Source organism: Ranitomeya imitator, chromosome 2 (genome assembly GCF_032444005.1).
Source record: "Ranitomeya imitator isolate aRanImi1 chromosome 2, aRanImi1.pri, whole genome shotgun sequence".
NCBI lineage: Eukaryota > Metazoa > Chordata > Amphibia > Anura > Dendrobatidae > Ranitomeya > Ranitomeya imitator.
This window is the reverse complement of record NC_091283.1, coordinates 384453425-384525513: the sequence shown is the minus strand read 5'-3', so window position 1 is coordinate 384525513 and position 72089 is coordinate 384453425. Positions and strand designations below refer to the sequence as shown.

At 45.1% G+C, this 72089-nt stretch overlaps 1 protein-coding gene across 1 annotated transcript; it reads right to left on the bottom strand.

The window, feature by feature from the left end:
• Positions 1 to 24022: 24022 nt before the first annotated feature.
• On the bottom strand, positions 24023 to 71282 carry LOC138664066 (oocyte zinc finger protein XlCOF7.1-like). Its single transcript, XM_069750487.1, has 4 exons — positions 71163 to 71282; positions 70982 to 71079; positions 50655 to 50745; positions 24023 to 25989 (listed from the first exon to the last, which is right to left on the bottom strand). The coding sequence occupies exons 1-4, from the start codon at positions 71245 to 71247 to the stop codon at positions 24137 to 24139; spliced, it is 2127 nt and encodes a 708-aa protein (XP_069606588.1). The 5' UTR covers positions 71248 to 71282; the 3' UTR covers positions 24023 to 24136.
• Between the last annotated feature and the right edge of the window lie 807 nt (positions 71283 to 72089).

Here is a 72089-nt window from a genome sequence, read left to right as displayed (position 1 = left end):
ACTCCAAGTCCATCAAATTCAGGGCAGTGCCTGAATCCACAAATGCCATGACAGAATAGGATGACAAAGAGCAGATCAAAGTAACGGACAAAAGAAATTTCGACTGTACCGTACCAATGGTGGCAGACCTAGCGAACCGCTTAGTGCGTTTAGGACAATCAGAGATAGCATGAGTGGAATCATCACAGTAGAAACACAGCCCATTCTGACGTCTGTGTTCTTGCCGTTCAGCTCTGGTCAAAGTCCTATCGCACTGCATAGGCTCAGGTTTATGCTCAGATAATACCGCCAAATGGTGCACAGTTTTACGCTCACGCAAGCGTCGACCGATCTGAATGGCCAAAGACATAGACTCACTCAAACCAGCAGGCATAGGAAATCCCACCATGACATCTTTAACCCCTTTACCCCCAAGGGTGGTTTGCACGTTAATGACCAGGCCAATTTTTACAATTCTGACCACTGTCCCTTTATGAGGTTATAACTCCGAAACGCTTCAACGGATCCTGGTGATTCTGACATTGTTTTCTCGTGACATATTGTACTTCATGATAGTGGTAAAATTTCTTTGATAGTACCTGCGTTTATTTGTGAAAAAAACGGAAATTTGGCGAAAATTTTGAAAATTTCGCAATTTTCAAACTTTGAATTTTTATGCAATTAAATCACAGAGATATGTCACACAAAATACTTAATAAGTAACATTTCCCACATGTCTCCTTTACATCAGCATAATTTTGGAACCAATTTTTTTTTTTGTTAGGGAGTTATAAGGGTTAAAAGTTGACCAGCAATTTCTCATTTTTACAACACCATTTTTTTTTAGGGACCACGTCTCATTTGAAGTCATTTTGAGGGGTCTATATGATAGAAAATGCCCAAGTGTGACACCATTCTAAAAACTGCACCCCTCAAGGTGCTCAAAACCACATTCAAGAAGTTTATTAACCCTTCAGGTGTTTAATAGGAATTTTTGGAATGTTTAAATAAAAATGAACATTTAACTTTTTTACACAAAAAATTTATTTCAGCTCCAATTTGTTTTATTTTACCAAGGGTAACAGGAGAAATTGGACCCAAAAAGTTGTTGTCCAATTTGTCCTGAGTACGCTGATACCCCATATGTGGCAGTAAACCACTGTTTGGGCGCATGGGAGAGCTCGGAAGGGAAGGAGCGCAGTTTGACTTTTCAATGCAAAATTGACAGAAATTGAGATGGGATGCCATGTTGCGTTTGGAGAGCCACTGATGTGCCTAAACATTGAAACCCCCCACAAGTGACACCATTTTGGAAAGTAGACCCCCTAAGGAACTTATCTAGAGGTGTGGTGAGCACTTTGACCCACCAAGTGCTTCACAGAAGTTTATAATGCAGAACCGTAAAAATAAAAAATCATATTTTTTCACAAAAATTATATTTTTGCCCCCAATTTTTTATTTTTCCAAGGGTAAGAGAAGAAATTGGACCTCAAAAGTTGTTGTCCAATTTGTCCCGAGTACGCTCATACCCCATATGTGGCAGTAAACCACTGTTTGGGCGCATGGGAGAGCTCGGAAGGGAAGGAGCGCAGTTTGACTTTTCAATGCAAAATTGACAGAAATTGAGATGGGACGCCATGTTGCGTTTGGAGAGCCACTGATGTGCCTAAACATTGAAACCCCCCACAAGTGACACCATTTTGGAAAGTAGACCCCCTAAGGAACTTATCTAGAGGTGTGGTGAGCACTTTGACCCACCAAGTGCTTCACAGAAGTTTATAATGCAGAACCGTAAAAATAAAAAATCATATTTTTTCACAAAAATTATATTTTTGCCCCCAATTTTTTATTTTTCCAAGGGTAAGAGAAGAAATTGGACCTCAAAAGTTGTTGTCCAATTTGTCCTGAGTACGCTGATACCCCATATGTGGCAGTAAACCACTGTTTGGGCGCATGGGAGAGCTCGGAAGGGAAGGAGCGCCGTTTGACTTTTCAATGCAAAATTGACAGGAATTGAGATGGGACGCCATGTTGCGTTTGGAGAGCCACTGATGTGCCTAAACATTGAAACCCCCCACAAGTGACACCATTTTGGAAAGTAGACCCCCTAAGGAACTTATCTGGATGTGTGGTGAGCACTTTGACCCACCAAGGGCTTCACAGAAGTTTATAATGCAGAGCCATAAAAATAAAACAAAATTTTTTTCCCACAAAAATTATTTTTTAGCCCCCAGTTTTGTATTTTCCCTAGGGTAACAGGAGAAATTGGACCCCAAAAGTTGTTGTCCAATTTGTCCTGAGTACGCTGATACCCGATATGTGGGGGGGAACCACCGTTTGGGCGCATGGGAGGGTTCGGAAGGGAAGGAGCGCCATTTGGAATGCAGACTTAGATGGAATGGTCTGCAGGCGTCACATTGCGTTTGCAGAGCCCCTAATGTACCTAAACAGTAGAAACCCCCCACAAGTGACACCATTTTGGAAAGTAGACCCCCTAAGGAACTCATCTTGATGTGTTGTGAGAGCTTTGAACCCCCAAGTATTTCACTACAGTTTATAACGCAGAGCCATGCAAATAAAAAATATTTTTTTTTCCACAAAAATTATATTTTAGCCCCCAGTTTTGTATTTTTCCAAGGTTAGCAGGAGAAATTGGACCCTAAATGTTGTTGTCCAATTTGTCCTGAGTACGCTGATACCCGATATGTGGGGGGGAACCACCGTTTGGGCGCATGGGAGGGCTCGGAAGGGAAGGAGCATCATTTGGAATGCAGACTTAGATGGATTGGTCTGCAGGCGTCACATTGCGTTTGCAGAGCCCCTAATGTACCTAAACAGTAGAAACCCCCCACAAGTGACCCCATATTGGAAACTAGACCCCTCAATGAACTTATCTAGATGTGTTGTGAGAACTTTGAACCCCCAAGTGTTTCACTACAGTTTATAACGCAGAGCCGTGAAAATAAAAAATCTTTTTGTTTTCCCACAAAAATTATTTTTTAGCCCCCAGTTTTGTATTTTCCCAAGGGTAACAGGAGAAATTGGTCCACAAAAGTTGTTGTCCAATTTGTCCTGAGTACGCTGATACCCCATATGTTGGGGTAAACCCCTGTTTGGGCACACAGGAGAGCTCGGAAGGGAAGGAGCACTGTTTTACTTTTTCAACGCAGAATTGGCTGGAATTGAGATCGGACGCCATGTCGTGTTTGGAGAGCCCCTGATGTGCCGAAACAGTGGAAACCCCCCAATTATAACTGAAACCCTAATCTAAACACACCCCTAACCCTAATTCCAACGGTAACCCTAACCACACCTCTAACCCTGACACACCCCTAACCCTAATCCCAACCCTATTCCCAACTGTAAATGTAATCTAAACCCTAACCCTAACTTTAGCCCCAACCCTAACTGTAGCCCCAACCCTAACCCTAGCCCTAACCCTAGCCCTAACCCTAGCCCTAACCCTAACCCTAGCCCTAACCCTAGCCCTAACCCTAGCCCTAACCCTAACCCTAGCCCTAACCCTAGCCCTAACCCTAGCCCTAACCCTAGCCCTAACCCTAGCCCTAACCCTAGCCCTAACCCTAGCCCTAGCCCTAACCCTAGCCCTAATGGGAAAATGGAAATAAATACATTTTTTTTTATTTTTCCCTAACTAAGGGGGTGATGAAGGGGGGTTTGATTTACTTTTATAGCGAGTTTTTTAGCGGATTTTTATGATTGGCAGCCGTCACACACTGAAAGACCCTTTTTATTGCAAAAAATATTTTTTGCAATACCACATTTTGAGAGCTATAATTTTTCCATATTTTGGTCCACAGAGTCATGTGAGGTCTTGTTTTTTGCGGGACGAGTTGACGTTTTTATTGAAAACATTTTTGGGCACGTGACATTTTTTTATCGCTTTTTATTCCGATTTTTGTGAGGAAGAATGACCAAAAGCCAGCTATTCATGAATTTCTATTGGGGGAGGCGTTTATACCGTTCCGCGTTTGGTAAAATTGATAAATCAGTTTTATTCTTCGGGTCAGTACGATTACAGCGATACCTCATTTATATCATTTTTTTATTGTTTGGCGCTTTTATACGATAAAAACTATTTTACAGAAAAAATAATTATTTTTGCATCGTTTTATTCTCAGGACTATAACTTTTTTATTTTTTTGCTGATGATGCTGTATGGCGGCTCTTTTTTTGCGGGACAATATGACGCTTTCAGCGGTACCATGGTTATTTATATCTGTCCTTTTGATCGCGTGTTATTCCACTTTTTGTTCGGCGGTATGATAATAAAGCGTTGTTTTTTGCCTCGTTTTTTTTTTTTTTTTCTTACGGTGTTTACTGAAGGGGTTAACTAGTGGGACAGTTTTATAGGTCGGGTCGTTACGGACGCGGCGATACTAAATATGTGTACTTTTATTGGTTTTTTTTTTATTTAGATGAAGAAATGTATTTATGGGAATAATATTTTTTTTTTTTTTCATTATTTTGGAATATTTTTTTTTATTTTTTTTACACATTTGGAAAATATTTTTTTTACTTTTTTACTTTGTCCCAGGGGGGGACATCACAGATCAGTGATCTGACAGTTTGCACAGCACTCTGTCAGATCACTGATCTGACATGCAGCGCTGCAGCCTTCACAGTGCCTGCTCTGAGCAGGCTCTGTGAAGCCACCTCCCTCCCTGCAGGACCCGGATCCGCGGCCATCTTGGATCCGGGGCTCGAGCAGGGAGGGAGGTGAGGAGACCCTCGCAGCAACGCGATCACATCGCGTTGCTGCGGGGGGCTCGGAAGCCCGCAGGGAGCCCCCTCCCTGCGCGGTGCTTCCCTGCACCGCCGGCACATCGCGATCATCTTTGATCGCGGTGTGCCAGGGGTTAATGTGCCGGGGGCGGTCCGTGACCGCTCCTGGCACATAGTGCCGGATGTCAGCTGCGATAAGCAGCTGACACCCGGCCGCGATCGGCCGCGCTCCCCCCGTGAGCGCGGCCGATCGGCTATGACGTACTATCCCGTCCAGGGTCAGATAAGCCCAGGGCACCTCGACGGGATAGTACGTCTAAGGTCACAGAGGGGTTAAGGGCTTCAGAGAGACCCTTTCTAAAAATTGCTGCCAGCGCACATTCATTCCATTGAGTGAGCACAGACCACTTCCTAAACTTCTGACAATATACCTCTACCTCATCCTGACCCTGACACAGAGCCAGCAAATTTTTCTCTGCCTGATCCATTGAATTAGGTTCATCATAGAGCAAACCGAGCGCCAGAAAAAACGCATCAATATTACATAATGCAGGATCTCCTGGCGCAAGAGAAAATGCCCAGTCCTGAGGGTCGCCACGTAATAAAGAAATAATGATCTTAACTTGTTGAACTGGGTCACCAGAGGAGTGAGGTTTCAAAGCCAGAAACAGTTTACAATTATTTTTGAAACTCAGAAACTTAGCTCTATCTCCAGAAAACAAATCAGGAATAGGAATTCTTGGTTCTAACATAGAATTCTGAACCACAAAGTCTTGAATATTTTGTACTCTTGCAGTGAGATGATCCACACATGAAGACAGACCTTTAATGTCCATCACTACACCTGTGTCCTGAACCACCCAAATGTCTAGGGGAAAAAAAAGGCAAAACGCAGTGCAAAGAAAAAAAAATGGTCTCAGAAGTTCTTTTTTCCCTCTATTGAGAAGCATTAGTACTTTAGGCCTCCAGTACTGTTATGAACTGGTGATTCAGAACCACAATGGATCTAGTGGTTAAGAGCACACAAAGTGACCTGACAGTTAGCAATGACATAGGACGAGCTCTGAGACGTGGGAACTCTGCTGACCGCAATCCCTAATCCTATCATACCACACTAGAGGTAGCCGTGGAGCGCTCCTGACCAGAGCTAGGTGCCTCGAGCACAGCCTGAGAAACTAACTAGCCTGAAGAGAGGAAAATAAGCCTACCTTGCCTCAGAGAAATTCCCCAAAGGAAAAGGCAGCCCCCCACATATAATGACTGTGAGTTGAGATGAAAATACAAACACAGAGATTAAATAGATTTTAGCAAAGTGAGGCCCGACTGACTGAACAGACCGAAGATAGGAAAGATAGCTTTGCGGTCAACACAAAACCCTACAAACAACCACGCAGAGGGCGCAAAAAGACCCTCCGCACCGACTAACGGTACGGAGGTACCCCCTCTGCGTCCCAGAGCTTCCAGCAAGCAAGAAAAACCAAACGCAAGCTGGACAGAAAAATACAGCAAACAAAAGTAGCACCAGCAAAACTTAGCTTATGCAGGATAGACAGGACACAGGAACGATCCAGAAGAGAGCAAGACCAATACTGGAACATTGACTGGAGGCCATGAGCAAAGCACTAAGTGGAGTTAAATAGAGCAGCACCTAACGACTTCACCTCATCACCTGAGGAAGGAAACTTAGAAGCCGCAGTACCACTCACATCCACCAACGGAAGCTCATAGACAGAACCAGCCGAAGTACCACTCGTGACCACAGGAGGGAGCTTGACCACAGAATTCACAACACACCTGGACCAGGAAGGAGCAGGGAGCGACGCAGGAGCGCCGACCGAGGAGGAGGAAGAAGCGGTGACCGTGGCGACGACAGGGGTAAGTATAGGTGTAACAGTACCCCCTCTCTTAGATCCTCCTCCACCCTTCCTGGACAAAAATATGTGGTGCATTAATGTTCTCCTGAGGTTCCCAAGATCTCTCTTCGGGCCCAAACCACTTCCAATCAATTAAGAAGAAAGTTTTGCCCCTGATCTTTTTGGAAGCTAAAATATCCTTTACTTCAAAAATATTATCTGCACTGACCGGGAGAGGAGAAGAGTCGGAAGTAGGATTGAAACGATTAAGAATGACTGGTTTTAGGAGAGAAACGTGGAAAGCGTTGGGAATGCGGAGCGAAGCAGGCAACCTCAGCTTGTAGGACACATCGTTGATGCAGTGGAGAACTTCAAAGGGACCAATGTAACGAGGACACAACTTGTAGGATGGTATCTTCAGTCTGATATATTTAGAAGAAAGCCAAACTCTCTTGCCAGGAAGATAAGTTGGAGCATCAAGGCGACTCTTGTTGGCATGTTTTTTCATGTGCTCACTGGCTCTCCCAAGTGCCTCTTTAGTCTCAAGCCAGACTCTGGAAAATTCTATGACCTCGGAATCAGCTGCCGAGACAGCAGTCGGTAAAGAAATGTTGGGATGCATGCCAAAAACAACAAAGAATGGAGATTTGCCAAAAGATTCGTTGGGATGGTTATTATAGGCAAACTCAGCCCACAGAAGAAGTCCAGACCAGTCATCTTGATGAGAGTTGGTGAAGTGACGCAGATAAGAAGACAACACTTGATTCACTCGTTCCACTTGGCCGTTGGTTTGCGGATGGTATGCAGAAGAGAAGTCTAACTTTACCTCCAGGAGATCACACAAAGCCCTCCAGAATCGAGATCAAAACTGGACTCCGTGATCAGATAGTATATGTAGTGGAAAGCCGTGAAGTCGAAAGATGTGTTGAACAAAGAGCTTAGCTAATTCGGGAGCAGGAGGCAGTCCAAGCAGCGGAACAAAGAGCGCCATTTTCGAAAAGCGGTCCACTACCACCAGAATGGTAGAATACCAGGAGGAGTGAGGCCGGTCAGTGATAAAATCCAAAGCGATATGTTGCCATGGGAATGATGGAACCGGCAACGGAAGTAGAAGCCCCGAAGTTAAACGCCTGGGAACTTTGATTTTAGCACAAGAAGAACACAAGGCAGTAAAATTGATTACATCCTGACGGAGTGAAGGCCACCAATAGAACCGAGAAATGAGATCCAGAGTCTTCTTAATGCCCACATGTCCTTCTATCAGCCTCAGAAACAAAGGTTTTGCTTGGAGGTGGAACGATCAGATTTATGGGAGCCACCGTAACAACCTTGGATGGATCAATTATGTGCGAAAGTTACTCCTCCAAATCAGAAGGTTGAAGAGAGCGAGATAAAGCATCGGCTTTGACGTTCTTCAGACCAGGACGAAAGTGCAACTTGCAATCGAAAAGGGCAAAGAATAGAGACCACCTGGCCTGTCGGGGATTTAGCCTCTAGGCGGACTGAAGGTAGGATAGATTCTTATGGTCCATGAAGATAGTAAAAGGATGGACAGCCCCCTCCAGTAAGTAGCGCCACTCCTCCAGGGCCATTTTAATGGCTAGCAGTTCTCGATCTCCGATGGAATAGTTACACTCCGCAGACGAAAAAGCCTTGGAAAAGAATCCTCAAGTAACCAACCGTCCAGTAGAGGATCTTTGAGACAGGACTACGCCAGCACCAATGGAAGATGCGTCCACTTCCAGAACAAATGGTTTGTTTTCCTCGGGTCGATGTAAAACAGGCTCGGCCGCAAAAGACCGTTTTAGACTTATAAAAGCATCCTCAGCCAGGTTGGAGACCAGGTTGCTGAACCGAGTCCCTTCCGTGCAAGGCACGAGATAGGTTTGGTTACAGATGAAAAATGTGGAATAAACTGACGATAGTAGTTGGCAAACCCGAGGAAGCGTTGGATCACCTTTACTCCAACTGGCCGATGCCACTGAAGAATTGCCGAAAGTTTTTCAGGATCCATTTCCAGGCCAGCTTCAGAGACGATATACCCTAGGAAGGGCAAAGAGGCTTGCTCGAAGATGCACTTCTCCATATTAGCGTAAAGCCAGTTCTCACGTAGTTGTTGCAGCACCAAACGAACACTTCTCCGGTGGGAGGACAAATCTGGAGAGAAAACAAGGATATCATCCAGGTAGACCACATTGCAGGAGTAAAGCATGTCCCGGAATATGTAATTGACAAATTCTTGAAATACTGCAGCAGCGTTACACAGACCAAGCGGCATGACGAGGTACTCGTAATGACCGTCCCGGGTATTAAACGCGGTCTTCCACTCGTCGCCAGGTCGGAATCGAATGAGGTTATAAGCTCCGCGTAAATCTAATTTTGAAAATACACAGGCCCCTCGTAGGCGGTCGAAGAGCTCGGGAATGAGCGGTACAGGATACTTATTCTTAATGGTAATCTCATTCAGCCCCCGGTAGTCTATGCATGGCCGAAGAGAACCATCTTTCTTTTTTACGAAGAAGCCAGCACCAGCGGGTGAAGAGGATTTACGTATAAACCCCTTGGCGAGATTCTCACGAATATACTCGGACATGGCAGACGTCTTAGCTGGAGAGAGCGGGTAAATTCGACCTCTTGGTGGGATGGATCCTGGTCGTAGTTCCACTGGGCAGTCATAGGGACGGTGAGGTGGCAAAATCTCAGCCTCCTTTTTATTAAATACATCTGCAAAAGACCAATAGACGGAAAGCAGTCCGGCCGGACCAGAAGAAGGTTGAGAAGAAGTAACTGGACAATCAGTCCCTAAGCATCTCTCTTGACATGGATGTCCCCATCGGAGACCCTCGCCAGTTCACCAATCCAAAACGAGTTCATGAGTTCAAAGCCATGGAAGACCGAGGAGTAAGGCATGGGAAAGGTTGGGCAAGACATAAAAGGCAATCTTCTCTTGATGTAAGGCCCCTACTTGAAGAATAAGTTCCTCAGTGACCATGATGACAGTTTCTTGTAATAGTCTTCCATCAACGGAGGCAATCATACGAGGATGTTCAAGGGAGATCACGGGAATCTGATACTTCACTTCCTTAAGCCGGATGAAGTTGCCTGCCACACCCGAATCCACATACGCTACCTCTGAACCACGTCTCTGACCTTGGATAATCAAAGCAGAAAGGGTAAGGGGTGGAGAGGAAACAGATACACCTAAGGAGGCCTCTCCTACCTGACCTAGGTGGAGGCGTTTCCCGGCCTCTCAGGACAAGAATGAAGAAAATGCGAAGTTCCCCCACAGTATAAGCACAGGCCCTGTGCCAACCTTTCTGTACGAGGATGTTCAGCCAACTTTACTCAGTCTACTTGCATAGGCTGCGGGATGGCACCAAAGGCAGAACCAGAAGGCCGAGGACTAGGTGGTCTAGAGACAGAAGAAGAAGATGATGGCCTAACAGATCTCCTCTCCCTGGCTGCCTCTCAAGAGCGTTCCTGAAAAAGCAAATCAATACGCGTAGCAATTAGATCCTCCAACGTGGTCGGAATATCCCGTCCAGCAAGTTCATCCTTGATCTTGCCGGACAATCCTCTCCAAAAAGCCCCAACCAAAGCCCCATTGTTCCACCCTAGTTCTGAGGACAATGTGCGGAACCGGATTGCGTATTGCCCAACAGTGAGGGTGCCCTGCTGTAAATTAAAGAGAGACTCCGTGGTTGAAGCTAGGTGGCCAGGTTCGTCAAAGACCCTCCGGAAGGTGTCCAAAAAATGGGTATACTAGACACCACAGGATCGTCTTCTTCCCAAAGAGGATTTACCCAGGATGGAGCCTCTCCCTCTAAGTGGGACATGATAAAAGCCTCCTTGGCCCAATCGGTAGGATACTGCTGAGGCAGCAGCTCAAAATGGAGACGACATTGATTGAGAAATCCTCTGCAAAGCTTGGGATCTCCGCCATAGCGTGGAGGTTTGGCAAGATGGGGAGAAGAGACAGGCACGGGGTCAGGAATATGAGAGGAGGTTTGCAAAGCGAGCAAACGGTCATCAACTGATGCCATATAAGACAAAATGTGAGCTTGGGTGTCTCATTGCTGGACCAACTCCTGCTGGAGACCCGCTAACTGAGTGGCGTTACTGGGATCCATGGCCTGTAAGGCGGACAAACGGGAACCCATTGTCTTCATAAAAGACATAATGCGAGTCTGATTTTCTCGTAGAAAAACCAGCTCCTTCTGAGCTGAGGCCCCAGCGGGATCCATGGCCTGATTGTACTGTAACGCTAGGGGAGAGGGAAAGAGACAAGAGTGGACCCACTGGACCGTAATACCAAACCTCCCTCGAGCGAGCGAACCAGATAGACCGACCCCTATACAGGGATGGGTAGGGAGCAAGCTCGAAGGTAACTAGTACTACGGATGCCAGGACCAGGGATCGGCTCCAGAGGAGTAGATAGGAAACCAAAAGAGTGAACACAGGGAACCGTGGGAAGATCCACGGAAACGGTAGAAGCAGGATACCGATCTCCTAGGACGAGTAGAAAGGAACACAGAGAAGGAGAGCATGGTACAAGGACTAAACGAAGGAAGTGAAGAAATGGACCTGGGAGAAGAGCCAAACACAGAGAAACTCAGGGTTTAACTTAACAATCAGGCACCTACACCATGGAAGGGCGGCCTGAAATACCAAGTGGCTGCCTCCTATTGGCCCAGCAATGCTGCCAGGTCAGGTCGCAGCCAAGAGTGAAGAGGAGGAGTATGCCCGCGCCCGGTCCCTAAGGAGAAGATGGGAGGAGACCGAGCGTGTGACATGCAGCAGAGGGGAGGCATGCCGACACGCCCAAAGAGACATGTGCCGGGACCCGGACCAGGAAGGAGCAGGGAGCGAGGCAGGGGCACCGACCGAGGAGGAGGAGGAAGAAGCAGTGACCGCGGCGCTGACAGGGGTAAGTATAGGTGTAACAGTTTCTACAGCCCAAGTTGTAGATCAAGTGACAACATTCTGAAGATTTACATGGATTTCACTTTTGATGTGAATCGTTTGAAAGCGATTGTTCTGGAGAAGGAGCGAGAAAGACAGCGCATCATGCGTCTGTGCCGACGTTGTTTTTGCATCCACCCAATCACAGCACAGAGAATGACACGTGGGGTGTATTCAACATTATACATGGGGTTAAGAGGAAACCCCATGAAGTTTTTCAGCTACGTTCGTATGAAAGCTGAGAACTTTGACTTTTTGGTTGAACGGATTGGACACCTCATCCTTAGAGGTCATACATATAGTCGCTTCTCCATTTCACTGGCGGAGTGTTTAATGGTGACTCTTCAGTAAGCCATTTTTTTTGTATCTCCTACTGTTAAAGCTGACTTTTAACTTTAATGTTGTTGCTGGTATTTTATAGTAATTATTCCCTTTTCTTTTTTTAACAGATTCCTTGTAAGTGGCAAATCCCTTTCCTCGCTCCATTTTCAATTCAGACTTCAGATTTCCAAGATATCGGGGATTGTTAAGCACACATGCCGTGAATTGTGGGACTGTTTACATGAAAAATTTATCCCACATCACACAATGGAGAGTTGACTGGACATTGCCGTCAACTACCAAAAAATTTGTCAGTTTCCCAATTGCTTGGGTGCAGTGGATGGGAAACATATTCGTATCATGAAACCTGCTGCATCTGGCTTAGAATATTTCAACTACAAGAAATATTTCTCCATTGTGCTCATGGCCATTGCAGACACTCAATACAAGTTTATAGCGGTCGTTATTGGGACCTATGGCCGCTCCAATGATTCTCAAGTTTTTAAAGTGCAATGGGGTGTCATTTATATGGAAACACCATTGAATTGCCACCACCAAGACTGCTGCCTGAAACCTCTGGGCCACCAATGCCATTTGTATGTGTTGGAGATGAAGCGTTCCAACTCCGGAACACCTGCTGAAGCCATACTCAAGTAGTGGATTGACACCAACTAAAAGAGTTTTTTTACCGTCTAAGGCTACTTTCACACTAGCGTCGGTACGGGGCCGTCGCCATGCGTCGGCACAACGTACCGACGCAAACTGCGAAAAGAACAACATGGGCAGTGGATGCAGTTTTACAACGCATCCGCTGCCCCATTGTAAGGTCCGGGGAGGAGGGGGCGGAGTTCCGGCCACACATGCGCGGTCGGAAATGGCGGACTCGACGCACCAAAAAACGTTACATGTAACTTTTTCTGTGCCGACGGTCCGCCAAAACACGACACATCTGTCGCACGACGGATGCGACGTTTGGCGATACGTCGCAATGCGTCTCTAATGAAAGTCTATGGAGAAAAAATGTATCCTGCAGGCAACTATGCAGGATGCGTTTTTACTCTAAAACGACACATTGCGACGTACGTCAAAAAACGCTATTGTACCTGGTTGGGTTTTACCCAAAAGTATTGGACCTGTTTTACCCAAAGTATTGTACCTGGTTGGGCCTTACCCAAAGTATTGTACCTGGATGGGTTTTACCAAAAGTATAGGACCGGTTTTACCCAAAGTATTGGACCTGGTTAGGTTTTACCCAAAGTATTGTATCTGGTTGGGTCTTACCCAAAGTATTGTACCTGGTTGGGTTTTACCCAAAGTATTGTACCTGACTGGGTTTTACCCTAAGTATTGTACCTGTTTTACCCAAATTATTGGACCTGGTTAGGTTTTACCCAAAGTATTGTATCTGGTTGGGTTTTGCACAAAAGTATTGTACCCGGTTGGGTTTTACCCAAAGTATTGCACATGTTTTACCCAAAGTATTGTACCTGGTTGGGTTTTACCCAAAGTATTGTACCTGTCTTACCCAAAGTATTGTACCTTGTTTTACCCAAAGTATTTAACCTGATAAATAAATAAATGAAAGACAAAAATTTTTAAACAAAAAAATTATTTTCTTATTTACAAATTTTAAAAAACATTTACAAGTTCAGGTAGTGTGGGGTGGAGATACTACTGGAGGGGCTGTCAGATTGGACCACTTCGACAGTGGGAGTGTGGAGATAGGATTGTGTGTGGTGACGGATCAGAAGGTAAAATAGAAGGTGAAGGGAGGAGAAAGAAAGAGAATGTGTGGACATAAAACCGGCAGTAGGGATGGGAATTTGGAAGGTTTGAGGGGTGGAGTGTAGGGATTGGGAGGTAGAAGAGGTGGTGGGTGGAGAAGAGGGTTGTGTTTTGGGCATGATGGGTGTGGAAGGAGACTGGTGGTGGTGGGCAGGGAGTAGAGGTTGGGCAGGGAGTGGAGGCACAGATGATACAGGTATGGGGCAGGAAGCTGGTACGGGGCAGGAAGTTGGTACGGGGCAGGAAGCTGGTATTGTATAGGAGGGAGAGCAGGTGCAGGAGGAACTACCGTGGCGGATGGAGGGGCTTGTGAGCTAAGATGCGCTAGGACAAACTGGCAGGCTTGCATTACATGCATCTGCTGGTCAGGAGATAGCTTGTCTGTGCGCTTGACTACTGACTGGAAAAAGGAGTGATTTGGCAATTTACTTGCATTAGAATGCATCCTATCCAGATGTGTGTGCAACTCAAGAATACTGTTGTTGAGCAGATTAAATCCAGCACTCATTTGCTCAGAAAACAGTTTGAGCGAGTTCTGCAAGGATGCATTTAGATGCAAGTGGAGCGCCCCCAGTAGGTCAGTGGGGTACTCAGAGCCGGGCCCTTCGGTTCTCAAGGGGGATGTCATGGTGGCTGACCCGGTCCATGGCCCTAGGGGCGTCCGTTGATAAATGAGGGGGAAAGGTCTTTAAAGGGATAATGTTCGTGATGCCACCTGTGGTATTCGGTCAGGGGGACCGACGCTGCTTAGGGGTCCGCTGGGGTGATGTTATGGCAGCTAGATGGTATACCTTCCCACAGGTGAAGTGTATCCCCAGGGCTTCCCAGAGTGTAGATGGTGGATGATGTAAGGCGCAGAGAACAACGAGGACACAAGGTTGCAGTCTCTTTACCTTTACTGAAGGCTTCAGCGTCCACAGTCTAGAGCACCAGATCACAGGGCAGGCAGAGTCCGGCCAGTCTGAAGGCAAATCCAGAGACCCCTTATCAAGGTGGAAATCAGTAGCCTTCCTCTAGCGCCCGAGTGTTGTAGTCCCTCCCTGCTAAGCTTTTCGGTGAGGTCCTCACAACTGATGTTGGTGTTCTAGGTGCTATGTCTCTTTCTCTCTGTCCCCCAGATGGTATGAATAGGACAAAAACCCGTATGACTGATGGCCTGAGGCTTTTTACAGGGACTCTACGATGCCCCAGCCCTCACAAGTTGCCACTGTGCCTCCTGGGTGTAAGGTCGGGCAGCTAACATGGAATTAACTGTCCTGCCCTGCCAGTCTCTGAAGTAAAGCATAGAGCTCCTTACTCCCTCTGTGTTCTGGCTACCGACTTCTGCAACTCAGAGGGAGGCAGCCTATTGCAGGGCAGAACTCCCTCTGGATTTCTCTCCTTGTGCTATGACTTTGTTTCTCACTCTCAGCAACGCAATTCTCCTCATGTCCTTTCTTAGGATGCTGCCGCACGGGGGGCAGGTGGAGCTCCATGGCCTTCTATCTAGGCGTCTGGCAGGATCCCACCCCTGTCAGGGACCTCTCTGTCTGCAGCTGTTTGATGTTCCTCCTTTCCCCTGTCTGCCCGACAGGTGCTGCCTGGGTGAATGCCCAGTCAGCTTCTGCCTAACTTCCTATCCAGCCCACCAGTTTTACCTAATTGTGAGGAGTGCCCTAATAGATAGGAGCATAGCTCCACCTGGTGGACTGGAGTGCGAAGTGTGTTGTGTGGTTTGTGATACCTGGTAAGGTCTCCTTTATTGCCTTCGGATGTAACATCACTGCCCCTGGTGGAAGAATGACGTTACTGCAACGACCAGGACCCTGGGGCGCTGCACAAGAACTCGGGCTCATAGCTCTTTTCCTGACCCCTCTGGCGCTGCCGCCCAGAACCCAAAGGTGTTCTAGAGGTGGCAGCAGTGTCAGAAGGGTGGGGTAAAGGAAAAGCTACATCCTCACCAGCAGCTTCATGTAAAAAAGTCTGCCACGATGCTGCAGCGCTGGTGGATGGGACCGAGGCACCCGATGTGAGGGAAGCCTGGGAAGGTCCAGATGGGTCGTGGGTCTGTCGAAGTGGCCCCCCGGTGGCAGACTCCTGTGGGATCTGTGGGAATAGTTCAACTCTGCAGCCTCCCAAGTGCTGCAGACAGTGCTGTAGAACAAAGAAAAAAAATGTAATTAATATATTGTTATTGCTTGACCCTGGCTGAAACAAAAAAAAAGGTTACTCGTGTACACATTTTTACTTTGTAAATGGGGTGGGGAATATTTACCTTCTGCTAACCATAGTCGACCGGAGGAACGACAGGGCTCTAGCATATTTGTACTTGCTCCTGCGTGCTCCCGATTCACTCGGGGCCTGCATCTCCTTGTTGAACTCCTTCTTGAAACTATCCCTGAGTGACCGCCACCACTTGATAACTCTTTCTCCTGTAAAGTGAAAGCACAAATTGGCTAGTATGCAACACATTACATCCAGCAACATAACTGAACTGTGAATACTTACGCGCTTGATTCTGGGCTCAAAACTCAAGATCCTCCCAATGGTCCACTACTTCGTGACATATTTCCTCCCAGAGCCGACGGGTCACACCAAAATCAGCGTGGCGGCGGTCCGCCATATTCCACAGCGGTTCCCGCTCTCGGATTAGATCAATGAGGTCGACATATAGACTGGCCTCCTAGCCATCAGAGTCGGGAGCAGGCTGTAAAGCCTGTTAAAAAAGACAAGAAACAAAACCATTACATTGAAATCATCAACATGCAGTGGAAAAATACAATAATAAAAAAAGGTACTTACTCGATGGCGACCCTGGGAGGCGGTTTAACCACTTTCTGACCTCGGACGGGATAGTACGCTCGAGGTCAGAACCCCCGCTTTGATGTGGGCTCCGGCAGTGAGCCCGCATCAAAACCAGGACATGTCAGCTGTTTGAAATCGCGATTCACCCGCCGCTATTAACTAGATAAATGCCGCTGTCAAACGCTGACAGTGGCATTTAACCGGCGCTTCCGGCCATCCGGCCAGAAAGGAGTGCATCGCTGACCCCCGTCACATGATCGGGAGTCAGTGATGCTTCTGCATAGTAACCATAGAGGTCCTTGAGACCTCTATGGTTACTGATCCCGGCTAGCTGTGAGCGCCACCCTGTGGTCGGCGCTCATAGCACACCTGCATTTCTGCTGCATAGCAGCGATCATCAGATCGCTGCTATGTAGCAGAGGCGATCGCGTTGTGCCAGCTTCTAGCCTCCCATGGAGGCTATTGAAGCACGGCAAAAGTAAAAAAAAAAAAAGTTAAAAAAATGTGAAAAAAAAATATAAAAGTTTAAATCACCCCCCTTTTGCCCCATTCAAAATAAATCAATAAAAAAAATCAAACCTACACATATTTGGTATCACCACGTTCAGAATCGCCCGATCTATCAATAAAAAAAAGCATTAACCTGATCGCTTAACACCGTAGCGAGAAAAAAATTTGAAACGCCAGAATTACCTTTTTTGTGGTCGCCACGACATTGCATTAAAATACAATAACGGGCGATCAAAAGAACGTATCTGCATCAAAATGGAATCAATAAAAACGCCAGCTTGGCACGCAAAAAATAAGCTCTCACCTGACCCCAGATTATGAAAAATGGAGACGCTACGGGTATCGGAAAATGGCGCAAATTTTTTTTAGCAAAGTTTGGAATTTTTTTTCACCACTTAGATAAAAAATAACCTAGACATGTTAGGTGTCTATGAACTCGTAATGACCTGGAGAATCATAATGGCAGCATAAAGAATGCTGTAGATATGCCCTTGATGCCGGTGGGCTTAATTCACCCTCGATTTTGGGGGTGACAGATTCCCTTTAACTGTCCCTAATCTTAATCTCAGGGCCAGTCCTAAATCCATGAATTTGGAAGCAGACCCACAATCAAAGAAAGATACTGCTGGTAATATATGGTTTTGGAAAAGGAGTTACACGCTCAACAGTATTTTATCTGAGGAGTTAAAAGGAACCTGGAAGTCTGGATGACCTCTTCAACAATCATCCAAACTTAGGTATTTTCCCAACGGCATGTTTCCCTGTGGGCATATTGAGCAGCCTTTGAGAAAATATCCAGCATGACCACAGTAGAGGCAAAATATAAGATCGGTCCAACAACGGGCAGCTCCAACTTCCATTGGTTCCACCTCAGGTAGGTAGACTGATTTGGGGGAAATGACCAAAACCTCCTGTAACTCATAGCACCTCTCCCGAATCTTGCGATCCAACCAAATGGCATAAGTCATGGCCTACCCCATGGAACAGGGTGGAATATGCAGAGCCAGAGCTTCCTTAAGTGTATCCGAAAGGTCACAGCGAAACTGACACCTGAAAGCTGTATCATTTAGAAGTTCAGAGGACCATTGCTGGAATTTGGTACTATAGTCAGGTTCATGATCTTTTCCTCCACAACCAGGATTATGTCAAGTTCATCGTAGATTAACCCCAAGGGGTAAAAAAAAGCATCAACAGATGACCGTGTTCTGTGGTTTGGGAAGACAAAATGCCCAAATCTGAAGACCCCCTCGCAGTATGGACATAATTATTCCCATCCACTGGGACTTATTCTCTGATGAGCAGGGTTGCAGGGTAAAAAATAGTTCTCCCTGAACGTCCAAAACAGGTCTTTTGCCCCTGAAAATTTATCAGGAAAGGACATTACTGATTAGGGAGAAACCAATTGCATATTAGAGGATACTGACATCACAGCCACTGCAAGTAGTGGAGAGCAATGGGAAGTTTTCATCAAACTAATTCTGACACTACAACTGATATTGCGACGATTCAATACTTTGGTATTACTTGCCAGATCCTGCATCATCTGTGTCAGGTTTACCATTTGGTCACAGAGCATGTGAACACGTTCCATACATTGTAATGTGACGCTAGTCACTACTCACGGACAAGCCCTTAGGCTGGATAGTCTACAGGTTCAAGGTCAAAAGTCAGGGGGGTACATCACAGACAGAGGGGTGAAACAAAGGTGTAAGTCATGTCACAGTCCAGAGTACTGGATCAGAATTCCAAGAAGGTAGCGGATTATGAAAAAAGGGCAAATCAAATGCAAGGTCAGAAGCAAATCGAAAGTTGAGCAACAAAGATCAGAATACAAGACTAGGAGCCCAGAGCACACATACCTGTGTAATTTAAGGAACAGAGCTGACTAAATAGTCAGATAATTATTCATAACAGGGGGCACATGGATGAAGCTTTGGCACGCTGTGGACCTGATTGGATGGTTAATTTGTCACTCATGACACTGACAGTCATCACGCTCTGCCCTAGATTGGATGTCAGAACTCTCATTCACTGCATCTAGACACACTGACAGGCAGAATCATGACAGTACCTCCTCTTTTAGGGCAGCCACCAGACCCCCAGGTTTCACAGGAAACCTACGACGGAAGGCTCTCACCAGATCGAATGAACCTGAACCCAAGATCCCTTCTCGGATCCATATCCCCTGCAATAAACGAGATATTGGAGTTTCTGACCCTCCGAGAATCCATGATCCTGTGCACCTCATACTTCAAACCTCCATTAACATAAAATGGTGGAGGCAGAAAAGAGGCAGACAACACTGATGGGACAATCTCCTTCCAACAGGGGCACTGATAGCCCATATTATCTAACAGGAAGAAATCAAATTGCACAAGTAACATTTCACTGGCGACAAACTCAAGGCTTTTACTTAGTTTTCATTCTTTTTGTGGTAACATACTGATCCAAAACATGGATAATAAAAAAACAAGACAGAAGAAGAATAGCAGCCTTTGAAGTGTGGTGCTGGAGAAGGATGTTATGGATTTTCTATAAAAATCCAGCAGCACTTTTTCCATTTTTATATTCACTTGCTGAACCTGACAAGTTTTCTCTGCAGATTTCAGGACTGCTCAACATATATATGGAACTGGTAATGGTGAGAATATTTTTTTTAAGTTTTGCACTTTACTAACCTTCAGTTAGTCGCGTCAAAATATTTACACTATTATTTGCATTGGGTTCATGGGGCCTCAGTTTTCATACTGAAAAAAAACCCCAACAAATTAAAGAAGATTTTTTACTTTATTTTGGAAATTAAGGTACAACATCTTAGCTAAATGAAAAATATAAAATTTTAGTAATCAACAAAATGTAAACGACTACTTATATACTATTGTACATAATTCTTGCAATTATCACATCTGGTTTTGTTTTTTCGGTCACTAGATCTCACATACAATTGACATTGACCTACTTCCAGAAAATAAGGCTCGGTGTCATCATTGAGTCGTCTTTTCAGGAAACTTGGTCATTTCTAAATTAATGCTTTCATACTTTTATGAGTTCTTACAAATTACATCGGAAAAATAATTTCAGAAATTCTTTTGGGGTAATTATAGTCTTATTAATCCTGTTATAAATAATATAAGCATTTATAGCTGATACATTGAAGAGATAAAAAAAAATGGCCATTGGCCATCTCTTATTGTTTTGAGCAACGTATTAAGTTTCTCACAGTTTGACATTTGTATCAGTGCCACCCTGGCTTTCATGGTAAAAGTCTATTATTTCCAGCTTCTTGTTATCACCGTCACATACAACTTTATCATGATTCATAGTGGACAGTATGGTGGCTCAGTAGTTAGCACTGCAGCCTTGCAGCGCTATGGTCATGGGTTCAAATCCAACCAAGGACAACATCTGCAAGTTTGTATGTTCTCCCCGTGTTTGCGTGGGTTTCCTCCCACACTCTAAAGATATACTGATATAGGCATTTTAGATTGTGCCAATAATGTCTGTAAAACGCTATGGAATAAATGGCGCTATATACAGTACAGACCAAAAGTTTGGACACAGCTTCTCATTTAAAGATTTTTCTGTATTTTCATGACTATGAAAATTGTACATTCACACTGAAGGCATCAAAACTATGAATTAACACATGTGGAATTATATACTTAACAAAAAAGTGTGAAACAACCGAAATTATCTCATATTCTAGGTTCTTCAAAGTAGCCACCTTTTGCTTTGATGACTGCTTTGCACACTCTTGACATTCTCTTGATGAGCTTCAAGAGGTAGTCACCGGGAATGGTCTTCCATCAATCTTGAAGGAGTTTCCAGAGATGCTTAGCACTTGTTGGCCCTTTTGCCTTCACTCTGCGGTCCAGCTCACCCCAAACCATCTTGATTGGGTTCAGGTCTGGTGACTTTGGAGGCCAGGTCATCTGGCGTAGCACCCCATCACTCTCCTTCTTGGTCAAATAGCCCTTACACAGCATGGAGGTGTGTTTGGGGTCATTGTCCTGTTGAAAAAGAAATGATGGTCCAACTAAACGCAAACCGGATGGAATAGCGTGCCGCTGCAAGATGCTGTGGTAGCCATGCTGGTTCAGTATGCCTTCAATTTTGCATAAATCCCTAACAGTGTCACCAGGAAAGCACCCTCACACCATCACACCTCCTCCTCTATGCTTCATGGTGGGAACCAGGCATGTAGAGTCCATCCGTTCACCTTTTCTGCATCGCACAAAGACACGGTGGTTGGAACCAAAGATCTCAAACTTGGACTCATCAGACCAAAGCATAGATTTCCACTGGTCTAATGTCCATTCCTTGTGTTCTTTAGCCCAAACAAGTCTCTTCTGCTTTTTGCCTGTCCTTAGCAGTGGTTTCCTAGCAGCTATTTTACCATGAAGGCCTGCTGCACAAAGTCTCCTCTTAACAGTTGTTGTAGAGATATGTCTGCTGATAGAATTCTGTGTGGCATTGACCTGGTCTCTAATCTGAGCTGCTGTTAACCTGCGATTTCTGAGGCTGGCGACTCGGATAAACTTATCCTCAGAAGCAGAGGTGACTCTTGGTCTTCCTTTCCTGGGACGATCCTCATGTGAGCCATTTTCTTTGTAGCGCTTGATGGTTTTTGTCACTGCACTTGGGGACACTTTCAAACTTTTCCCAATTTTTTGGACTGACTGACCTTCATTTCTTAAAGTAATGATGGCCACTCGTTTTTCTTTACTTAGCTGCTTTTTTCTTGCCATAATACAAATTCTAACAGTCTATTCAGTAGGACTATCAGCTGTGTATCCACCAGACTTCTGCACAACACAACTGATGGTCCCAACCCCATTCATAAGGCAAGAAATCCCACTTATTAAACCTGACACGGCAGCCTGTGAAGTGAAAACCTTTCCCGATGACTACCTCTTAAAGCTCATCAAGAGAATCCCAAGAGTGTGCAAAGCACTCAGCAAAGCAAAAGGTTGCTACTATGAAGAACCTAGAATATAAGACATAATTTCAGTTGATTCACATGTTTTTGTTAAGTATATAATTCCACGTGTGTTAATTCATAGTTTGGATGCCTTCAGTGTGAATGTACAATTTTTATAGTAATGAAAATATGGAAAAATCTTTAAATGAGAAGGTGTGTCCAAACTTTTGGTCTGTACTGTAAGTGAGTAAAATAAATACTAGAAATGCCTTGGGATTTTTTTTTTGGCTGCAGCATATGTAGTTGATGCAGCGTCATTAAGGACTAGGAAGCTACCAAAACAGACTGTTAACTGCCTTCCATACTTGCGGAAATATGACAAAAACAAACTTGATTGTGATCCAATAGACTCCACTCGACTAAAGATTAACTAGTACATAAAAACAGTAAATATTTTATAGAAATTAGGATTGTACTTACTTATAGAACAAATGGTCATTGATAATTACAGTTAGGTCCATATATATTTGGACAGAGACAACATTTTTCTAATTTTGGTCATAGACATTACCACAATGAATTTTAAACAAAACAATTCAGATACAGTTGAAGTTCAGACTTTTGGCTTTCATTTGTGGGTATCCACATTAAAATTGGATGCAGGGTTTAGGAGTTTCAGCTCCTTAACATGTGCCACCCTGTTTTTAAAGGGACCAAAAGTAATTGGACAATTGACTCCAAGGCTATTTCACGGACAGGTGTGGGCAATACCTTCGTTATGTCATTCTCAATTAAGCAGATAAAAGGCCTGGAGTTGATTTGAGGTGTGGTGCTTGCATTTGGAAGGTTTTGCTGTGAAGTAAACATGTGGTCAAAGGAGCTCTCCATGGAGGTGAAACAAGCCATCCTAAAGCTGCGAAAACAGAAAAAACCCATCCGAGAAATTGCTACAATATTAGGAGTGGCAAAATCTACAGTTTGGTACATCCTGAGAAAGAAAGAAAGCACTGGTGAATTCATCAATGCAAAAAGACCTGGGCGCCCACGGAAGACAACAGTGGTGGATGATCGCAGAATAATCTCCATGGTGAAGAGAAACCCCTTCACAACAGCCAACCAAGTGAACAACACTCTCCAGGAGGTAGGTGAATCAATATCCAAATCTACCATAAAGAGAAGACTGCATGAAAGTAAATACAGAGGGTACACTGCACGGTGCAAGCCACTCATAAGCATCAAGAATAAAAAGGCTAGACTAAACTTTGCTAAAAAAACATCTAAAAAAGCCAGCACAGTTCTGGAAGAACATTCTTTGGACAGATGAAACCAAGATCAACCTCTACCAGAATGATGGAAAGAGAAACGTATGGCGAAGGTGTGGTACAGCTCATGATCCAAAGCATACCACATCATCTGTAAAACATGGCGGAGGCAGTGTGATGGCTTGGGCATGCATGGCTGCCAGTGGCACTGGGTCACTAGTGTTTATTGATGATGTGACACAGGACAGAAGCAGCCAAATGAATTCTGAGGTACTCAGAGCCATACTGTGTGCTCAGATCCAGCCAAATGTAGCCAAACTGATTGGTCGTCGTTTCATACTACAGATGGACCATGACCCAAAACATAAAGCCAAAGCAACCCAGGAGTTTATTAAAGCAAAGAAGTGGAATATTCTTGAATGGCCAAGTCAGTCACCTGATCTCAACCCAATTGAGCAGCATTTCACTTGTTAAAGACTAAACTTCAGGCAGAAAGGCCCACAAACAAACAGCAACTGAAAACCACGGCAGTGAAGGCCTGGCAGAGCATCAAAAAGGAGGAAACACAGCTTTTGGTGATGTCCATGAGTTTAAGACTTCAGGCAGTCATTGCCCACAAAGGGTTTTCAACCAAGTACTAAAAATGAACGTTTTATTTAAAATTATTGAATCTGTCCAATTACTTTTGGTCCCTTTAAAAACAAGGTGGCACATGTTAAGGAGCTGCAACTCCTAAACCCTTCATCCAATTTTAATGTGGATACCCACAAATGAAAGCTGAAAGTCTGAACTTCAACTGCATCTGAATTGTTTTGTTTAAAATTCATTGTGGTAATGTCTATAACAAAAATTAGAAAAATGTTGTCTCTGTCCAAATATATATGGACCTAACTGTATATCATTTTCTATTAATCATTTAGTGATCCGGGTTGATTTTCCTTTCTCTTGTAGAAAAGTGACTTTACTTGATTATAACTTGTAATTTTTCTGTTACATGATAACAATGTAATGATTTAAAACAAAAGCGGCTTCTCTCCTGTGTGAATTATTTCATGTTTAACAAGATCGAATTTCTTGGTAAAACATTTCCCACATTCTGAACATGAAAATGGCTTTTCCCCCATGTGAGTTCGCTGATGTCTAACAAGATTTGATTTATATAAAAAACATTTCCCACATTCTGAACATGAAAATGGCTTTTCACCAGTGTGAGTTCTCTGATGTCTAACAAGATTTGATTTTTCTAAAAAACATTTCCCACATTCTGAACATGAAAATGGCTTTTCACCAGTGTGACTTCTCTGATGTCTAACAAGATCTGATTTCTGTTGAAAACAATCACCACATTCGGAACATAAAAACGGTTTCTCCCCTGTGTGAGTTCTCTGGTGTTTAACAAGAATTTTTTTCTCACTAAAATATTTCCCACATTCTGAACATGAAAATGGTTTTTCTCCTGTGTGAGTTCTCTGATGTTTAACAAGATGTGATTCATATATAAAACATTTCCCACATTCTGAACATGAAAATGGCTTTTCTTCGTGTCTTCTCTGATGTTTAACAAGATATGATTTATCTCTAAAACATTTCCCACATTCCGTACATGAAAATGGCTTTTCGCCTGTGTGACTTCTCTGATGGGTAACAAGATAGAATTTATTTCTAAAACATTTCCCACATTCCGAACATGAAAATGGCTTTTCACCAGTGTGCATTCTCTGATGTCTAACAAGATCTGATCTCCGACTAAAACGACCCCTACATTCGGAACATAAAAACGGTTTCTCCCCTGTGTGAGTTATTTGATGTGTAACAAGAGTTTGTTTCTCACTAAAACATTTCCCACATTCTGAACATGAAAATGGCTTCTCCCCTGTGTGAGTTCTCTGATGTATTACAAGATGTGTTTTATGCCTAAAACATTTCCCACATTCTGAACATGAAAATGGCTTCTCCCCTGTGTGAGTTCTCTGATGTGTAACAAGATGTGATTTATCTGTAAAACATTTCCCACATTCTGAACATGAAAATGGCTTTTCCCCTGTGTGTTTTCTCTGATGTGTAACAAGATGGTATTTATGTCTAAAACATTTCCCACATTCCGAACATGAAAATGGCTTCTCCCCTGTGTGAGTTCTCTGATGTCTAACAAGATGTGTTTTATCCATAAAACATTTCCCACATTCTGAACATGAAAATGGTTTTTCTCCTGTGTGAGTTCTCTGATGTTTAACAAGATGTGATTCATATATAAAACATTTCCCACATTCTGAACATGAAAATGGCTTTTCTTCGTGTCTTCTCTGATGTGTAACAAGATAGAATTTATCTCTAAAACATTTCCCACATTCCGTACATGAAAATGGCTTTTCGTCTGTGTGACTTCTCTGATGGATAACAAGATAGAATTTATGTCTAAAACATTTCCCACATTCCGAACATGAATATGGCTTCTCCCCTGTGTGAGTTCTCTGATGTCTAACAAGATGTGTTTTATCCATAAAACATTTCCCACATTCTGAACATGAAAATGGCTTTTGCCCTTTGTGAGTTCTCTGGTGTTTAACAAGAACTGCTTTCTCACTAAAACATTTCTCACATTCTGAGCATGAAAATGGCGTCTCCTCTGTGCAAGCTACTTCATGTTCATCAGAACTGTTGTGGTTTTTGTTTTTCATATTTTCCTTTAACGAAGTCAAAGAAAAGACCTGTCTAAAAGGATCAGATAATAGATTTTTCCTTAGAAGGTCTTGAGGTATATCGGTGATAATTATATCTTCTTCACATGTATCTGATGTGATACCTTGATCCGCTGCTGCAAAATCTGAAAATATCAGATGTCCCTCTGAGCTCCTGGTACCGTCACCTGCCAAGAATAAAATTATTATTTGTCAATAACACTGCATTGAAATTATATTAACCCCTTCATGACCAGGGGATTTTTCGTTTTTCCGTGTTCGTTTTTCGCTCCCCTCCTTCCCAGAGTCATAACTTTTTTATTTTTCCGTCAATTTGGCCATGTGAGGGCTTATTTTTTGCGGGACGAGTTGTACTTTTGAACAACATCATTGGTTTTAGCATGTCGTGTACTAGAAAACGGGAAAAAAATTCCAAGTGTGGTGAAATTGCAAAAAAAGTGCAATCCCACATTGGTTTTTTGTTTGGCTTTTTTGCTAGGTTCACTAAATGCTAAAACTGACTTGACATTATGATTCTCCAGGTCATTACGAGTTCAGACACCTAACATGACTAGGTTATTTTTTATCTAAGTGGTGAAAAAAAATTCCAAACTTTGCTAAAAAAAAAAAAAAAAAATTGCGCTATTTTCCGATACTCGTAGCGTCTCCATTTTTCATGATCTGGGGTCGGTTGAGGGCTTATTTTTTGCGTGCCGAGATGACGTTTTTAATGATAGCATTTCGGTGCAAATACGTTCTTTTGATCGCCCGTTATTGCATTTTAATGCAATGTCGCGGCGACCAAAAAAACGTAATTCTGGTGTTTCGATTTTTTTTCCCGCTACGCTGTTTAGCGATCAGGTTAATACTTTTTTTTAATTGATAGATCGGGCGATTCTGAGCGCGGCGATACCAAATATGCGTAGATTTGATATTTTTTTTATTGATTTATTTTGATTGGGGCGAAAGGGGGGTGATTTAAACTTTTATGTTTTTTTTATTTTTTTCACATTTTTTAAACTTTTTTTTTTAACTTTTGCCATGCTTCAATAGCCTCCATGGGAGGCTAGAAGCAGGCACAGCACGATCGGCTCTGCTACATAGCAGCGATCTGCTGATCGCTGCTATGTAGCAGAAATGGAGGTGTGCTGTGAGCGCCGACCACAGGGTGGCGCTCACAGCCACCGGTCATCAGTAACCATAGAGGTCTCGAAGACCTCTATGGTTACAATATACAAGCATCGCCGACCCCCGACCATGTGACGGGGGTCGGCGATGACGTCATTTCCGGCCGCCCGGCCGGAAGCGGTAGTTAAATGCCGCTGTCTGCGTTTGACAGCGGCATTTAACTAGTTAATAGGTGCGGGCAGATCGCGATTCTGCCCGCGCCTATTACGGGCACATGTCAGCTGTTCAAAACAGCTGACATGTGCCGGCTTTGATGCGGGCTCACCGCGTAGCCCTGCATCAAAGCAGGGGAGCCGGCATCGGACGGTATAGTACGTCCGATGCCGGTAAGGGGTTAATATTTATATTATCTATATGATTTCCATACAAACTGTAATACAATTCATTTTTAGACAATAGACTACTACCCAAGGACTAGTAGATTATGATGTTAGGCCACCAGGTTGTGCTTTTTCAATATTTTCACATCTCTGTTGAAGCCACATTCTCTATAGGTTCTGGTTTCACTTCACCTGTCAGCAATCATTTGCAGTTTCATGTTCAGTGGATCCTTATAAATTTAACTGCAAGTCAGTGCTATTAGGCCACGGTCACACGTTCAGTATTTGGTAAGTATTTTACCTCAGAATTTGTAAGCCAAAACTAGGAGTGGAACAATCAGAGGAAAAGTATAATGGAAACACGTCACCACTTCTGTATTTATCACCAATTCCTGGTTTTGGTTTACAAATACCGATATAAAATACTGACCAAATACTGAACGCGTGAACATGGCCTTAGATAGTTTTCATCTCTCATACACTCCCTGACAGGTATATACATGCATCTAGCACAGAGCACAGCAGTGTGGTCATGCAAAAAGAAGCCACGGCTTTTATGCAAGTGTGTGTTTTGTATTTTTTTAATAAAAAGAAACTAAGCGTTAGATACAAGATAGGAGAAGAAGTTTTTTATACTATTTTATATGCATTGGAAGTCAACAGAAAGCATTGGATTCCATAATGAATATGGGAGCACTGGGGATCTGAAAATGAGTTCTCTGTAATCCATTGTTGACAGTTGTTGGTTCTTTCAAAGATCACCTAGCTTAAAGGCTACGGACACCTTTGTGCACAACAAATAGGTAACCACATATGTGACTAAACCTCTGTGGTAATAAAGTTCCACATATCTGTGTTTTTGCATGGAGCTATCCTGCTCATCAGAAACCTTCATAGCTGTTTTTTCACTTCTTCCACATTCAAACTTTTTTCTCTCGGGATGTTTCTCCAGCTCTGCTCACATGACATGTTTTGATTTCTCATGAACTAGCACAGCTGAAGTTACATTATCCCCCACCTTCTTCAATTTCTATGGCTGTTTACCACAACCAAGCACACTCACTGCCAGGCAGGTATATGATTTCTCCATCATTCTTCCCCTCTCCATGGGACATATTTACACTATGAAGTTCTCCACCGTAAAAATATTGAAGTCTGGTGGTTAAGGAGGAAAAAATGCCAACATACAATATTCTGATTCAGTTAATGAATCAGGATATTTTGGATGGCATGTGAGTGCTATCCAGAAATGCAAACCCATTCCCTTGAATGGGCAAATTCAATCAAGCGGATCAAACCCAGACATGGGTTCTCTTCAGGAAAATGGCATTTATGTCCAAAACAGATCTGTTGCACAACTGAAGCAAACAGAAGACGAGTGGGCCAGTTAATTGTTGTCCGTCTAGATTCCATTATTATTATTATTTGCATTCTTTTTTAGAATGGAAATCAAAGTTCTGCATGATGCATGATAAGCTTTTTTTTGCCGATACAAAAAAAACACACACTGTTCAAAAAATAAAGGGAAAACAAAGAACAGAGTATAACTTCAAGTAAATCCGACTTCTGTTAAATCAAACTGTCCACTTAGGAAGCAACACTGTTTGACAATCAATTTCGCATGCTGTCGTGCAAATGGAATAGACAACAGATGGAAATTATTGGCATTTATCAAGACACACTTAATAAAGGAGTTGTTCTGCAGGTGGGGACCACACACCACATCTCAGTAACAATGCTTTTTGGCTGATGTCTTGGTCACTTTTGAATGTTTGTTGTGCTTTCACACTCGTGGTAGCATGAGACGGACTCTACAACCCACAAAAGTGGCTCAGGTAGTGCAGCTCATCCAGGATGGCACATCAATGCGAGCTTTGACAAGAAGGTTTGCTGTGTCTGTCAGCGTAGTGTCCAGAGGCTGGAGGCGCTACCAGGGGACAGGCCAGTACACCAGGGGATGTGGGGAGGGCCGTAGGATGGCAACAACCCAGCAGCAGGATGGCTACCTCAGCCTTTGTGCAAGGAGGAACAGGAGGAGCACTGCCAGAGCCCTGCAAAATGACCTCTAGCAGGCCACAAATGTGCAAGTGTCTGCACAAATGGTTAGAAACCGGCTCCATGGGATGGTCTGAGTGCCCAGTGTCCACAAATCGGGGTTGTGCTCACTGGACAACACCGTGCAGGACGCTTGGCATTTGCCACAGAACACCAGGATTGGGAAATTCGCCACTGGCCCTGTGCTCTTCACAGATGAAAGCAGGTTCACATTGAGCACATGTGACAGAAATAACAGAGTCTGGAGTCGCCGTGGAGAGCGATCTGCTGCCTGCAACATCCTTCAGCATGATCGATTTGGCAGTGGGACAGTAATGGTGTGGGGTGGCATTTCTTTGGAGGGCCACACAGCCTTCCATGTGCTCGCCAGAGGTAGCCTGACTGCTATTAGGTACCGAGATGAAATCCTCAGACCATATTGTTACACCCGGTCCAACCCCTGTACCATCGTGGGACAGTGATCACTATTTCTAGGCCCTCCACCATAGGGAGGGTGCCGGAGCAACAAGTATCCACTGTTGTTTACTTCCGGTTCCTGTCAGCACGTGCTCCTGTTTCTGAAGATCTCTGCCAGCACTCCGCTTATACTATCTGTCTCCACAGATCATCAGCTTCCTGCTACCCGGATATCCTGGACGTCTGTTCTATCAACGCAATCCCGTTTCGTCCCGTTAGTCAGCCATCCTCCTCTCCGTACAACGCCAGACTCGCCGGTATCAGCTCTTACCTGTGCACCCAGTATCACCTGGTTAGCTCCAAGTCTTCTACTAACCCTACTTGTCCACCTGTTCCGCTGGGACAGCTGCCACGAGTCCGGAGTCTAACTGGAGGTTGCACCCTTGTCCCCCAGGCATTCCATTCTGACCCTGTTCGAGGGGACATACTACGGGTGTCTGGGGCTCACGTAGTCACGCCCCCTTAAGGGCCCTCCGGACCGTGGTACCGAGGTTCCACGTTAAACTTCAATAAAAACAAATGTGAACTTCACCTTCTGTGCCTCCGTTTCCATTCGTTTCACATATGCTAATGCGGTTGGCACAGGGTTCCTCCTAATGCAGGACAATGCCAGACCTCATGTGGCTGGAGTGTGTCAGTAGTTCCTGCAAGATGAAGGTATTGAAGCTATGGACTGGCCCGCCTATTCCCCAGACCTGAATCCGATTGAACACATTAGGGACATTATGTCTCACATCAGCCACCAATGGCACGTTGCACCACAGACTGTTCAGGAGTTGGCGGATGCTTTAGTCCAGGTCTGGGAGGAGATCCCTCAGGACACCATCTGCTGCCTCATCAGGAGCATGTCCAGGTGTTGTAGGGAGATCATACAGGAATGTGGAGGCCACACACTACTGAGCATCATTTCCTTGTCTTGAGGCATTTGCACTGAAGTTGGATCAGCCTGTAACTTCATTTTCCACTTTGATTTTGAGCATCATTACAACTCCAGACCTCCGTGGGATATTAGTTGTGATTTACATTGTTTATTTTTAGGTTTTATTGTTCTCAACACATTCCACTATCTAATGAATAAAGATTTAGAACTGGAATATTTCATTCAGTGATATCTAGGATGTGAGATTTTAGTGTTTCCTTTATTTTTTTGAGCAGTGTATGAATATATGTATGTATATATATATATACAGTTAGGGCCAGAAATATTTGGACAGTGACACAATTTTCGCGAGTTGGGCTCTGCATGCCACCACATTGGATTTGAAATGAAACCTCTACAACAGAATTCAAGTGCAGATTGTAACGTTTAATTTGAAGGGTTGAACAAAAATATCTGATAGAAAATGTAGGAATTGTACACATTTCTTTACAAACACTCCACATTTTAGGAGGTCAAAAGTAATTGGACAAATAAACATAACCCAAACAAAATATTTTTATTTTCAATATTTTGTTGCAAATCCTTTGGAGGCAATCACTGCCTTAAGTCTGGAACCCATGGACATCACCAAACGCTGGGTTTCCTCCTTCTTAATGCTTTGCCAGGCCTTTACAGCCGCAGCCTTCAGGTCTTGCTTGTTTGTGGGTCTTTCCGTCTTAAGTCTGGATCTGAGCAAGTGAAATGCATGCTCAATTGGGTTTAGATCTGGAGATTGACTTGGCCATTGCAGAATGTTCCACTTTTTGGCACTCATGAACTCCTGGGTAGCTTTGGCTGTATGCTTGGGGTCATTGTCCATCTGTACTATGAAGCGCCGTCCAATCAACTTTGCAGCATTTGGCTGAATCTGGGCTGAAAGTATATCCCGGTACACTTCAGAATTCATCCGGCTACTCTTGTCTGCTCTTATGTCATCAATAAACACAAGTGACCCAGTGCCATTGAATGCCATGCATGCCCATGCCATCACATTGCCTCCACCATGTTTTACAGAGGATGTGGTGTGCCTTGGATCATGTGCCGTTCCCTTTCTTCTCCAAACTTTTTTCTTCCCATCATTCTGGTACAGGTTGATCTTTGTCTCATCTGTCCATAGAATACTTTTCCAGAACTGAGCTGGCTTCTTGAGGTGTTTTTCTGCAAATTTAACTCTGGCCTGTCTATTTTTGGTATTGATGAATGGTTTGCATCTAGATGTGAACCCTTTGTATTTACTGTCATGGAGTCTTCTCTTTACTGTTGACTTAGAGACAGATACACCTACTTCACTGAGAGTGTTCTGGACTTCAGTTGATGTTGTGAACGGGTTCTTCTTCACCAAATTAAGTATGCGGCGATCATCCACCACTGTTGTCATCCGTGGACGCCCAGGCCTTTTTGAGTTCCCAAGCTCACCAGTCAATTCCTTTTTTCTCAGAATGTACCCAACTGTTGATTTTGCTACTCCAAGCATGTCTGCTATCTCTGATGGATTTTTTCTTTTTTTTCAGCCTCAGGATGTTCTGCTTCACCTCAATTGAGAGTTCCTTTGACCGCATGTTGTCTGCTCACAGCAACAGCTTCCAAATGCAAAACCACACACCTGGAATCCACCCCTGACCTTTTAACTACTTCATTGATTACAGGTTAACGAGGGAGACGCCTTCAGAGTTAATTGCAGCCCTTAGAGTCCATTGTCCAATTACTTTTGGTCCCTTGAAAAAGAGGACGCTATGCATTACAGAGCTATGATTCCTAAACCCTTTCTCCGATTTGGATGTGGAAACTATCATATTGCAGCTGGGAGTGTGCACTTTCAGCCCATATTATATATATAATTGTATTTCTGAACATGTTTTTGTAAACAGCTAAAATAACAAAACTTGTGTCACTGTCCAAATATTTCTGGCCCTAACTGTATATATATATATATATATATATATATATATGTGTGTGTGTGTGTATGTGTGTGAATGAAAACAAAGATGTCATTTTTATTCACACTATTTACTGATCACCATAAATCACTATATTGTACATGTTGTTACAATTACAGGGACACAAAATATGTCCATGTTTACGGTGATGATTTTGTACAATTTTTGAAAATAATTCTATAAATAGAAATCTTTGCTGATTACTTTTCAGGACTTATAATGCTCTGGCATGATATCTGTATATAACGTTATATTATGCATGTAGAGAAAAATGCTTTTGAGGTTTTTAGGCTGAGAAAATTCTCCATAACAGTACAGCCTGTGGCTCCCTAGTAATCTTTCTACCTTCCATATCAGGGGTCTTGAGTTCAGATCCCCAGCGCTGACAGACTTCAAACATATATTGAGAGACATCCACTGAGTGTCCTGTATTAACCCCTTTACCCCAAGGGTGGTTTTCATGTTAATGACCGGGCCAATATTTATAATTCTGACCACTGTCTCTTTATGAGGTTATAACTCTGGAATGCTTCAACGGATCCTGATGATTCTGATACTGTTTTCTTGTGACATATTGTACTTCATGATAGTGGTAAAATTTGTTTGATATTACCTGCGATTTATTTGGAAAAAATGGAAATTTGGTGAAAATTTTGAAAATTTCGCAATTTTCCAGCTTTAAATTTTTATGCCCTTAAATCACAGAGATATGTCACACAAAATACTTAATAAGTAACATTTCCCACATGTCTACTTTACATCAGCACAATTTTGGAACCAAAATTTTTTTTTGTCAGGGAGTTATAAGGGTTAAAATTTGACCAGCAATTTCTCATTTTTACAACACCATTTTTTTATGGACCACATCACATTTGAAGTCCCTTTGAGGGGTCTATATGATAGAAAATACTCAAGTGTGACACCAATACAAAAACTGCACATCTCAAGGTGCTCAAAAACACATTCAAGAAGTTTATTAACCCTTCAGGTGTTTCACAGGAATTTTTGGAATGTTTAAAAAAAAAAATGAACATTTAACTTTTTTTCACAAAAAATTTATTTTAGCTCCAATTTGTTTGATTTTACCAAGGGTAACAGGAGAAATTGGAGCCCAACAGTTGTTGTGTAATTTGTCCTGAGTGCGCCGATACCCCATATGTGGGGGTAAACCACTGTTTGGGCGCATGGCAGAGCTTGGAAGGGAAGGAGCGCCGTTTGACTTTTCAATGCAAAATTGACTGGAATTAAGATGGGACGCCATGTTGCGTTTGGAGACCCCCTGATGTGACTAAACACTGAAACCCCCCACAAGTGACACCATTTTGGAAAGTAGACCCCATAAGAAACTTATCTAGATGTGTGGTGAGCACTTTGACCCACCAAGTGTTAGGGGTCGAGTTCCCGCTTCTGCACAGGGGGAATCTCGGGCGGCTTCTGCTGCGGTCTCCCATTCCTCTCCTGCCGCAGGTAAACCTGCTCAGCAGAGACGACGGTCCTTGCGTCTGGCTCAGTCTCACTCGGTGCTTAGGTTTGCTGTTGCTTCTCCAGCTTTTGCCATTAAAGCCAGTGCTGGGCAGCAGCGAGCGGGCTTCTCTGGGACTAAGTCCTTATTTGCATAATATTATTTGCAAAATAAATAATAATAATAATAATAATAATAATAATTTGCACACACTGAGCATGCCCAGGGCAAGATCTCCCGTTGGAGATCGAGGGTCACATGCTCAGGCACTGCAGCACATCCCATTGGTCCTCTTGGCAGGTCCTGAAAGGGCAAAACTTCTGTAGCTACTTCCTGTGCTGCAACTATATAAACTGCGCATGACCGCACGGCCATGCGCTAGTGTACAATTGTATACGTGTGTTTGTTGTGAGTGCAAGTCGTTCATTAAATACCCCTACCCTATTGTATGACTGTTCGCGTATGGAGTATGGCTGCTATCTAGCGCCCGACTAACCACTCAACGTGTCACACATGTATCAGCGTCTATTGCTGTGACCGCCAGTGCGGCGCCACGCGCCAGTAATGCGCTTCCTGACCCACGTCTGGGTTCTTAGTGGTGTCTGCCAGCACGGCACAGTTCGCACTTCGGTGCTCTAATTACTATAGTTGCCTAACACACCCAGTTGCGGTGTTGTGTCAGCAAGTGGTCTAATCGGACTTCAATCCTGTGTCTTGGGGTTGTGTTCGCTGACTCCTTGCTTGCACTCTTTAGTGCGGTATTGCAGACCTGTGGCTTTACCGGGTTCACTTCCACCGCCATATTACGCTGCCATTTACTAGCAGCAGGTTTTCACCTGCACGGTGGACCCCGGACTGCGAACGCATCTATTACATCTTTCTTGGTGTGTTCCGCCAGTCCTAACAGAACACTAGCGCCAGGGTCTGGCTAGTAAATGGCAGACGATCAGCGTTTACAGCGGTACATCCAGCAGCTGGAGGGAAGGTTGGCGGCTCTTGAGCGTTCAACCTCAGCTGTGGATGTCACTGCTGTCGCTGTTCAAGCTGCAAGTGTAGCCGCAGCCAGTTTGTCCGTTGCCACCCCTGCTCCGACTTTATCCCGTCTCCCGCTTCCTGACAAGTTTGCTGGCGACAGTAAACTACGTCGCGGATTCGTGAGCCAGTGCTCCATACACCTTGAGCTCCTGGCGTCACGTTTCCCTACGGAACGGGCGAGAGTGGGATTTATTCTATCTCTCTTGTCGGGCAGGGCGTTGGAGTGGGCAACGCCACTTTGGGAGCGAGATGATCGTGTGGTACAGAGTGCTCCTCTCTTCCTGGACGCTCTGAAGCAGGTCTTTTTAGGACCTCGTGTTACCCACGATACCGCGCTCCAGTTGTTGACTATTATTCAGGGCTCGTCCGTGGTCAGCCAGTTTGCCATCCAGTTCCGGACTCTAGCTTCAGAGTTAGAGTGGCCAGACAAAGTTCTTATTCCGGTGTTCTGGAGGGGACTGGCAGACCACGTGAAGGACGCCTTGGCCACCAGGGAGATACCCGCCACACTGGAGGAGCTTATTTCTGTATCTACCCGTATTGACCTCCGTTTTCATGAGCGGAGGTTAGAGCGGACCCAGTGTAGGCAGAGGTTTCGGCTGGCTCCCACCTTTGCCAAACCTCTAGAATCTCCTGTCTTGGCGTCCGACTCCCATGAGGCCATGGAGGTTTCTCGAGCGGGACCTAAGTCTCAGGCCGCTCGAGTACTCATGGTTTGTAAAAACTGTCATCAACTAGGACATTACGCCAATAAATGTCCACGGCGGCCGGGAAACGATCGCGTCTAGTAACCATTGGGGGAGGTTCCCTAGACACAGCTGCATTTTCCTCCAAACTGTCCTTTAAAGGGACAATCCTGTTAGGCTCCTCCACTCTATCAGTCGAGCTTTGTGTGGATTCAGGAGCAGAGGGAAACTTCATGTCCTCTGCTTTTGCTCTGCGCCACGCTATACCACTAGTCATGCTCGCCAAACCTGTTACAGTTAGAGTTGTGAATGGGGCGACACTTCCACTGCAAATCACACACCAGACAGTTCCATTCTCGCTGTCCATGTCCCCTTCCCACCAGGAGATTATTTCCCTTCTAGTTCATCCCGAGGGAATGGATGAGATTTTGCTGGGAATACCCTGGCTCCGTTTCCACTCCCCACATATTGAGTGGTCCTCAGGGAGAATATTGGGTTGGAGTAAGTCTTGTATGGGCAGGTGTGTGAGTGAGTGTGTACAGGTTTCTACTACCGAGGTACCCGCAGACCTTTCTTCTCTTCCCAAGTGCTATTGGTGCTATGCTGACGTATTCTCTAAAAAGGCTGCTGAGACTCTACCGCCTCATCGCCCCTACGACTGTCCTATTGACCTCTTGCCTGGAGCTGAACCTCCTCGGGGAAGGGTATATCCCCTCTCTCTCCCAGAGACGGAGGCTATGTCTCAATATATTCAGGAGAATTTGGCAAGTGGGTTCATTAGGAAGTCAGTGTCTCCTGCAGGGGCGGGATTCTTCTTCATACAGAAGAAGAACGGGGAATTACGACCTTGCATCGATTACAGGGGTCTTAATGCTATCACCATTAAAAATAAGTACCCATTGCCCCTGATATCTGAGCTCTTTGACAGGCTAAGGGGAGCAAAGGTTTTCACCAAACTACATCTGCGGGGTGCCTACAACCTGATTCGCATCCGTGAGGGGGACGAATGGAAAACGGCTTTTAATACCAGGGATGGGCACTATGAGTATCTGGTGATGCCCTTCGGGCTCTGTAATGCCCCAGCCGTTTTTCAGGACTTTGTCAACGATATCTTCCGGGATATGCTTTCCACCTCGGTTGTAGTCTATCTGGATGATATCCTCATCTTCTCTCCAGATATTGACCCCCACCGGTGAGATGTTGGCAGAGTCTTCGAACTCCTACGGGCGAATTCCCTTTATGCTAAGTTGGAGAAGTGTGTGTTTGAGCAGGAGTCCTTACCTTTCCTGCGCTATATCATCTCGGCCCAGGGATTGGCTATGGATCCTGCCAAACTACAGGCTGTGATGGACTGGCAGGAACCCCATTCTCTTAAAGCGGTGCAGCGCTTTATGGGGTTCATAAATTACTATCGCCAGTTCATCCCCCACTTCTCAACTTTGGTAGCTCCCTTGGTATCCCTCACCAAGAAGGGAGCGAATCCCAAATTGTGGTCGGAAGAGGTCTCCAAGGCCTTCACTTCTATAAAGTCCCATTTTGCTAGCGCTCCCATCTTACATCGTCCCGATGTGGATAAGCCATTCCTTATGGAGGTGGATGCCTCATCCGTTGGTGCTGGAGCAGTCCTCTATCAAAAGGATGCTCAAGGTCGGAAGCATCCATGCTTCTTCTTCTCAAAGACCTTCACACCAGCGGAGAGAAATTACTCCATCGGGGACAGGGAGTTGCTAGCAATGAAGTTGACCTTTTCGGAGTGGAGACATCTTTTGGAAGGTGCTTGGTTTCCCTTCCAAGTCTTCACGGACCACAAAAATTTGGTCTATTTGCGTACAGCCCAGCGGCTGAATTCTCGTCAGGCTAGATGGTCCTTGTTTTTCTCCCGGTTCCACTTCACTCTCCATTATCTCGCCGGGGAGAAGAACATTCGTGCTGACGCTCTCTCTCGCTCCCTTGTGTCAACTGAGGAGGAGGAAGAGGAGCCTCGGCTTATTGTCCCTTCAGAGAGTCTGAGAACCATAGCTCCAGTTTCGCTAGAGTCTGTGCCTCCGGGCAAGACTTTTGTTCCCATCAATTTGCGACCGGAGGTTCTCTCTTGGGCTCATTCGTCCAGAGTGGGTGGACACTTTGGGGCAAAGAGGACATCTGAGTTGCTGGCGAGAATGTACTGGTGGCCGCATATGGTTCATAATGTTGGAGACTATGTCCGGGCATGTGTCTCCTGTGCCAAAAATAAGTCTCCTCGTCAACGGCCAGCTGGATTGTTATATCCTCTGCCGGTGGCAGACAGGCCCTGGGCCCTGGGAGATGGTCGGGATGGACTTTGTGGTGGGTTTGCCCAAGTCTCGTGGCTGTACCATCATTTGGGTAATCACCGACCATTTTTCTAAAATGGTGCATTTGGTGCCGCTTCCTCGGCTACCTTCTGCACGGGCCTTGGCAGCGTTGTTTATTAAACACATCTTCCGCCTTCACGGTATGCCGGACAAAATTGTCAGTGACCGGGGTCCCCAGTTTGCGTCTCGGTTCTGGAGAGAGCTTTGTCGTCTTCTCAGTATTGAGTTAAATCTCTCTTCGGCATATCATCCCGAGACGAATGGGTTGGTGGAGAGAGCCAGCCAGACCTTGGTCACATATCTGCGACATTTTGTCTCTGCTAGGCAAGATGACTGGGCATCTTTGCTACCATGGGCGGAGATTGCTCTTAACAATGCTGTAGCTGACTCCACTGGACAGACCCCATTCCTCCTTAACTATGGTCAGCATCCGCGGGTACCTGTGCCCATGCCCGTGTCTTCCGCCGATTCCAGGGTGGCAGACTGGGCTGTGGAGGCACGGGACATTTGGGATCGCACTCAGGATGCCATTCGGGCTTCCAAGGAGAGAATGAGGTCCTCCGCCGACGCACATCGGCGCCCCGCTCCAACCTTTGCTCCTGGCGACTTAGTGTGGCTCTCCGCCCGTAACATCAGGCTGCGAGTTGAGTCTACTAAGTTCGCACCTCGCTACTTAGGTCCTTTTAAGGTCCTCGAACAGGTTAATCCTGTGGTTTACCGTCTAGCCCTTCCTCCACGCCTAGGTATCACCGACACCTTTCATGTGTCCCTCCTTAAGCCCGTGTACATATCCCGGTTTTCTGAGTCATCTACTGGGACGTCGGGTTCGTCTACGGACGATTACGAGGTGAACGCTATCTTGGGGTACAAGGTGGTTCGTGGCAAAAAATTTTATTTGGTGGACTGGAGGGGTTACGGTCCTGAGGATAGATCCTGGGAGCCTACTGAGCACATTCGGGCTCCGCAGCTCATTGCTGCCTTCGAACGTAGCGAGGCCCAGGGGGGGGGGGGCCCTAGGAGGGGGGTAAAGTTAGGGGTCGAGTTCCCGCTTCTGCACAGGGGGAATCTCGGGCCGCTTCTGCTGCGGTCTCCCATTCCTCTCCTGCCACAGGTACACCTGCTCAGCAGAGACGACGGTCCTTGCGTCTGGCTCAGTCTCACTCGGTGCTTAGGCTTGCTGTTGCTTCTCCAGCTTTTGCCATTAAAGCCAGTGCTGGGCAGCAGCGAGCGTGCTTCTCTGGGACTAAGTCCTTATTTGCACACACTGAGCATGCCCAGGGCAAGATCTCCCGTTGGAGATCGAGGGTCACATGCTCAGGCACTGCAGCACATCCCATTGGTCCTCTTGGCAGGTCCTGAAAGGGCAAAACTTCTGTAGCTACTTCCTGTGCTGCAACTATATAAACTGCGCATGACCGCACGGCCATGCGCTAGTGTACAATTGTATACGTGTGTTTGTTGTGAGTGCAAGTCGTTCATTAAATACCCCTACCCTATTGTATGACTGTTCGCGTATGGAGTATGGCTGCTATCTAGCGCCCGACTAACCACTCAACGTGTCACACACGTATCAGCGTCTATTGCTGTGACCGCCAGTGCGGCGCCACGCGCCAGTAGTGCGCTTCCTGACCCACGTCTGGGTTCTTAGTGGTGTCTGCCAGCACGGCACAGTTCGCACTTCGGTGCTCTAATTACTATAGTTGCCTAACACACCCAGTTGCGGTGTTGTGTCAGCAAGTGGTCTAATCGGACTTCAATCCTGTGTCTTGGGGTTGTGTTCGCTGACTCCTTGCTTGCACTCTTTAGTGCGGTATTGCGGACCTGTGGCTGTACCGGGTTCACTTCCACCACCATATTACGCTGCCATTTACTAGCAGCAGGTTTTCACCTGCACGGTGGACCCCGGACTGCGAACGCATCTATTACATCTTTCTTGGTGCGTTCCGCCAGTCCTAACACCAAGTGCTTCACAGAAGTTTATAATGTAGAGCCGTAAAAATAAAAAATCATATTTTTTCACAAAAATGATCTTTTCACCCCAATACTTTATTTTCCTAAGGGTAACAGAAGAAATTGGACCCCAAAAGTTGTTGTGCAATTTGTCCTGATTACGCTGATAACCCATATGTGGGGGTAAACCACTGTTTGAGCGCATGGCAGAGCTCGGAAGGGAAGTTGCGCCATTTGACTTTTCAATGCAAAATTGACTGGAATTGAGATGGGACGCCATGTCGCTTTTGGAGAGCCCCTGATGTGCCTAAACATTGAAACCCCCCAAAAGTTACACCATTTTGGAAAGTAGACCCCCTAATGAACTTATCTAGATGTGTGGTGAGCACTTTGACCCCCAAGTGTTTCACTACAGTTTATAACGCAGAGCCGTGAAAATAAAAAATCTTTTTTTCCACAAAAATTATTTTTTAGCTCCCAGTTTTGTATTTTCCCCAGGGTAACAGGAGAAATTGGACCCCAAAAGTTGTTGTCCAATTTCTCCTGAGTACACTGATACCCCATATGTGGGGGAAACCACCGTTTGGGCGCATGGCAGAGCTCGGAAGGGAAGGAGCGCCGTTTAGATTGCAGACTTAGATGGTTTGGTCTGCAGACGTCACTTTGCATTTGCAGAACCCCTGATGTACCTAAACAGCATAAACCCCCCCACAAGTGACCCCATATAGGAAACTAGACCCCCAAGGAACTTATCTAGTTGTGTTGTGAGAACTTTGAACCCCTAAGTGTTTCACTACAGTTTATAATGCAGAGCCGTGAAAATAAAAAATCCTTTTTTTTTCCACAAAAATTATTTCTTAGCCCCCACGGTTTTGTATTTTCCCAAGAGTAACAGGAGAAATTGGACCCCAAAAGTTGTTGTCCAATTTGTCCTGAGTATGCTGATACCCCATATATTGGGGTAAACCCCTGTTTGGGCGCACGGGAGAGCTCAGAAGTGAAGGAGCACTGTTTTACTTTTTCAACGCAGAATTGGCTGGAATTGAGATCGGGCGCCATGTCGTGTTTGGAGAGCCCCTGATGTGCCTAAACATTGAAACCCCCCAATTTTAACTGAAACCCTAACCCAAACACACCCCTAACCCTAATCCCAGCCCTAAACATGACCCTAACCACACCCCTAACCCGAACATGCCCCTAATCCCAACCACACCCCTAACCCCAACACACTCCTAACCCTAATCTCAAAAGTAACCACACCCCTAATGCTAACACACCCCTAACCCTAATCTCAACCATAACCCTAACCACACCCCTAACCCTAATCCCAACCCTAATCCCAACCGTAAATGTAATCCAAACCCTAACTTTAGCCCCAACCCTAACTTTAACCCCAACCCTAATTGTTGCCCCAACCCTAACCGTAACTTTAGCCCCAACCCTAACCCTAACTTTAGCCCCAACCCTAACTTTAACCCCAACCCTAACTGTAGCCCCAACCCTAACTTTAGCCCCAACCCTAATTGTTGCCCCAACTCTAACTGTAGCCCCAACCCTAACTGTAGCACTAACTCTAAAGGGGAAATGGAAAAAAATATATATTTTTTATTTTATTATTTTTCCCTAGCTAAAGGGGTGATGAAGGGGGGTTTGATTTACTTTTATAGTAGATTTTTAAGCGGATTTTTATGATTGGCAGCTGTCACACACTAAAAGACGCTTTTTATTGCAAAAAAATAGTTTGCATCTCCACATTTTGAGAAAGATTCAAAAAGATTCATTTTGAGAGCTATAATTTTTCCAAATTTTAGTCCACAGGGTCATATGAGGTCTTGTTTTTTGCGGCACAAGTTTACGTTTTTATTGGTACCATTTTCGGGCACGTGACATTTTTTGATCGCTTTTTATTCTGATTTTTGTGAGGCAGAATGACCAAAAACCAGTTATTCATGAATTTCTTTTTGGGGGGGCGTTTATACCGCTCCACGTTTGGTAAAATTGATAAAGCAGTTTTATTCTTCGGGTCAGTACGATTACAGCGATACCTCATTTACATCTTTTTTTATGTTTTGGCGCTTTTATACGATAAAAACAATTTTATATAAAAAATAATTGTTTTTGCATCGCTTTATTCTGAGGATTATAACTGTGTCAGATCAGCGATCTGACAGGCACTGCAGGGAGTCTTTCCGGCGCCTGCTCTGAGCAGGCGCTTGTAAGCCACCTCCCTGCAGGACCCGGAAGGAGCCCCGTGGCCATTTTGGATCCAGGGCCTGAAGCGAGGAGACGCTCGGAGCAACGCAATCACATCGCTTGCTCCGAGGGTCTTAGGGAAGCACGCAGGGAGCCCCCTCCCTGCGTGATGCTTCCCTATGCCGCCGGAACGCTGCGATCATGTTTGATCGCAGTGTTATGGGGGTTAATGTGCCAGGAGCGGTCGGTGACCGCTCCTGGCACATAGTGCCGGATGTCAGCTGCGATAGTCAGCTGACACCCTGCCGCAATCGGCCACACTCCCCGCGTGAGCGCGGCTGATCGCGTTAGATGTACTATCCTGTCGACGGTTATATGGGCCAACCACACCTCGACAGGATAGTACGTCTAATGTCAGAAAGGGGTTAAACAGGACTGTGAATACAGAAGTATCTCTTCTGCTTCAAAAGTGTCAAAAACAAAAGGACCTAAAAAGGTTAAGCGCCTGATATGTAATGGTACCAAAAAAGGGCCATGATTATAGAGCTTGTTGTGAATTCTGTGGTCAAGCTCCCTCCTGTGGTCATGAGTGGTACTTCGGCTGGTTCTGTCTATGAGCTTCCTTTGGTGGAGGTGAGTGGGGCTGCGGCTTCTGAGTTTCCTTCCTCAGGTGACGAGGTGAAGTCGTTAGGTGCTGCTCTATTTAACTCCACCTAGTTCTTTGCTCATTGCCTCCAGTCAATGTTCCAGTATTGGTCTTGCTCTCTCCTGGATCGTTCCTGTGGCCTGTCTATCCTGCATAAGCTAAGTTTTGCTTGTGTTACTTTTGTTTTGCAATATTTTCTGTCCAGCTTGCTTTATTGGTTTTTCTCGCTTGCTGGAAGCTCTGGGAGGTCGGTACGGAGGGTCTTTTTGCGCCCTCTGCGTGGTTGTTTGTAGGGTTTTGTGTTGACCGCAAAGCTATCTTTCCTGTCTTCGGTCTGTTCAGTAAGTTGGGCCTCACTTTGCTAAAATCTAATTCATCTCTGTGTTTGTATTTTCATCTCAATTCACAGTCATTATATGTGGGGGGCTGCCTTTTCCTTTGGGGAATTTCTCTGGGGCAAGGTAGGCTTATATTTCTATCTTCAGGCCTAGCTAGTTTCTCAGGCTGTGCCCGAGGCGCCTAGGACTGGTCAGGAGCGCTCCACGGCTACCTCTAGTGTGGTATGATAGGATTAGGGTTTGCGGTCAGCAGAGTTTCCACGTCTCAGAGCTCGTCCTATGTTATTGATAACTGTCAGGTCACTTTGTGTGCTCTTAACCACTAGGTCCATTGTGGTTCTCAATCACCAGTTCATAACAGTACTGGAGGCCCAAAGTACTAATGCTTCTCAATAGAGGGAAAAGAGAAGTTCTGAGACCATTTTTTTTTCTTTGCACTGTGTTTTGTCTTTTTTTTCCCCTAGACATTTGGGTGGTTCAGGACACAGGTGTAGTGATGGACATTAAAGGTCTGTCTTCTTGTGTGGATCATCTCACTGCAAGAGTACAAAAAATTCAAGATATTGTGGTTCAGAAATCTATGTTAGAAGCTAGAATTCCTATTCCTGATTTATTTTCTGGAGATAGAGCTAAGTTTCTGAATTTCAAAAATAATTGCAAACTGTTTCTGGCTTTGAAAACCCGCTCCTCTGGTGACCCAGTTCAACAAGTTAAGATCATTATTTCTTTATTACGTGGCGACCCTCAAGACTGGGCATTTTCCCTTGCGCCAGGAGATCCTGCATTATATGATATTGATGCGTTTTTCCTGGCACTCGGATTGCTTTATGATGAACCAAATTCAGTGGATCAGGCAGAGAAAAATTTGCTGGCTCTGTGTCAGGGTCAGGATGAGGTGGAGATATATTGTCAGAAGTTTAGGAAGTGGTCTGTGCTCACTCAATGGAATGAATGTGCGCTGGCAGCAATTTTCAGAAAGGGTCTCTCTGAAGCCCTTAAGGATGTCATGGTTGGATTTCCTATGCCTGCTGGTTTGAATGAGTCTATGTCTTTGGCCATTCAGATCGGTCGACGCTTGCGTGAGCGTAAAACTGTGCACCATTTGGCGGTTTTATCTGAGCATAAACCTGAGCCTATGCAGTGCGATAGGACTTTGACCAGAACTGAACGGCAAGAACACAGACGTCAGAATGGGCTGTGTTTCTACTGTGGTGATTCCACTCATGCTATCTCCGATTGTCCTAAGCGCACTAAGCGTTTCGCTAGGTCTGCCACCATTGGTACGGTACAGTCGAAATTTCTTTTGTCCGTTACTTTGATCTGCTCTTTGTCATCCTATTCGGTCATGGCATTTGTGGATTCAGGTGCTGCCCTGAATTTGATGGACTTAGAGTATGCTAGGCGCTGTGGGTTTTTCTTGGAGCCCTTGCAGTGTCCTATTCCATTGAGAGGAATTGATGTTACGCCTTTGGCCAAGAATAAGCCTCAGTATTGGACCCAGCTGACCATGTGCATGGCTCCTGCGCATCAGGAAGATATTCGCTTTCTGGTGTTGCATAATCTGCATGATGTGGTCGTGTTGGGGTTGCCATGGCTACAAGTCCATAACCCAGTATTAGATTGGAAATCAATGTCTGTGTCCAGCTGGGGCTGTCAGGGGGTACATGGTGATGCCCCATTTCTGTCTATCTCATCATCCACCCCTTCTGAGGTCCCAGAGTTCTTGTCTGATTACCAGGATGTATTTGATGAGCCCAAGTCCAATGCCCTACCTCCGCATAGGGATTGTGATTGTGCTATCGATTTGATTCCTGGTAGTAAGTTTCCTAAAGGTCGACTGTTTAATTTATCTGTGCCTGAGCACGCCGCTATGCGGAGTTACGTGAAAGAATCCTTGGAGAAGGGTCATATTCGCCCGTCATCATCGCCATTGGGAGCAGGGTTCTTTTTTGTGGCTAAGAAGGATGGTTCGCTGAGACCTTGTATTGATTACCGCCTTCTAAATAAAATCACGGTCAAATTTCAGTACCCCTTGCCGCTGCTGTCTGATTTGTTTGCTCGGATTAAGGGGGCTAGTTGGTTCACCAAGATAGATCTTTGTGGTGCGTATAATCTTGTGTGTATTAAACGAGGCGATGAATGGAAAAATGGGCCATTTTGAGTACCTGGTTATGCCATTCGGGCTTTCTAATGCTCCATCAGTGTTTCACTTCTTTATGCATGACATCTTCCGAGAGTACCTGGATAAATTCCTGATTGTATACTTGGATGATATTTTGGTCTTCTCGGATGATTGGGAGTCTCATGTGAAGCAGGTCAGAATGGTGTTCCAGGTCCTGCGTGCGAATTCTTTGTTTGTGAAGGGGTCAAAGTGTCTCTTTGGTGTTCAGAAGGTTTCATTTTTGGGGTTCATTTTTTCCCCTTCTACTATCGAGATGGACCCTGTTAAAGTTCAGGCCATTTATGATTGGACTCAGCCGACATCTCTGAAGAGTCTGCAAAAGTTCCTGGGCTTTGCTAATTTTTATCGTCGCTTCATCAATAATTTTTCTAGTATTGCTAAACCGTTGACTGATTTGAACATGAAGGGTGCCGATGTGGTCAATTGGTCTTCGGCTGCTGTGGATGCTTGTCAAGAGTTGAAGCGTCGTTTTTCTTCTGCCCCTGGGTTGTGCCAACCAGATGTTTCGCTCCCGTTCCAGGTCGAGGTTGATGCTTCAGAAATTGGAGCAGGGGCTGTTTTGTCGCAAAGAAGTTCTGATTGCTCGGTGATGAAACCATGCGCCTTCTTTTCCAGGAAGTTTTCGCCTGCTGAGCGAAATTATGATGTTGGCAATCGAGAGTTGCTGGCCATGAAGTGGGCATTCGAGGAGTGGCGTCATTGGCTTGAAGGAGCTAAGCATCGCGTGGTGGTCTTGACTGATCACAAGAACTTGACTTATCTCGAGTCTGCCAAACGGTTGAATCCTAGACAGGCTCGTTGGTCACTGTTTTTCTCCCGTTTTGACTTTGTGGTTTCGTACCTTCCGGGCTCTAAAAATGTGAAGGCGGATGCCCTGTCTATGAGTTTTGTGCCTGACTCTCCGGGTTTGCCTGAGCCGACGGGTATTCTCAAAGAGGGGGTAATTTTGTCTGCCATCTCCCCTGATTTGCGGCGGGTGCTGCAAAAATTTCAGGCTAATAGACCTGACCGTTGCCCAGCGGAGAAACTGTTTGTCCCTGATAGGTGGACGAATAGAGTTATCTCTGAGGTTCATTGTTCGGTGTTGGCTGGTCATCCTGGAATCTTTGGTACCAGAGATTTGGTGGCTAGATCCTTTTGGTGGCCGTCTCTGTCGCGGGATGTGCGTTCTTTTGTGCAGTCCTGTGGGATTTGTGCTCGGGCTAAGCCCTGCTGTTCTCGTGCCAGTGGGTTGCTTTTGCCCTTGCCGGTCCCGAAGAGGCCTTGGACACATATCTCTATGGATTTTATTTCGGATCTCCCCGTCTCTCAAAAAATGTCGGTCATTTGGGTGGTTTGTGATCACTTCTCTAAGATGGTCCATTTGGTACCCTTGTCTAAATTGCCTTCCTCCTCTGATTTGGTGCCATTGTTCTTCCAGCATGTGGTTCGTTTACATGGCATTCCAGATGACATCGTTTCTGACAGAGGTTCCCAGTTTGTTTCGAGGTTTTGGCGAGCCTTTTGTGCTAGGATGGGCATTGATTTGTCTTTTTCCTCGGCTTTCCATCCTCAGACAAATGGCCAGACTGAACGAACCAATCAGACCTTGGAAACATATCTGAGATGTTTTGTTTCTGCTGATCAGGATGACTGGGTGTCCTTTTTGCCTTTGGCTGAGTTCGCTCTTAATAATCGGGCCAGCTCGACTACTTTGGTTTCGCCGTTTTTCTGCAATTCTGGGTTCCATCCTCGTTTCTCTTCAGGGCAGGTTGAGTCTTCGGACTGTCCTGGTGTGGATACTGTGGTGGACAGGTTACAGCAGATTTGGACTCATGTAGTGGACAATTTGACCTTGTCCCAGGAGAAGGCTCAACGTTTCGCTAACTGCAGGCGCTGTGTGGGTCCCCGACTTCGTGTTGGGGATTTGGTTTGGTTGTCATCTCGTTATATTCCTATGAAAGTTTCCTCTCCTAAGTTTAAGCCTTGTATCATTGGTCCGTATAGGATTTCTGAGGTTCTTAATCCTGTGTCTTTTCGTTTGACCCTTCCAGCTTCTTTTTCCATCCATAACGTATTCCATAGGTCATTGTTGCGGAGATACGTGGCACCTGTGGTTCCATCCGTTGATCCTCCTGCCCCGGTTTTGGTTGAGGGGGAGTTGGAGTATATAGTGGAGAAGATTTTGGATTCTTGTGTTTCGAGACGGAAACTCCAGTATCTGGTTAAGTGGAAAGGTTATGGTCAGGAAGATAATTCCTGGGTCTTTGCCTCTGATGTCCATGCTGCCGATCTGGTTCGTGCCTTTCATTTGGCTCATCCTGGTCGGCCTGGGGGCTCTGGTGAGGGTTCGGTGACCCCTCCTCAAGGGGGGGGTACTGTTGTGAATTCTGAGGTCAAGCTCCCTCCTGTGGTCACGAGTGGTACTTCTGCTGGTTCTGTCTATGAGCTTCCTTTGGTGGAGGTGAGTGGTGCTGCGGCTTCTGAGTTTCCTTCCTCAGGTGACGAGGTGAAGTCGTTAGGTGCTGCTCTATTTAACTCCACCTAGTTCTTTGCTCATTGCCTCCAGTCAATGTTCCAGTATTGGTCTTGCTCTCTCCTGGATCGTTCCTGTAGGCTTATATTTCTATCTTCAGGCCTAGCTAGTTTCTCAGGCTGTGCCCGAGGCGCCTAGGACTGGTCAGGAGCGCTCCACGGCTACCTCTAGTGTGGTATGATAGGATTAGGGTTTGCGGTCAGCAAAGTTTCCACGTCTCAGAGCTCGTCCTATGTTATTGATAACTGTCAGGTCACTTTGTGTGCTCTTAACCACTAGGTCCATTGTGGTTCTGAATCACCAGTTCATAACAAAAGCTACTAGATGGTGACCCGATTCTAACGCATCAGGTATTCTAGAATATGTATGTAGTTTATTTATGAAGATTTCAGAATAATGCAATTTATACACAGGATTCAGCCGGCCGGCCGCGACCAATTAGTGAAGCGTGGTTCAAATTCCGTGCCAATTTGCGGGCGGACTGCGACTGTGGTTGATTGTTCGTGGCCGGCCGGGCGTGAGCAATCAGTGAAGCCAGGGCCGGCTCCAGGGTTTTGAGGGCCCCGGGCGAAAGAGTCTCAGTGGGCCCCCCTCTTTAACACATACCACAACTCATGATGCACAGATACAGCAGAGAAATATAGCACAGCCAAGTAGTGTATAACACAGCCCATGTAGTATATAACAGCCCACGTAGTATATAGCAGAGCCACGTAGTATATAGCACAGCCACGCAGTATATAGCAGAGCCACGTAGTAAATAGCACAGCAACGTAGTATATAGCAGAGCCACGTAGTAAAAGGCACAGCCATGTAGTATATAGCACAGCCCATGGAGTATATAGCACAGTCCACAGAATATATAGCAGAGTCACGTAGTATATAGCACAGCCACGTAATATATAACACAGCCCACGGTGTATATAGCACAGCCACATAGTATAGAGCACAGCCCACGGAGTGTATAACAGCCCACATAGCATATAACACAGCTCACGTAGCATATAAAAGCACAGGCCACGTAGTGTATAACACAGGCCACGTAGTGTATAGCACAGCCCACATAGTATATTGCACAGTCCTCGCAGTATATTGCACAGCCCGCATAGTAAATTGCACAGTCCACGTAGCATATTGCACAGCCCGCGTAGTATATTGCACAGCCCGCGTAGTACTTTGCACAGGCGGCGTAGTACTTTGCACAGCCCGCGTAATACATTGCACAGCCCGCATAATACATTGCACAACCCACGTAATACATTGCACAGCCCACGTAATACATTGCACAGCCCGCGTAGTACATTGCACAGCCTGCGTAGTACATTGTACAGCCCGCGTAGTATAGTGCACAGCCCGCGTAGTATATTGCACAGCCCGCGTAGTATATAGCAATGTGGGCACCATATCCCTGTTAAAAAAAAAAAAAAGAATTAAAATAAAAAATGGTTATATACTCACCTTCCGTCGGCCCCCGGATCGAAGCGGTTACCGACGCTCCTCGCGCGCTCCGATCTGAAGAGTGCATTGCGATCTCGCGAGATGATGATGTAGTGGTCTCGCGAGACCGGCTACGTCATCATCTCGCGAGATCGCAATGCATTGAGCGGTCATCGGCGTGTCGTGGGGAGCGGGAAAGGCCTGTTGTGGATCCGAGGGGCCGACGGACAGTGAGTATATAACGATTTTTTTTTTTATTATTATTTTTAACATTAGATCTTTTTACTATTGATGCTGCATAGGCAGCATCAATAGTAAAAACTTGGTCACACAGGGTTAATAGCAGCGTTAATGGAGTGCGTAACACCGCGGCATAACGTGGTTCGTTAGCGCTGCCATTAACCCTGTGTGAGCGCTGACTGGAGGGGAGTATAGAGCGGGCACTGACTGCGGGGAGGAAGGAGCGGCCATGTTGCCGCCGGACTGTGCCCGTCGCTGATTGGTCGTGGCAATGGACGTGGGCTTTTGGCCACGACCAATCAGCAACTTGGATTTCCATGACAGACAGAGGCCGCGACCAATGAATATCCGTGACAGACAGACAGACGGAAGTGATCCTTAGACAATTATATAGTAGATAACTGCAAAAAAAACACTACTAAAAGTAAAAGAGTGAATTAAAAACCATCAATATCTTTTATAAAGAATATAAAACATAAAGTAAAACAAATGGATGAAGGGTAATGTAAAAAAAAATCACTAAATGCAAGAGGGAAGATGTCAGAATGTAAGAACATCATACTATATAAATAAGGAAGGGAACCAAAATGTGTTTAAGATTTAGGAATACAGACACATAATTAACGTGTTTAATTAGGGGAAAAATATACTATGTAATGATCAGAGTGGATGGTAGTAGGTTTACAAAAAACAGGGTTATACCAGACATTGCAGGAATCTGCAGCAGATCACCATATAATGTAATATAATAATAATTATCATGTGCTGCAAGACAGATAATGTAAACTGACCAGATGTGGGCAAGAGATGAAATGTCCGAACATGTCACAAAATAATCATAAATTATTATATGCACAATCATGGCGCATAAATAAATACCCATAATGGATATGTGTCTCCTCTGGGATGGAGCCAACCCGATGTGCTCTCCTGGAACTGATTTTTTTGGGGTTATACTCACCTTTGCGGTTATCTGTGGGAATCTCCTCTTTACACCGTTCATCACCTCTCATATATGTCTCTGTAGTATTAATATGGTGCAGATATTTACCCTGAAACAAAAAGTTTAAGAGTCAGAGAAATATGAAAAAAATCACATTATTAGAGACACCCGCGTTGTCTTTTCAGATCCTCAGCAATTCAGATTGTAAGAGATTCCACTAGATGAAGAAGTAATTCTGTGGGATTATTGGCCCATCCGCAAATAATATGGAGATACTGATATGTTGTGAACAGTCTCTTTCATCTCATCCTGAAGATGCACTATAGGATTAAAACATGAGGACTATGAAGTCCAGGGAAGCGACAAAAACTCTCTAATATTCCTGGAAGCAATCTTTGACTAGTGGATCATTGTGTCATGGTGCATTGTCCTTTTACCGTAGGGGAAACAGCTGCCATGAACTGATGAACTTGATTGGCCAAAATGCTTATGTAAGCCCTAATGTCCAAACATCCATCCACAGATAACAAAGGATCCAGGATGAACCAAGAAAAAATCCTCTGCCATTACTCTACCTCCACCCGCCTTAAATGATGACACCTGATAGATGGTGGCACAGGAACTGTTCATCTGATGTTATAGCCCATCTGTGCCAAAGAAAAATGAGGCATTTCAAACACATTAGTTGGACACCAGTCCTGTATTCAGTTAAAATTTACAACACTGTGCATTACCTACAATTTGTAGTGCAGCGGTATCCACGCTATGCAGTGATGAGGCAGTGACCCAGCAAAGTTCCAAACAAAAGTCTCTTTAACCTTCGTCCGGCTGAGTAGGTACAATTGTAACTATTCCGTTTTAAAATTGCAATAACTTTTTTTTTCGAAAAGCCGTAGAGGGCTGAAGTTTCGTGACATCTCTGCAGTTTTGGTCCAGAATGTACAATTGTACCTCTGCAGCCTGTTAACGTTGTAAAATTATGCAGCCTGACGAAGGTTAAGTCTCTCTTGACAGCATTAATGTCCAACTCACAGCATTACACAGTACACGATATCCTCCGGATCGCAGCCAGGAACCATATCCTCCAGTTTGCAGCCAATAAACACGCCAGTCCACCTCCAAGACCAGTTGCCGTGGGCGACTGCTCCACTGTGCATGCGGTTGGTGACAGGCATCTCAGGTCCCATGGCTCCGCTTGCCTGTGTTGCCTCACACAGGTGGAGCTCTGCAGAGCAAACTGCTCTGCACTCTAGTAGACTGTTATGGACCTGGTGGTTAGGACTGTTATGGACCTAGTAATTAGGAGCACCAGGAGCGACCTGATAGTTAAAACAATACCGGACAAGCTCTGGGAAGTGGGAACTCTGCTGACCGCAACCCCTAAACCTATCACACACACTAGAAATAGCCGTGGATTGCTCCTAACGCTCCCTATGCAACTCGTCACAGCCTCAGAGCTACCTAGCCCTTAAGGTAGAAAATAAAGCCTACCTTGCCTCAGAGAAATTCCCCAAAGGAAAAGGCAGCCCCCCACATATATTGACTGTGAGTTAAGATGAAAGTCACAAACACAGAGATGAAATAGATTTCAGCAAAGAGAGGCCCGACTTACTAAACAGACAGAGGATAGGAAAGGTATCTTTGCGGCCAGCACAAAAAACTACAAAAAACCACACAGAGTGTGCAAAAAGACCTCCGCACCGACTCACGGTGCGGAGGTGCCACTCTGCATCCCAGAGCTTCCAGCTAGCAAGACAAAATCACAATAGCAAGCTGGACAAGAAAAATAGTAAACAAATAAATAACTAGCAGGAACTTAGCTTCTGCTGGAGTAGACAGGTCACCAGAAAGATCCAGAAGCGAACAAACCAGTACTAGAACATTGACAGCTGGCATGGAGTAACGATCTAAGTGGAGTTAAATAGAGCAGCAGCTAAAGAACAACTTAAGTCACCTGTGGAAGGAACCTCAGAAGCAGCAGCTCCACTCACAGCCACCAGAGGAAGTCCATGAACAGAACTCGCCGAAGTACCATTCATGACCACAGGAGGGAGCTCGACAACAGAATTCACAACAGTACCCCCCCTTGAGGAGGGGTCACCGAACCCTCACCAGAGCCTCCAGGCCGACCAGGATGAGCCAAATGAAAGGCACAAACTAGATCGGCAGCATGAACATCAGAGGCAAAAACCCAGGAATTATGTTCCTGACCATAACCCTTCCACTTGACTAGGTACTGGAGTTTCCGTCTCGAAATACGAGAATCCAAAATCTTCTCCACCACATATTCCAACTCTCCCTCGACCAACACCGGGGCAGGATGATCAACGAAGGGAACCATAGGCGCCACGTATCTCCGTAATAACGACCTATGGAACATATTATGGATGGCAAAAGAAGCTGGAAGGGCCAAACGAAATGACACAGGATTGAGAACTTCAGAAATCTTATACGGACCAATGAAACGAGGCTTAAACTTAGGAGAGGAAACCTTCATAGGAACATAACGAGACGACAACCAAACCCAATCCCCAACACGAAGCCGGGGACCAACACAGCGCCGGCGGTTAGCGAAACGTTGAGCCTTCTCCTGGGACAATGTCAAATTGTCCACCACCTGAGTCCAAATCTGCTGCAACCTGTCCACCACAGTATCCACACCAGGACAGTCCGAAGGCTCCACCTGCCCTGAAGAGAAACGAGGATGGAAACCAGAATTACAGAAAAAAGGCGAAACCAAAGTAGCCGAGCTGGCCCGATTATTAAGGGCGAACTCAGCCAAAGGCAAAAAGGACACCCAATCATCCAGATCAGCAGAAACAAAGCATCTCAGATATGTTTCCAAAGTCTGATTAGTTCGTTCGGATTCGCCATTAGTCTGAGGATGGAAAGCCGAAGAAAAAGACAAATCAATGCCCATCCTAGCGCAAAAGGACTGCCAAAACCTCGAAACAAACTGGGAACCTCTGTCCGAGACGATGTTCTCCGGAATGCCATGCAAACGAACCACATGCTGGAAAAACAATGGCACCAAATCAGAGGAGGAAGGCAATTTAGACAAGGGTACCAAATGGACCATCTTAGAAAAGCGATCACAAACCACCCAAATGACCGACATCCTTTGAGAAACAGGGAGATCTGAAATAAAATCCATAGAAATATGCGTCCAGGGCCTCTTCGGGACCGGCAAGGGCAAAAGCAACCCACTGGCACGAGAACAGCAGGGCTTAGCCCGAGCACAAGTCCCACAGGACTGCACAAAAGAGCGCACATCCCGTGACAAAGAAGGCCACCAAAAGGATCTAGCCACCAAATCTCTGGTACCAAAGATTCCAGGATGACCAGCCAACACCGAACAATGAACCTCAGAGATAACTCTACTAGTCCATCTATCAGGGACAAACAGTTTCTCCGCTGGACAACGGTCAGGTCTATCAGCCTGAAACTTCTGCAGCACCCGCCACAAATCAGGGGAGATGGCAGACAAAATTACCCCCTCTTTGAGAATACCCGCCGACTCAGGGAACCCCGGAGAGTCAGGCACAAAACTCCCTGACAGGGCATCAGCTGTCACATTCTTAGAGCCCGGAAGGTACGAAACCACAAAATCAAAACGGGAGAAAAACAGCGACCATCGAGCCTGTCTAGGATTCAACCGTTTGGCAGACTCGAGATAAGTCAAATTCTTGTGATCCGTCAAGACCACCACGCGATGCTTGGCTCCTTCCAGCCAATGTTGCCACTCCTCGAATGCCCACTTCATGGCCAACAACTCTCGATTGCCAACATCATAATTGCGCTCAGCAGGCGAGAACTTTCTAGAAAAGAAGGCACATGGTTTCATCACCGAGCCATCAGAACTTCTTTGCGACAAAACAGCCCCTGCTCCAATTTCAGAAGCATCAACCTCGACCTGAAACGGAAGCGAAACATCTGGCTGGCACAACACAGGGGCAGAAGAAAAACGACGCTTCAACTCCTGAAAAGCCTCCACAGCCGCAGAAGACCAATTGACCACATCAGCACCTTTCTTGGTCAAATCAGTCAACGGTTTAGCAACACTAGAAAAATTAGCGATGAAGCGACGATAAAAATTAGCAAAGCCCAGGAACTTCTGCAGGCTCTTCACAGATGTCGGCTGAGTCCAATCATAAATGGCCTGAACTTTAACAGGGTCCATCTCGATAGTAGAAGGTGAACAAATGAAACCCAAAAATGAAACCCTCTGAACTCCAAAGAGACACTTTGACTCCTTCACAAACAAGGAATTCGCACGAAGGACCTGGAACACCATTCTGACCTGCTTTACATGAGACTCCCAATCATCCGAAAAGACCAAAATATCATCCAAATATACAATCAGGAATCTATCCAGGTACTCTCGGAAGATGTCATGCATAAAAGACTGAAATACTGATGGAGCATTAGAAAGCCCGAATGGCATAACCAGGTACTCAAAATGGCCCTCGGGCGTATTAAATGCTGTTTTCCATTCATCGCCCTGTTTAATACACACAAGATTATACGCCCCTTGAAGATCTATCTTGGTGAACCAACTAGCCCCCTTAATTCGAGCAAACAAATCAGACAGCAGCGGCAAAGGGTACTGAAATTTGACTGTGATCTTATTAAGAAGGCGGTAATCAATACAAGGTCTCAAAGAACCATCCTTCTTAGCCACAAATAAGAACCCTGCTCCCAACGGTGATGACGACGGGCGAATATGACCTTTCTCCAAGGATTCCATTATATAACTCCGCATAGCGGCGTGCTCTGGCACAGATAAATTGAACAGTCGGCCCTTAGGAAACTTACTACCAGGAATCAAATTAATTGCACAATCGCAATCGCTATGAGGAGGTAGGGCACTGGATTTGGGCTCATCAAATACATCCCGGTAATCCGACAAAAACTCAGGGACTTCAGAAGGATTGGAAGACAAAATTGACAGCAATGGAACATCACCATGTACCCCCTGACAACCCCAGCTGGACACAGACATAGATTTCCAATCCAATACTGGATTATGGACCTGTAGCCATGGCAACCCCAAAACGACCACATCATGCAGATTATGCAACACCAAAAAGCGAATCTCCTCCTGATGTGCAGGAGCCATGCACATGGTCAATTGGGTCCAATACTGAGGCTTATTCTTGGCCAAAGGCGTAGCATCAATTCCTCTCAATGGAATAGGATACTGTTGTGAATTCTGTGGCAGGGCTCCCTCCTGTGGTCACAAGTGGTACTTCGGCTGGTTCTCTCTGTGAGCTTCTGTTGGTGGAGGAAAGTGGTACTGTGGCTTCTGAGTTTCCTTCCTCAGGTGATGTGTTGAAGTCGTTAGGTGTTTCTCTATTTAACTCCACCTAGTGCTTTGATCCTGGCCTCCAGTCAATGTTCTAGTATTGGACCTGTCTCCTCCTGGATCGTTCCTGTGGCCTGCTGCTCTGCATAGCTAAGTTATTCTTTGCTATTTGTTGCTGTTTGTTGGAGGGTGTACCTCCGTGCCGTTAGTTCGGTACGGAGGGTCTTTTTGCCCCCTTTGCGTGGTTATTTGTAGGGTTTTGTGTTGACCGCAAAGTTACCTTTCCTATCCTTGCTCTGTTCAGAAAGTCGGGCCTCACTTTGCTAAATCTATTTCATCACTACGTTTGTCTTTTCATCTTAACTCACAGTCATTACATGTGGGGGGCTGCCTTTTCCTTTGGGGTATTTCTCTGAGGCAAGGTAGGCTTATTTTCTATCTTCAGGCTAGCTAGTTTCTCAGGCCGTGCCGAGTTGCATAGGCAGCGTTAGGCGCAATCCACGGCTGCCTCTAGTGTGGTTGGAGAGGATCAGGGATTGCGGTCAACAGAGTTCCCACGTCTCAGAGCTCGTTCTTGTTTTTGGGGTATTTGCCAGGTCACTGTGTGTGCGCTGACCTCTAGGTCCATTGTGGTACTGAATTACCTTTCATGACAGTACTGGAGGCCAAAAGTACTAATGATTCTCAATAGAGGGAAAAAAGAAGTTCTGAGACCATTTTTTTTTCTTTGCACTGTGTTTTGCCTTTTTTTTCCCCTAGACATTTGGGTGGTTCAGGACACAGGTGTAGCAATGGACATTAAAGGTCTGTCTGCATGTGTGGATCAGCTCACGACAAGAGTACAAAATATTCAAGACTTTGTGGTTCAGAATTCTATGTTAGAACCGAGAATCCCTATTCCTGATTTGTTTTTTGGAGATAGAACTAAATTTCTGAGTTTCAAAAATAATTGTAAACTATTTCTGGCTTTGAAACCTCGTTCCTCTGGTGACCCAGTTCAACAAGTTAGGATCGTTATTTCTTTTTTGCGTGGCGATCCTCAGGACTGGGCATTTTCCCTTGCGCCAGTAAGTAATTAAGTAATATCGATGCATTTTTCCTGGCGCTCGGATTGCTGTACGATGAGCCTAATTCTGTGGATCAGGCAGAGAAGAATTTGCTGGCTCTGTGTCAGGGTCAGGATGAAATAGAAGTATATTGTCAGAAATTTAGAAAGTGGTCCGTACTCACTCAATGGAATGAAGGTGCGCTCGCAGCGATTTTCAGAAAAGGTCTCTCTGAAGCCCTTAAAGATGTCATGGTGGGATTTCCCATGCCTGCTGGTCTGAATGAGTCTATGTCTTTGGCCATTCAGATTGGTCGACGCTTGCGCGAGCGTAAATCTGTGCACCATTTGGCGGTATTACCTGAGCTTAACTTAATAAAAAGAGAAAAAAAAAAAGAGAAAAAAAGCGCAGACGCACTCACCAAATGCAGTCACAAGTGTCCTTTATTTCAGTGCCAACCGGCACATTCTTCACGGCACGGGGGAGAGGGTAACATACAGGGAGAGTGCAACAGGTCAGACGACGGCCGTTTCGCGCTACGGACCCGTAGAAGCGCTCTTGCCGTAGCGCGAAACGGCCGTCGTCTGACCTGTTGCACTCTCCCTGTATGTTACCCTCTCCCCCGTGCCGTGAAGAATGTGCCGGTTGGCACTGAAATAAAGGACACTTGTGACTGCATTTGGTGAGTGCGTCTGCGCTTTTTTTCTCTTTTTATTAAGATTTGTTGGACTGTTTTCCTGCGGACAGCACCACCATCTCCATGCTAGAGACTGCGATACACAATATTTGTGTGCCACCATTGTTCTTGGATTATAAGAGCTGTGCCACTCTCTTTTCCCTTTTCTTGCTGTTTGTGATTACCTGAGCTTAAACCTGAGCCTATGCAGTGCAATAGGACTTTGACCAGAGTTGAACGGCAAGAACACAGACGTCTGAATGGGCTGTGTTTCTACTGTGGTGATTCCACTCATGCTATCTCTGATTGTCCTAAGCGCACTAAGCGGTTCGCTAGGTCTGCCACTATTGGTATGGTACAGTCAAAATTTCTTCTGTCTGTTACCTTGATCTGCTCTTTGTCATCGTATTCTGTCATGGCATTTGTGGACTCAGGCGCTGCTCTGAATTTGATGGACTTGGAGTATGCTAGGCATTGTGGATTTTTCTTGGAGCCCTTGCAGTGTCCTATTCCATTGAGAGGAATTGATGCTACGCCTTTGGCCAAGAATAAGCCTCAGTACTGGACCCAGCTGACCATGTGCATGGCTCCTGCACATCAGGAGGTTATTCGCTTTCTGGTGTTGCATAATTTGCATGATGTGGTCGTGTTGGGGTTGCCATGGCTACAAGTCCATAATCCAGTTTTAGATTGGAAATCCATGTCTGTGTCCAGCTGGGGTTGTCAGGGGGTACATGGTGATGTCCCATTCCTGACTATTTCATCATCCACCCCTTCTGAGGTTCCTGAGTTCTTGTCTGATTACCGGGATGTATTTGATGAGCCCAAGTCCGATGCCCTACCTCCGCATAGGGATTGTGATTGTGCTATCGATTTGATTCCTGGTAGTAAATTCCCAAAAGGTCGACTGTTAAATTTATCTGTGCCTGAGCACGCCGCTATGCGGAGTTATGTGAAGGAGTCTTTGGAGAAGGGGCATATTCGCCCGTCGTCGTCGCCATTGGGAGCAGGGTTCTTTTTTGTAGCCAAGAAGGATGGTTCACTGAGACCTTGTATAGATTACCACCTTCTAAATAAGATCACGGTTAAATTTCAGTACCCCTTGCCTTTGTTATCTGATTTGTTTGCTCGGATTAAGGGGGCGAGTTGGTTCACCAAGATAGATCTTCGTGGTGCGTATAATCTTGTGCGTATTAAGCGAGGCGATGAGTGGAAAACTGCATTTAATACGCCCGAGGGCCATTTTGAATATCCAGTAATGCCATTCGGACTTGCCAATGCTCCATCAGTGTTTCAGTCCTTTATGCACGATATCTTCCGAGAGTACCTGGATAAATTCCTGATTGTGTACTTAGATGACATTTTGATCTTCTCGGATGATTGGGAGTCTCATGTAAAGCAGGTCAGAACGGTGTTTCAGGTCCTGCGTGCTAATTCTTTGTTTGTGAAGGGATCTAAGTGTCTCTTTGGTGTTCAGAAGGTTTCATTTTTGGGGTTCATCTTTTCCCCTTCTACTATCGAGATGGACCCTGTTAAGGTCCAAGCCATCCATAATTAGACTCAGCCAACATCTCTGAAAAGTCTGCAAAAGTTCCTGGGCTTTGCTAATTTTTATCGTCGCTTCATCTGCAATTTTTCTAGTATTGCTAAACCACTGACCGATTTGACCAAGAAAGGTGCTGATTTGGTCAATTGGTCTTCTGCTGCTGTGGAAGCTTTTCAGGAGTTGAAGCGTCATTTTTCTTCTGCCCCTGTGTTGTGTCAACCAGATGTTTCGCTTCCGTTCCAGGTCGAGGTTGATGCTTCTGAGATTGGAGCAGGTGCTGTTTTGTCGCAGAGAAGTTCTGATTGCTCGGTGATGAAGCCATGCGCCTTCTTTTCCAGGAAGTTTTCGCCTGCTGAGCGTAATTATGATGTGGGCAATCGAGAGTTGCTGGCCATGAAGTGGGCATTCGAGGAGTGGCGTCATTGGCTTGAAGGAGCTAAGCATCGCGTGCTGGTCTTGACTGATCACAAGAACTTGACTTATCTCGAGTCCGCCAAACGGTTGAATCCTAGACAAGCTCGTTGGTTGTTGTTTTTTGCCCGTTTTGACTTTGTGGTTTCGTACCTTCCGGGCTCTAAAAATGTGAAGGCGGATGCTCTGTCTAGAAGTTTTGTGCCCGACTCTCCGGGTGTATCTGAGCCGGCGGGTATCCTCAAAGAGGGAGTAATTGTGTCTGCCATCTCCCCTGATTTGCGGCGGGTGCTGCAAAAATTTCAGGCTAATAAACCTGATCGTTGCCCAGCGGAGAAACTGTTTGTCCCTGATAGGTGGACGAATAAAGTTATCTCTGAGGTTCATTGTTCGGTGTTGGCTGGTCATCCTGGAATCTTTGGTACCAGAGACTTAGTGGCTAGATTCTTTTGGTGGCCATCTCTGTTGCGGGATGTGCGTACTTTTGTGCAGTCCTGTGGGATTTGTGCTCGGGCTAAGCCCTGCTGTTCTCGTGCCAGTGGGTTGCTTTTGCCCTTGCCGATCCCGAAGAGGCCTTGGACACATATCTCTATGGATTTTATTTCAGATCTTCCCGTCTCTCAAAAGATGTCAGTCATTTGGGTGGTCTGTGATCGCTTCTCTAAGATGGTCCATTTGGTACCCTTGTCTAAATTGCCTTCCTCCTCTGATTTGGTGCCATTGTTTTTCCAGCATGTGGTTCGTTTACATGGCATTCCAGAGAATATAGTTTCTGACAGAGGTTCCCAGTTTGTTTCGAGATTTTGGCGAGCCTTTTGTGGTAGGATGGGCATTGACTTGTCTTTTTCCTTGGCTTTCCATCCTCAGACTAATGGCCAGACCGAACGAACCAATCAGACCTTGGAAACATATCTGAGATGCTTTGTTTCTGCTGATCAGGATGACTGGGTGTCCTTTTTGCCTTTGGCTGAGTTCGCCCTTAATAATCGGGCTAGCTCGGCTACCTTGGTTTCACCGTTTTTCTGCAACTCTGGGTTCCATCCTCGTTTCTCTTTGGGACAGGTTGAGTCTTCGGACTGTCCTGGTGTGGATACTGTGGTGGACAGGTTGCAGCAGATTTGGACTCATGTAGTGGACAATTTGACTTCGTCCCAGGAGAAGGCTCAACGTTTTGCTAATCGCAGACGCTGTGTGGGTCCCCGACTTCGGGTTGGGGACTTGGTTTGGTTGTCTTCTCGTCATATTCCTATGAAGGTTTCCTCTCCTAAGTTTAAACCTCGCTTTATTGGTCCGTATAGGATTTCTGAGGTTCTTAATCTGATCCTTCCAGATTCATTTTCCATACATAACGTATTCCATAGGTCATTGTTGCGGAGATACGTGGCACCTATGGTTCCATCTGTTGATCCTCCTGCCCCGGTTTTGGTGGAGGGGGAGTTGGAGTATATTGTGGAGAAGATTTTGGATTCTCGTGTTTCAAGGCGGAAACTCCAGCATCTGGTTAAGTGGAAGGGTTATGCTCAGGAAGATAATTCCTGGGTCTTTGCCTCTGATGTCCATGCTCCCGATCTGGTTCGTGCCTTTCATATGGCTCATCCTGGTCGTCCTGGGAGCTCTGGTGAGGGTTCGGTGACCCCTCCTCAAGGGGGGGGGTAGTGTTGTGAATTCTGTGGTAGGGCTCCCTCCTGTGGTCACAAGTGGTACTTCGGCTGGTTCTCTCTGTGAGCTTCTGTTGGTGGAGGAAAGTGGTACTGCGGCTTCTGAGTTTCCTTCCTCAGGTGATGTGTTGAAGTCGTTAGGTGTTTCTCTATTTAACTCCACCTAGTGCTTTGATCCTGGCCTCCAGTCAATGTTCTAGTATTGGACCTGTCTCCTCCTGGATCGTTCCTGTGGCCTGCTGCTCTGCATAGCTAAGTTATTCTTTGCTATTTGTTGCTGTTTTTTCTGTCCAGCTTGTCAATTTGTTTTTTCTGCTTGCTGGAAGCTCTGGGACGCAGAGGGTGTACCTCCGTGCCGTTAGTTCGGTACGGAGGGTCTTTTTGCCCCCTTTGCGTGGTTATTTGTAGGGTTTTGTGTTGACAGCAAAGTTACCTTTCCTATCCTCGCTCTGTTCAGAAAGTCGGGCCTCACTTTGCTAAATCTATTTCATCACTACGTTTGTCTTTTCATCTTAACTCACAGTCATTACATGTGGGGGGCTGCCTTTTCCTTTGGGGTATTTCTCTGAGGCAAGGTAGGCTTATTTTCTATCTTCAGGCTAGCTAGTTTCTCAGGCCGTGCCGAGTTGCATAGGCAGCGTTAGGCCCAATCCACGGCTGCCTCTAGTGTGGTTGGAGAGGATCAGGGATTGCGGTCAACAGAGTTCCCACGTCTCAGAGCTCGTTCTTGTTTTTGGGGTATTTGCCAGGTCACTGTGTGTGCGCTGACCTCTAGGTCCATTGTGGTACTGAATTACCTTTCATGACAGGATACTGCAAGGGCTCCAAGAAAAAAACACAGCGCCTAGCAAACTCCAAGTCCATCAAATTCAGGGCAGCGCCTGAATCCACAAATTCCATAACAGAATAAGATGACAAAGAGCAAATCAGTGTAACGGACAAAAGAAATTTAGACTGTACCGTACCAATGGTGGCAGACCTAGCGAACCGCTTTGTGCGCTTAGGACAATCGGAGATAGCATGAGTGGAATCACCACAGTAAAAACACAGCCCATTCCGACGTCTGTGTTCTTGACGTTCAGCTCTGGTCAAAGTCCTATCACATTGCATAGGCTCAGGCCTATGCTCAGAGAATACCGCCAAATGGTGCACAGTTTTGCGCTCACGCAAGCGCCGATCGATCTTAATGGCCAAGGACATAGACTCATTCAGACCAGCAGGCATGGGAAATCCCACCATGACATCCTTAAGGGCTTCAGAAAGACCCTTTCTGAAAATTGCCGCCAGGGCACACTCATTCCACTGAGTAAGCACAGACCACTTTCTAAACTTCTGACAATATACTTCAGCTTCATCCTGACCCTGACACAAAGCCAGCAAGACTTTCTCTGCCTGATCCACTGAATTTGGTTCATCATAAAGCAATCCAAGCGCCAGAAAAAACGCATCTACATCACGCAATGCAGGATCTCCTGGCGCAAGGGAAAATGCCCAGTCTTGAGGGTCGCCACGTAACAAAGAAATAATGATTTTTACTTGTTGACCAGGGTCACCTGAGGAGCGAGATTTCAAAGCAAGAAACAGTTTACAATTATTTTTGAAATTCAGGAACTTAGATCTATCCCCAGAAAACAAATCAGGAATTGGAATCCTAGGCTCTGACATTGGATTCTGAACCACAAAATCTTGAATGTTTTGTACCCTAGTAGTGAGATGATCCATCCAAGAGGACAGACCTTTAATGTCCATATCTACACCTGTGTTCTGAGCCACCCAGGGGTTAAGGGGAAAAGAGAGACAAAACACACTGCAGAGGAAAAAAAATGGTCTCAGAACTTCTCTTATCCCTCTATTGAGATGCATTAACACTTTTGGCCAGCTGTACTGTTATGGACCTGGTGGTTAGGACTGTTATGGACCTAGTGGTTAGGAGCACCAGGAACGACCTGATAGTTAAAACAATACCGGACAAGCTCTGGGAAGTGGGAACTCTTCTGACCGCAACCCCTAAACCTATCACACACACTAGAAATAGCCGTGGATTGCTCCTAACGCTCCCTATGCAACTCGTCACAGCCTCAGAGCTACCTAGCCCTTAAGGTAGAAAATAAAGCCTACCTTGCCTCAGAGAAATTCCCCAAAGGAAAAGGCAGCCCCCCACATATATTGACTGTGAGTTAAGATGAAAGTCACAAACACAGAGATGAAATAGATTTCAGCAAAGAGAGGCCCGACTTACTAAACAGACAGAGGATAGGAAAGGTATCTTTGCGGCCAGCACAAAAAACTACGAAAAACCACGCAGAGTGTGCAAAAAGACCTCCGCACCGACTCACAGTGCGGAGGTGCCACTCTGCATCCCAGAGCTTCCAGCTAGCAAGACAAAATCACAATAGCAAGCTGGACAAGAAAAATAGTAAACAAATAAATAACTAGCAGGAACTTAGCTTCTGCTGGAGTAGACAGGTCACCAGAAAGATCCAGAAGCGAACAAACCAGTACTAGAACATTGACAGCTGGCATGGAGTAACGATCAAAGTGGAGTTAAATAGAGCAGCAGCTAAAGAACAACTTAAGTCACCTGTGGAAGGAACCTCAGAAGCAGCAGCTCCACTCACAGCCACCAGAGGAAGTCCATGAACAGAACTCGCCGAAGTACCATTCATGACCACAGGAGGGAGCTCGACAACAGAATTCACAACAGTAGACACCAGACTGACAATGACTCTGACACACCCAAACCATTTACTGTAGGGCTTTTAGCCAAAGAGCCTTTAGCCTTTGGATACATAGAAAACCAGGCCAGGAAGGAAATAGACTGCCAAACTACCATCCTTTAGTTAGTTTCAAAACAAAAGCCCAGCAGGTTTTCTTAAATCTGCCCTGGACAAATAGCTTGTCCAAGACTAACACTCACTTTATTTTTCATTGCAATCACAGCTACGTCTGTGACTGCAATGAACTTCCATGACCTCAATATGCTTCCATGCGCATCCTGGGGGGAACATACAGTGACCCTCACAGGTCACTGCCTTACATATTATTGGTATCTTCCTCAACAAATCGTGTATGTGCTGTGGATCCCCTTTCATTGTATTTTTTCCCTCAATCACAATATTCTCAGTACTAATACTTTTGACAAGAAAAACTGAAGAGGTTAGGAGTTTTTCAAAATTTCACTGACATCCATGCCTAGGTGAAGTGCTCAAAATTACCATTCTAATGTGGTTTCAGACTGAAAAATGATCACTTTAATTTATATTACACTAGTCATTAGTATTCTCTATACAGGAAAGTTTTGATAAAGAAAGTGTCGGTGTTTCTAATAAATTGGCAGTTCAGTGTACAATGCTGGAGGATAAAACAAGACCAAGGAGAGTCATTGGACGTGGTATATCTTGATTTTTCCAAAGCGTTTGATTCCGTGCCACACAAGAGGTTGGTTGACAAAATGAGAATGCTGGGTCTGGGGGAAAATGTGTGTAAATGGGTAAGTAAGTGGCTTAGTGATAGAAAGCAGAAGGTGGTTATACTGTAAATGGTATAGTCCCTAACTGGGTCACTGTGACCAGTGGGGTACTGCAGGAGACCTATTCTATTCAACATATTTATTAACAATCTGGTAGAAGGTTTACACAGTAAAATATCGATATTTGCAGATGATACAAAACTATGTAACATAGTAACATAGTTAGTAAGGCCGAAAAAAAGACATTTGTCCATCCAGTTCAGCCTAAAGCAGTCAATACAATAGAAGATAGTATTCTGCTACAGACAGATCTGGATAAGTTGGAAACTTGGGCCGAGAGGTGGCAGATGCGGTTTAACAATGATAAATGTAAGGTTATACACATGGAAAGAAGGAATCAATATCACCATTACACACTGAACTGGAAACCCCTGGGTAAATCTGACATCCAGAACGACTTAGGGATCCTAGTTAATGATAAACTTACCTGGAGCAGCCAGTGCCAGGCAGCGGCTAACAAGGCAAACAGGATCATGGGGTGCATTAAAAGAGGTCTGGATACACATGATGAGAGCATTATACTGCCTCTGTACAAATCTATGGGCAGACTGCACATGGAGTACTGTGTACAGTTTTGGGCACCGGTGCTCAGGAAGGATATAATGGAACTAGTGCGAGTAGAAAGGAGGGCAACAAAATTAACCCCTTTACCCCCAAGGGTGGTTTGCACGTTAATGACTGGGCCAATTTTTACAATTCTGAGATTCTGATACATGGACACCTCATATAACTCTGGAATGCTTCAACGGATCCCAGTGATTCTGACATTGTTTTCTCATGACATATTGTACTTCATGATAGTGGTAAAAATTCTTTGATAGTACCTGCGTTTATTTGTGAAAAAAACGGAAATTTGACGAAAATTATGAAAATGTCTCAATTTTCCAACTTTGAATTTTTATGCAATTAAATCACAGAGATATGTCACACAAAATACTTAATAAGTAACATTTCTCACATGTCTACTCTACATCAGCACAATTTTGGAACCAAAATTTTTTTTCGTTAGGGAGTTCTAAGGGTTAAAAGTTGACCAGCAATTTCTCATTTTTACAACACCATTTTTTTTTTAGGGACCACATCTCATTTGAAGTCATTTTGAGGGGTCTATATGAAAGAAAATACCCAAGTGTGACACCATTCTAAAAACTCATGGTGCTCAAAACCATATTCAAGAAGTCTATTAACCCTTTTGGTGCTTCACAGGAATTTTTCAAATGTTTAAATAAAAATGAACATTTAACTTTTTTTCACAAAACATTTACTTCAGCTCCAATTTGTTTTATTTTACCAAGGGTAACAGGAGAAAATGGACCCCAAAAGTTGTTGTACAATTTGTCTTAAGTACACCGATACCCCATATGTGGGGGTAAACCACTGTTTGGGCGCATGGGAGAGCTCGGAAGGGAAGGAGCGCCGTTTGACTTTTCAATGCAAAATTGACAGGAATTGAGATGGGACGCCATGTTGCGTTTGGAGAGCCACTGATGTGCCTAAACATTGAAACCCCCCACAAGTGACACCATTTGGAAAGTAGACCCCCTAAGGAACTTATCTAGAGGTGTGGTGAGCACTTTGACCCACCAAGTGCTTCACAGAAGTTTATAATGCAGAACCGTAAAAATAAAAATCATATTTTTTTACAAAAATTATCTTTTCGCCCCCAATGTTTTATTTTCCCAAGGGTAAGAGAAGAAATTGGACCCCAAAAGTTGTTGTACAATTTGTCCTGAGTACGCTGATACCCCATATGTGCGGGTAAACCACTGTTTGGGCGCATGGGAGAGCTCGGAAGGGAAGGAGCGCCGTTTGACTTTTCAATGCAAAATTGACAGGAATTGAGATGGGACGCCATCTTGCGTTTAGAGAGCCACTGATGTGCCTAAATATTGAAACCCCCCACAAGTGACACCATTTTGGAAAATAGACCCCCTAAGGAACTTATCTAGATGTGTTTTGAGCGCTTTGACCCACCAAGGGCTTCACAGAAGTTTATAATGCAGAGCCGTAAAAATAAAACAAGAATTTTTTTCCCACAAAAAATATTTTTTTAGCCCCCAGTTTTGTATTTTCCCGAGGGTAACAGGAGAAATTGGACCCCAAAATTTGTTGCCCAATTTGTCCTGAGTGCGATTATACACAATATGTGGGGGGAAACACTGTTTGGGCGCATGGGAGGGCTCAGAAGGGAAGGAGTGCCATTTGGAATGCAGACTTAGATGGAATGGTCTGCAGGTGTCACATTGCGTTTGCAGAGCCCCTAATATACCTAAATAGTAGAAACCCCCCACAAGTGACACTATTTTGGAAAGTAGACCCCCTAAGGAACTTATCTAGATGTGTGGTGAGCGCTTTGACCCACCAAGGGCTTCACAGAAGTTTATAATGCAGAGCCGTAAAAATAAAACAATAATTTTTTCCCACAAAAATTATATTTTAGCCCCCAGTTTTGTATTTTCCCGAGGGTAACAGGAGAAATTGGACCCCAAAATTTGTTGTCCAATTTGTCCTGAGTGTGCTGATATCCCATAAGTGGGGGGGAACCACTGTTAGGGTGCATGGGAGGGCTCGGAAGGGAAGGAGCTCCATTTGGAATGCAGACTTAGATGGAATGGTCTGCAGGTGTCACATTGCGTTTGATGAGCCCCTAATGTACCTAAACAGTAGAAACTCCCCACAAGTGACACCATTTTGGAAACTAGACCCCCCAAGGTACTCATCTAGATGTGTTGTGAGAACTTTGAACCCCCAAGTGTTTCACTACAGTTTATAACGCAGAGCCGTGAAAATAAAAAATCTTTTTTTCCCACAAAAATTATTTTTTATCCCCCAGTTTTGTATTTTCCCAAAGGTAACAGGAGAAATTGGACCCCAAAAGTTGTTGTCCTATTTGTCCTGAGTACGCTGACACCCCATATGTTGGGGTAAACCCCTGTTTGGGCACACGGGAGAGCTCGGAAGGGAAGGAGCACTGTTTTACTTTTTCAACGCAGAATTGGCTGGAATTGTGATCGGACGCCATGTCGTGTTTGGAGAGCCCCTGATGTGCCTAAACAGTGGAAACCCCCCAATTATAACTGAAACCCTAATCCAAACACACCCCTAACCCTAATTCCAACGGTAACCCTAACCACACCTCTAACCCTGACACACCCCTAACCCTAATCCCAACCCTATTCCCAACTGTAAATGTAATCTAAACCCTAACCCTAACTTTAGCCCCAACCCTAACTGTAGCCCTAGCCCTAACCCTATCCCTAACCCTATCCCTAACCCTAGCCCTAACCCTAGCCCTAACTCTAGCCCTAACCCTAGCCCTAACCCTAACCCTAGCCCTAATGGGAAAATGGAAATAAATACATTTATTTAATTTTTCCCTAACTAAGGGGGTGATAAAGGGGGGTTTGATTTACTTTTATAGCGAGTTTTTTAGCGGATTTTTATGATTGGCAGCCGTCACACACTGAAAGAGGCTTTTTATTGCAAAAAATATTTTTTGCGTTACCACATTTTGAGAGCTATAATTTTTCCATATTTTGGTCCACAGAGTCATGTGAGGTCTTGTTTTTTGGGGGACGAGTTGACGTTTTTATTGGTAACATTTTCGGGCACGTGACATTTTTGATCGCTTTTTATTCCGATTTTTGTGAGGAAGAATGACCAAAAACCAGCTATTCATGAATTTCTTTTGGGGGAGTCGTTTATACCGTTCCGCGTTTGGTAAAATTGATAAAGCAGCTTTATTCTTCGGGTCAGTACGATTACAGCGACACCTCATTTATATCATTTTTTTATGTTTTGGCGCTTTTATACGATAAAAACTATTTTACAGAAAATATAATTATTTTTGCATCGTTTTATTCTCAGGACTATAACTTTTTTATTTTTTTGCTGATGATGCTGTTTGGTGGCTCGTTTTTTGCGGGACAAGATGACGTTTTCAGCGGTACCATGGTTATTTATATCTGACTTTTTGATCGCGTGTTATTGTTTTTTTTTAATTTAGATGAAGAAATGTATTTATGGGAATAATATTTTTTTTTTTCATTATTTAGGAATATTTTTTTTATTTTTTTTTACACATTTGGAAATTTTTTTTAAACTTTTTTATTTTGTCCCAGGGGGGGGACATCACAGATTGGTGATCTGACAGTTTGCACAGCACTCTGTCAGATCACCGATCTGACATGCAGCACTGCAGGCTTCACAGTGCCTGCTCTGAGCAGGCTCTGTGAAGCCACCTCCCTCCCTGCAGGACCCGGATCCGCGGCCATCTTGGATCCGGGGCTGGAGCAGGCAGGGAGGGAGGTAAGACCCTCACAGCAACGCGATCACATCGCGTTGCTGCGGGGGGCTCAGGGAAGCCCGCAGGGAGCCCCCTCCCTGCGCGATGCTTCCCTGTACCGCCGGCACATCACGATCATCTTTGATCGCGGTGTGCCGGGGGTTAATGTGCCGGGGGCGGTCCGTGACCGCTCCTGGCACATAGTGCCGGATGTCAGCTGTGATAGGCAGCTGACACCCGGCCGCGATCGGTGGCGCTCCCCCCGTGAGCGCTGTCGATCGCATATGACGTACTATCCCGTCGGTGGTCATAGGGGCCCACCCCACCTCGACGGGATAGTACGTCTAATGTCAGAAAGGGGTTAATAAAGGGCATGGGGGAACTACAATACCCAGAGAGATTAGCAAAATTAGGATTATTTAGTCTAGTCTAGTCTTTGTGGATTGGTGCCAGACTAACTGTCTAGAACTAAATGTGAAGAAAACCGAGGAGATGGTAGTGAGTTAAAGAAGGAAAAAGGAGGATTACTTACCGATCACAATTGCTGTCCAGGAGGTGGAGATGGTTGAGAGCTACAAATATTTGGGGGTTCACCATGACAGCAAACTCGATTGGAGGTATCATAGGGAGAAGGTTTACAAGAAGGGAATGGGCAGACTCTACTTTCTATGGAAGCTCAGGTCGTTCAATGTGTGCAGTAAAATGCTCAAAATGTTTTACCAGTCCGTTGTGGCAAGCGCAATCTTTTTTGCTATCATTTGCTGGGGCAGTAGTGCGCGAGTAGCTGATGATAACAAGCTCAACAAAATTATCAAGAAGGTAAGCATGGCTGTTGGCCTCCATCTTGATTCTTTTGAGGAGGTAGTGGAAGATAGGTTTCCGAAGAAGTATAGGGCTATAATGATCAATAATACACACCCACTATACGAGCTGTTCTTGAAGCAGAAGAGCACATTCAGCTGTCATCTAATCCTACTTAGGTGCAAGAAGGAGAAATTCAGGAAATCGTTTGTACCTACTGCTATGGGGATATATAACAATTTCCTAAGGGTGAAAGACGATAATGAACTATGGCTGGTGCACTAACGGTAATGATCAGAGATTTAAGTACCTACATTCCCCCAAATTTGTTTGTTACGTAATGCGGTTAGTCATGTGCAAGATATGTGTCTAGTAATTACTTTATGTAATGCTGTTTGTAATGTTATAATGTTTGAAATAATGATGTAATGTTTGAAATGCTGTTTGTAGAAGTAGTTAATCAGCCGCACTCAAGTGGTTGCAAAGTGGTCTTTGGATGATTCAGGTTCAGCCAGCACCTCCAATTTGTATGAGCAATGTGCATCTTCCTCCTTCGCCTGAAGTGCTGTTTGTAATGCTGCTGTAATGCCAAAATTTCCCTCGGGATCAATAAAGTGTGTCGTATCGTATCGTAGAAAAAAGATGACTGAGGGGCGATCTAATAACCATGTATAAGTATATAAGAGGACAATACAAATATCTCTCCCGGGATCTGTTTATACCAAAGAATGTGACAGTCACAAGGGGCATTCTCTGAGTTTGGAAGAGAGAAGGTTTTTCCACTAACATAGAAGAGGATTCTTTACTGTTAGGGCAGTGAGAATCTGGAATTTCTTGCCTGAGGAGGTGGTGTTGGCGAACTTCGTCAAGGGGCTCAAGAGAGGCCTGGATGTCTTTCTGGAGAGTAACAATATTGTATCTTACAGTTATTAGGTTCTTTAGAAGGACGTAGATCTGGGGATTTATTCTGACGGAATATAGGCTGAACTGGATGGACAAATGTCTTTTTTCAGCCTTGCTATCTATGTTACCCTCATAACCTTATACACATCATAGGGGAGATGTCATGACACCTTCTCTCCATCTACCTGATGATCCTGAGGAACATTGAGATCTTCTTGTTTACAGTCCTGTGGAAGAAGAGGACGGGGACATCTCTCTGGTGTTGTCCTCTTACTGGATAGATCTGGAGGAAACACATACAGGGACTGAATTAATTCTTTACATACAGATAATTATAGGCCATGTGTATTTAGTCCTGTCTATTACCTGGTGATGTGAGGGGCTGGGGAACCTCCATCATGATGTCCTTGTACAGATCTTTGTGTCCTTCTAAATACTCCCACTCCTCCATGGAGAAAAAGACGGTGACATCCTGACACCTTATAGGAACCTGACACATACAATGATACCGTCATCCCCCGATCCCTCCATAGCGTTACTGTATAATGTCCCAGCATTCTCAGCAGTGTCACCTCTCCAGTCAGCAGCTCAATCATCTTGTAGGCGAGTTCTAGGATCTTCTGGTCATTGATGTCCTCATGTATCAGGTGGTGAGGTGGAGGCCCCGTGATTGGGCTCAGGGGTCTTCCCCATCCCTCAGACACAGGGTCCTGACAGCGCTCACTAGAGGTCTTCTTCACTACTGTGTAATCCTGGTTATGGAGAGACACATTAATAAATCTCACTACAGACATTTCCAGAGTCCTCACCTCTCCAGTTCTGTCCATCTGTTATTCCCATAGATAAGAATGATGTAATGTGACGTCATCAGAATCTCTCACCTCTCCAGTAAGCCGGAAGAGTATCTCTAGGGTGAGGTGTAATATCCTCTCCGCCATCTTGTCCCTGTCCCTATCCATCCTTGTAGGGTCACTCAGGAGAATTCTCTTATATAGAAGATCTCCACTGAGAGGATCCGATATTGTAGGGACCTGAATGGGGAGAAGATGACGATGTAACATCATAAAGATCCCATGTAAGAAATCTCCAACTAGCCACACCCATATCCACACCCCAACCACACCCATTTAGCACTGCTGATCACACTGCTTCATAAACAATAATTATAAACAGAAGAAAATGAATGTATTTAAAAGTAATGAATCAAAGCATTAATGAAACTTGATAATAATATTTCTTTTAAATTAGAATGTAAAAAATGCACAGTACATAACAGATCCACTCTATTAGATG

What these genes read in the sequence shown, in the direction of transcription:
- LOC138664066 (XM_069750487.1), bottom strand. Translation starts at nt 71,247, where the DNA reads ATGGAGGAGTGGGAGTATTTAGAAGGACACAAAGATCTGTACAAGGAC. An exon ending in CCAGCCCCTCACATCACCAG is followed by an intron (nt 71,080 to 71,162) that starts GTAATAGACAGG and finishes TGTTTCCTCCAG; the next exon opens with ATCTATCCAGTAAGAGGACA. An exon ending in TCCCACAGATAACCGCAAAG is followed by an intron (nt 25,990 to 50,654) that starts GTGAGTATAACC and finishes TATTCTTGGCAG; the next exon opens with GTGACGGTACCAGGAGCTCA.